We start from the raw sequence: 69,564 nt of genomic DNA on the forward strand, positions 1-69,564 counted from the left end.
CACTGCAGTAATGGGGAAAGAAAAAATATTCCACTTACAGAAGAGAAGCTGGAAAATCAGGTTAGTATTGCTCTTCCAACTTATATCTTTATGGGTCAATTGCAACAAACAATCATCTGCAAATGATCCAGTGGTTAGTCTATACTGAACTGGTATGCTACCAATAGTTTAATATTAACATTACTAATATAAAATTATAAGTTTTTCATCATTATCTCATCCTCCAGTACATCAAATGGATTCTCTCTCTGAAAACCCTTGTGTGAAGCAAAGCCTCACCTTCATTTTCAATGTGTAGAAATGTGGCCATTATAAAAAGGTATAGAGGTATTTGAATTGGACCCTTAATTTTACATAATTAAAATTTTTGCACATTAACTAACTTATGGGAAATACTTGAGTATATATACTTATGTGATCAATCCAAATAGGATTCCTTACCTTCCCCTTACCATTCATTAAATCACTTAAACTTAAGTACCAGTTAATGAAACTAACCAGTAACCAGTTAATGAAACTAATGATGAAAACCATGAGGAAAATATATTTAAGTTGTTTTATGCAACCGGCCACTGGACCTCATAGTCCACATAAACACAGAAAATAATTATTCAAATGTACACACTCGCATTCAGTTCTGTGTTATAATAATACTGGTTTGACTTTTTATGCCCAATTCACAATAAAATATACATCTGTAAATGGCACCTTCAACAGCCAAATCAAAGGTAAAATATTAAACCTGCACAAAGAATCAGTCATGTATTCAGCAACAGACCCCAACAGCCTATAACCTCATTAAACATCAAAGCAGGACGCGCAGCACAGGAATGTTCATTTTCAAATTCATTTTATTCTACAGGATTACAGGAAGGGCAGAGAGAAAGCAGAGGGGAGACTAAAGCACAGCAGACAAGAGGTTTTCAGAAAGGTCCATCAGAGAGCTTCACTCCTCATCCAGCCCTTTCTGTGAGGGAGAGAGCAAGAGAAGGACAGATGGGAAAAGACAAGAGACAGACAAAGGAAGAGAAAGGGAGATCTGGTGAGTGTGATTGGTTTAATGCACGTTTCCTATACCAGAATAAGCAGTTAATGGGCTCCACAATGTGTTAGAGCTGCGTCTGGGCTCAGTTAGTGCTTGAAGACGAGGTGGCACACAGCCTGTGGGTAAAGGCGCTTCATTAACTAAGAACACAATAAGAGCTGAGTGTCCCAGAGCAGGCAGATGTTCAATTGAGGGTGTGGGCTGCTGTACTTAAGGCACGCTGCAGTCTATCAGACTGAGATGTGTCAGGATTCACAGCCCTGCAGAAGACACTCAAGAGCAGTCACTGACCTTTGAGCCTATGTCCCGGCTCTTGGCGCGCAGCTTGTTGACCTGTGACTCGGCGATGTCGGCCCTCTCCTCGGCCTCGTCCAGCTCGTGCTGCAGCTTGCGGAACTTGCCCAGGTTAGTGTTGGCCTGCTCCTCCTGCCACACACAGACAGCACAGAGTCACAGCCTGGCACAGAGCACTGCAGCGACTGACAGTCACTGGAAAACACTGGAGCTTGTGCAGCAGGGCCAGCATTGAGTCCAGATACTTACAGCCTCCTCAGCAGACCTCTTGTAGGCCTTCACCTTCAGCTGCAACTTGTCCACCAGGTCCTGCAGACGGATTATATTCTTACGGTCCTCCTCCGTCTGCACAAACACAGGACACACACAGTCAGACACAGTTCAGCCTCACACGCAGGGCAGCGGCACTGGGAGCCTCACAGGCAGGCCGCCACTCAAGAGGAGGTCAGGGGTACCTGGTAGGTGAGCTCCTTGACGCGTCTCTCGTATTTGCGGACTCCCTTCACAGACTCCGTGCTCTTCCTCTGTTCTGCCTCCAGCTCGTTCTCCAGCTCCCTCACCTGCACAGGTATTGAAGGACAGACAGACTGGGCTCACACTGCTCTCACCTCAATGCTGCTCTTCCCACTGTCACACACACACACACACACACACACACACACACACACACTCACGCGAGTTTCCAGCTTCTGTATCTGCTTCTTGCCACCCTTCATGGCGATCTGCTCGGCCTCATCCAGGCGGTGCTGCAGGTCCTTGATGGTCTGCTCCATGTTCTTCTTCATGCGCTCCAGGTGAGCGCTGGTGTCCTGCTCCTTCTTCAGCTCCTCCGCCATCATGGCGGCATCGGTGATGGCCTTCTTGGCTTTCTCCTCAGCATTCCTGCACTCCTGCACAGCCTCCTCCACCTCCGTCTGCAGCTGGGCCGTGTCGCTCTCCAGCTTCTTCTTCTGGTTGATCAGGCTGGTGTTCTGCACACGGGGACACAGAAAGAGGCAATGGACAGGGATCTCCACATGAAAGTCACACTGTGTGTAAGAGGCTCCAGTCTGACCGTGGGCCTTCCTGCCGTACCTGCGAGTGGAGCAGCTGCACCCTCTCACTGACATCCAGCAGCTCCTGCTCAGCCAGCTTGCGGGCTCTTTCCGTCTGCTCCACCACGGATCGCAGCTCCTCCAGCTCCGCCTGCAGCAGGTTGTTGCGTCTTTCCAAAATGGCGATGTTCTCCTTCAGGTCATCATTGGCACGCAGGGAGTCATCCAGCTGAATCTGAGCATCCTGGAGCAGAAAGGGGAGAGTCAGTCACTTTCACACTATCCTCTAAATGTCCTAGTAAACATATAAAAAAAGGCTGAGTTTCCAAACAGCAGTGCATTAGTGTTCTTACCTTCAGCTGTGAATGGACACACTTCAGCTGCTTTTGGGCTTCTGCTGCCTGCCTGTTGGCCTGGCTGAGCTGGATCTCCATCTCATTCAGGTCCCCTTCCATCTTCTTCTTTATCCTGAGGGCCTCATTCCTGCTGCGGGTCTCTGACTCCAGGGAGGTCTGCAAGGAGTCCACCACTCTCTGGTAGTTCCTCTTGGCCTGCTCCATCTCCTCGTCCTTCTCAGCCAGCTTGCGCTCCATGTCAGCCTTCACCTGGTTGAACTCCAACTGGGCTCTCAGGATCTTGCCTTCCTCGTGCTCCAGAGAGGCCTGTTGGGAGTAACAGCACTCTAGTCATCTGCTCTTCAGTAAGTAAGAATATATAAAATATAGTAAGAATATTTGACAGGCCCTCACCTCTGCCTCCTCCAGAGCAGACTGGATCTCACTCTTCTCCTGTTCCAGCTGCTTCCTGGCTTTCTCCAGCTCATGGATGGTCTTCCCTCCTTCACCGAGTTGCTCAGAAAGGTCAGCGATTTCCTCTAGGTGACAAGAAGGCCAGAGCAGTGTGAATATCACTGTCAGTTCTAACTCACAGATAAACATGTGAATGGTGCCAGGAGGTGTCACTGCTGACCTTGCAGGTTCTTGTTCTCCCTCTTCAGGGTCTCCATGTGGTCCAGAGACTCCTCATAAGCGTTCTTCAGCTTGAAGAGCTCAGTGCTCAGGGACCTGGCCTCCTTCTGGGAGCTCTCCAGCTCACACTGCGACTCCTCAAACTTCTGCTTCCACTCGCTCAGGACCTGGTGGGATCAGAGCAGGACATTGGAAACTCATGGCACAGCAGGACTTCAGAGAGCACAGGGCCTCCCTCAGCAGAAGCAGCTCTGAGCCCCTGTGTCCAACATTACCTTGTCAAAGTTCCTCTGCTTCTTGTCCAGAGCGGCAGCGGCTGCGTTGGACCTCTCCAGGTCAATCATGAGATCTTCAATCTCGGTCTGCAGCCTGTGTTTGGTCTTCTCCAGGGAGGAGCATTTAGCATTCACAGCCTCCACAGCCTCCTCTGCGTCCTGCAGCCTCTGAGCCAGCTTCTTCCTGGGAGGAAGGGGGGGGAGAGACAGGTCTCAGCACTGCTGGTGGGCAGGGAGCTACTGCAGGAGCAGCCTAATACCACAAAGACTTGTCAACTTACCAGGCTCAGAGCCGCACAGTCTGCAAACAGACAAACTTTTTGTTCGTCTTATATTTAGATTCAAACATAACGCAAACAAAAAGCTTATCTGTCAGAAGAAGACATATCCCTTTACATCAGAGCTACACCATGCTCACAGTTCCTGCCATTTCCCATCACACCTCCAAACAGAAAGGAGCAGTGAGGCTCACAGGAAGAACAACACACAGACTGGCAGTCCTTACTTTGCCTCTTCCAGCTCCTCTGTCCTCTGGATGGCGTCGGTCTCGTATTTGGTTCTCCACTGAGCCACCTCAGAGTTGGCCTTGGAGAGGCTGCGCTGCAGCTCAGCCTTGGCCTCCTGCTCCTCCTCATACTGCTCCCTCAGCAGGTCGGCGTCGTGGCGAGCTGACTGCACTGCGTGGGCCAGCGCGTTCTTCGCCTGGGAGACACAGGGAGCACAGCGGAGCTCAGAGTCTGGACACACAGGGCTGTGCAGCGGAAAGTAATTCTGTCTGTGTATCTGTTAGTTATGTTTTTCATAAATGAGGTCCAAATTAGCTCCTCTTAATGAGATATGTGGCTCTCTTTGTATATAAGGACACAAAATATGTATAGAGGGTCTGAGGGTCAAATGATCATATTCCTTGATTCCTGGTCTCCTGTCAGTCCATTATGAGACTGATTTACATGACAGATCACCTAGGGCAGGGGTTCCCAAACTTTTTTAACCCAGGGACCCCTTTTGCCGCCCAGATTTTAGCCGAGGACCCCCACCTACCAAAGTATTGCATGGGGGGAAGTGATTGCTGACGGTAAAAACGTGCGAGAGCTGGGGGGGAGGGGGCGACGGAAACAAAATGCGAGAGCGGGGGGTTAACAACTGTCTAACCATCAGGCCACAGACATTTATACTCTACTGAAACCACAGTCCTTCACAGATTACCTTCACTTCCTCCTCCAGTTGCCTTTTGAGGTCCTCCACCTGCTGGGTGTAAGACAGCTTGCCTCTGGTCAGCTGGGAGATAAGAGACTCCTTCTCCTCCAGCTGCCTGGAAAGCTCACCTGAAAGATCACAGTGTGGTTAGTGATCTGAGGCTCTAGTCAGTAATGACTGGCATTGTGCCACAGAGGAGCTCAGCTCAATTTTGTCAATAGTGTTGGAAAGTCTACCGTTCTCAGTCTGCAGTTTAGCTTTCTGTGTGCTGAAGTCATTGATGGTACGCTGGCCCTCATCAGACTTGGTCCTGTATTCATTCATCTGATCCTCCAGAGTCCTGCACATCTTTTCCAGGTTGGTCTTTAACAGTGATGTAATTGACAAAATATATATTTCAACTCATGTAAAACCCATCAAATTAATACTTTTTAAAAGCACACAGCTCTGGACTATGAACATGGTATGCAATCTGCCTCTATTCCATACCTTGGCCTTAACGATCTGCTCCATGTTGGAGACCACATCGTCCAGCTCCAGCTTGAACTCACTCTTCTCCTTCTCCAGCTTCTGCTTCACCCTCTGCAGATTGTCGATCTGCTCCCCCAGTTCAGCTACGCTGTCAGCCTGTTTCTTCCTGAGAGTGGAGGCTGTGGCCTCATGCTGCAGTGTGGCCTCCTCCAGGTCTCTGCGCAGCTTCTGCAACTCCGCCTCCCTCTTCTTGTTCATCTCGATCTGGGCAGAGGTGGCCCCGCCCGCCTCCTCCAGCCTCTCGCTGATCTCCTCCAGCTCCCGGGCCAAGTCTGCCCGCTGCTTCTCCACCTTGGCACGGGCAGCTCTCTCAGCTTCCAGCTCCTCCTCCAGCTCCTCAATGCGAGCCTATCAAAGAGAAACACTTCAGCACATTGACACAAAAACAGCCATGGCTTTACACTATGTACTGGACTTCAAACTGAGAGAAAATGGCACCTGAAGTTCCTTCAGCTTCTTCTGGAGCTGTGCAGAAAGAGCCTGTTCATCCTCTATCTTACTGTTCAGGTGGCTCATCTCAAAGTCCTTCCTGTGGAAGAAAAGAAGCTTGATTCAGATCCCATCAACCCTGTGCAACACTGTCCTGTTTCGCAGAAGATGTCTGTCTTCACTCACTTCTTCAGCCTCTCCTCCAGTTGCTGCTTGTCGTTCTCCAGGTCCATTAGGCTCTCCTGGGTCAACTTCAAGTCTCCCTCCAGCTTCCTCTTGGCTCTCTCAAGATCCATCCGCACCTTCTTTTCCTGTTCCAGGGATCCTTCAAGCTGCACAAAGACATAACAACAAAGTTTTCAGTTTCCCAGTTTACCCTTAGAAGCAGCCCTGCTCCACTGGGTTCTGCCCTGCTGGAGTTACTCCAGTGAACCTGGGAGGGACTCACATCATCAACCTGCTGCTCCAGTTTGGCCTTGGCCTTGGTCAGCGTGTTCACTTTGTCCTCCTCACTCTGCAGGTCATCCAGGGTTTGCTGGTGCGCCTCCTGCAGAGCCTTCTTCTCCTTGGTCAGCTTGGCAATTATCTCATCCAGAGCTGCCATTTCCTCAGTGAGGTTCTTCACCTGTTAACACAGAGCAGAGACTCAGTCGCCTGGGAGGCAGAAGCTTGGCATGCAGGCAGGTATGCAGACAGGAGGACACTGACCTTGTTCTCAGTGGCATGCTTTTCCTTCTCCACTTTGGCCAGGGTGAGCTCCAGATCATCAATGTCCTTCTTCAGCTCGGAGCACTCGTCCTCCAGCTTCCTCTTCTTGGCAGTCAGCTCTGCGTTCATCTCTTCCTCGTCCTCCAGCCTCTCTGTCAGCTCTTTGGCTTTGGCCTCCATCTGGATCTTGTTCTTGATCAGCTGGTCACAACGTTCCTCTGCATCACTGAGGTTATCTTGCTCCTGTCAGGAATATTTCAAATGCACATGAGTGTGATGACTCCAGCAATTAAACATTATAGATAGAATAATAAGGGTCTGCTGTAAAAATGAAACATCTGTACTGCAAGCTTACAGATTGCACTTGCAGCTGCAGGTCGTTCTTCTCTTGGAGAAGAGAGACCATCTTCTCTTCCAGCTCCTTCCTGCGGGCCTCAGATTTGGCATATGCCTCTTTGAGCTTCAGGAACTCCTCCTTCATGTTGGCCATCTCTTTCTCAGTCTCTGCTGACTTCAGCAGGGGCTTGATCTTGAAGTACAGCTTCATCCAGGGCCAGTTCTTCACACTCATGAAGGCACGCACGTTCCACTGGATCACAAGCAGGGAGTCTCTGTGGGCAAGAAAATGAAAATGATCAGTTTTTGAGCCTTCTTGATCTATAAGAACTTAAGAATTTCAACTAATGTCATCCTGACCTGCGCTCAACAATCTTCTGGTACTCAATTCTGGAGAGTACACCACGAGACCTGGCCTGGATTGCAGTGATGATGAGGGACAAGCGATCATCCCTCATCTCTTCCAGGGTCCCCAGGAGTCCAGCCTTGAAGAACACCTAAGGGTACAGAGAGTTACACTCCAGATGGGTTCTCACTCACTGTCAACCAGTGGATATTCATCTTCACCAGGTATCAGACATTACCTTGGTGTGTCCAAATCTATACTGCTGGTGGTCAATGTCCAGGGACCCCAGCAGCTTCTCTGCTCCCTTCTTGCTGTCTATGAACTGTCCCTCTGGGATGGCAGCTGGGTTCAGGATGCGGTATCTGTGAAAGGACACAGTGTCATGTGGGGTTTCTGAGGATAATCTGACAAGAGGATATCGGAGACCCTATGAGCTGTACCTCTGTTTGAAGTCTCCGTACAAGATCCTATTGGGGAAGCCCTTTCTGCAGATCCTGATGCCTTCCAGCACACCGTTACAGCGCAGCTGGTGCATCACCAGTGGATTCTCCATGGCTCCGGGGGTCTTGGTCTCATTCGGGATGATGCAGCGCACAAAGTGAGGGTGGGTGGACCTCAGGTTGGTCATCAGCTTGTTCAGGTTCTCCTGCGGACAAGAACAAACTTGATGATGAAACGCAAACACTTTTCATTATTGTGTTATTAGTTGATGTCTCTGCTAACACTACTAAAGTGTGGAGAATATCTGACTAAAAAAGTATTGTCCTGTTTTCTACAGTTAGGAGTCCCCATTGTCAGAAACCTGACACATATAGTATATCCTGTTTATCTGCACATGGTGCCTGAAGGCTGTTATCCAGTGCCCACACTCACCCTGTGGAGAGCAGACACAGTCTGGAACGAGGAACCCTTTTTCTTGCTTCCACCCTTTTTCGCTCCAGTATCAGCTGCAGGTCAGAAAAATGAGAACCAGTGACCGCCAAACCAGTCATTAAAATGATCCTCATTCAGTAATATGCTGACATAGTGAGACACAGGGATCAATGTGTGCCAAAGCAAAATGACAGTAAAGTTACCTTCGGCTCCAGCATAGTTAGCAAACAGTATGCTGAGCAGCTTGAGAGCAGACTTCTGGTATAGCCCCACCACCGTCTCATTTAAGGGGTCCTTGTTCTTCACCAGCCACCCATTGATGTTGTAGTCCACAGTGCCAGCGTAGTGCATCAGGGCAAAATGGGCCTCTGGCTTCCCCTTCACAATCCTGGGCTTCTGGAAGTTTCCAGATTTACCCAGATGGTTGTCATACAGCTTAGCTTTGAAGGTGGAATCACTGGCCTTGGGGAACATGCACTCCTCTTCAAGGATGGACATGATACCCATGGGCTGCAGGGGAAGGAAACACAGGTGAAGCACTGAACATTTTTGAAAGGAATAGTGGGCAATTAATCTGTGATTATTCTCAGACAATTCTGCCTGATTTTGTCAGACCTCCTCTCCCATTCCATTCTCAGAAGTTTGTCTCATGATAAACTTTCCTCTACATCTCTCACCCACCTTCTCAATGAGGTCAATGCAGGCCTGCAGGTCCATGCCGAAGTCAATGAACTCCCACTCAATGCCCTCCTTCTTGTACTCCTCCTGCTCCAGCACGAACATGTGGTGGTTGAAGAACTGCTGCAGCTTCTCATTGGTGAAGTTGATGCACAGCTGCTCGAAGGTGTTGAACTGTAATTGAAAGAGGAAATGATCTGTGTTCATTAAAACCTTGGTAGAAACTCTATACTCTCTAAGTTTTTTTAAAGAAAATTGTGTAGACAAATAATAACCTACATAACCTTGACACTCATCAAAGCATATGTCTGGGTTATCTCTAAACTGAGGAGACTACCAGACTCACGTCGAAGATCTCAAAGCCAGCAATGTCCAGCACACCGATGAAGTACTGGCGAGGCTGCTTGGTGTCCAGAGACTGGTTGATTCTCACCACCATCCAGAGGAACATCTTCTCATACACTGACTTGGACAGAGCACCGACAGAGTAGTACACCTGTGTGGAAAGAGGAACCAGTGAAGTATCGATTCTCCCAAGAAACACATGGAAAGGGCCTGTGAGTCAAACATATTTTTGCACAGAAGATACGATAAAAGTAGTAAGGAGTGTCAAGATCATCCAATGTGAGGTCTGCTGCTGTTACCTGCTGGACATTCTGCCCCTTGGTGACCCACTCATTCCCCACTTTGACCCTGGGGTGAAGCAGACCTTTGATGAGGTCAGCAGAGTTGAGGCCCATGAGGTAGGCAGCCTTGTCAGCATCTGTGACAGACAGAACAGAGAATGTCAGTGACTTGTTTCTTCATGAGATTTCACAAGAAATCAGCAACAGGTAAGACCTTGGATTATTTCAAAGCACTTTCTATTGGTCTGTTTCCACCTTAAAGAGGACACTCACCCTCAGTGCCGTCAGCCTCCGCCTGCTCCTCTCGCTGCTTCTGCTTGAACTTCATGTTGCCAAAGTGCATGATGGCACCGGTCAGCTTGTAAATGCCGTTCTTCTCCTCCTGAGTGAAGCCCAGCACATCAAAGGCACTCTGTGGGGATGGGGGGAAGAGAGAGAGAGAGAGAGAGAGAGAGAGAGAGGCAGGAGGTATGAAACAGTGTAGCTTTCTAGTCTTGTAAGAGCTGTTCAGCACACTTATCAAAGGGGGCGAGAGAGTTGTAGCTCCTCTGCTGTTTCTAAGGCTAGAGGAGCTAAGATGCAGAAAGTCTTTCCACTCACATCTGTGGCCATCAGCTCATCAGCATCATCGATAGAAGCTACAGTGGTCTCTCCTTGGGAGATGAAGGCGTAGTCATACGGGTTGTTGGTGATGAGCAGCATGTCTGAAGAAGAGCAAACAGAGAGCTGTCACACTGGGAGCCTCATTCTCTGCCTGCTGCCATGACTCTGCAGCTCAAGCTGCACTGAACGCACTGCAGTACTGACCCAGCAGCTCTGGCTTCTTGTTGGACAGGATCTGGTAGAAGATGTGATAGTCTCTCTCAGCCTTCAGCTGGAAGGTCACACGGGACTTCTCCAGAAGGTCTGAGACACAGCAGAGCACAGCAGACAGTGTCAGATAAACAGTCACACAAACACAATACAGAATTTGGCAAAGACAACAGCTTATTTATGGACTCTTCCTTACAGGTCTCAATGTCAGCAGAAGCCAGCTTTCCACTGGCCGCAAAGTGAATTCGGATGAACTTGCCCTGAAGAGAGAGAGAAGTAAAATCATCATCATCAGCAGCAGCAGCAGTGGCAGACTGCACTGCCAGCCAGACACTGCTTCCACAATCTAAGGTGCAGGTGCAGTAGGATGACACTATAGTCTGAATCCAACACCTAATTCTCATGACAAGACAAGAACACATGGTGTGCACTGAGCCAGTGGAGGGCACTCACGAATCGCGAGGAGTTGTCATTCCTCACAGTCTTGGCGTTACCAAAAGCTTCCAGGGCCGGATTGGCCTGGATGATTTGATCCTCCAGGGTGCCCTGGGAATGAACACAGACACAGTGTCAGAGGCTATTTGCGCTGACTCCCCAAACCCCTCTCTCACTGTCACAGATCACTGACCCACCTTGTTGGAGGCAGCTTGGTCCTTCTTCCCACTGACTGCAGCGATGCTGGCAAAGTACTGGATGACTCTCTTGGTGTTCACAGTCTTCCCAGCACCAGATTCTCCGCTGGTGTCAGAGACACAAGCAGACACTGGGTTGATTTTATGGGCAGTTATATTCATGGTGGAGTTAGTTAAACACAATCATTAATCTTCTCTGCTCATCCCCACAAGAAAAACATCAACTTATGCCTTTGAAATAAAAAATGTAAAAACAGTAACTGCCAAAACAAGAACCCTTCACATAACATCTGGGACAGTTTTAGGCCTTAACATGCTCCAGCTGGGGAACAAGCAGCAAACAGTGTGTGTGTGCGTGTGTGTGTGTGTGTGTGTGTGTGTGAGAGAGCGAGACAGAGAGAGAGTGAGTGTGTGAGTGAGTGAATGAGTGACTGAATGAATGAGTGAGTGTGTGTGTGTGAGTTAGTGAGTGAGTGAGTGAGTGTGTGTGTGTGTGTGTGTGTGAATGAGAGAAAGAGAGAGAGAGTGTGAGTGAGTGAGTGTGTGTGTGTGTTTGTGTCTGTGAATGCGTGAGCGAGTGAATGTGTGCCTGTGTTACTTTCCATCAGAGGTGTAAGGAAGGAACAGAGATCTACAGATACCCAGACTCATTCTATACAACTTACGTGATCAAGATGGACTGATTTTCTCTGTCTGCAAGAGTTCAAACAAAAATATTTTCAGAATTGACAACAGTGAGATTATACATTTTCAACCAATGGAATTCATGTAGTGATTACTGAAGAATAGAGAGTATCTACCTGACAGCATGTACTGATAGGCATTGTCAGAGATGGAGAAGATGTGAGGAGGAGCTTCACTCCTCTTCTTGCCCCTGTAGGCATTGACCACCACACTGTCGTACACCGGCAGCCACTTGTAGGGGTTGACAGTGACGCAGAACAGCCCTGAGTAGGTCTGGAACAGAGAGACAGGGGTCAGGACCTCTCCTCACACCGGCCCCAGTCTGCAGGAGTGTGTGAGGGTGTATCAGACTCACGTAGATCATCCAGGCTGCGTAACGCTCTTTGAGGTTAAACAGCACAGCGGGCTCGTGCAGGAAGGTGAACATGGCCATGTCCTCGATCTTGTCGAACTTGGGCGGGTTCTGAGGGTGGACATCACACTCCTTCACAGTGACGTTCTGGAATACAACACACACAGGTTACAGGCGACCATATCGGATTGATTTTTCACTGCAGCGGGAGTATGAAAGTCTGGCGGGAGGCGGCTTAGCTTCAGCGTTTCTTCCCGCTCTCGTTGCTCTAGCTGCTCCATCTGCACCAGCATCACCAGTTAGTTTGTTCTGAACAGTCATGCCTGTCCATTTTCTCTGAGCCATAACCCACTCTCTCTTACAGTGCCCTTCTGAGCCTGCTCTGTTACCTTTCCGCCCTGCGTCTGGACGGTTACTTTGTCCCCGTCACGGCTGGTGATAGAGGCCTTCACAAACTCCTCCACAGTGTCGGGCACAAAGCACTCCTTCTTCATGTCAAAGGGGCGCGTCTGAGCCTCCAGGCGCTCCTTGTCGGACTTGCGCAGGTAAGAGGCAGCGGGCCCGAACTCCGCCATTTGAGCGTCTCCCATTGTTTAATCTGCCGTACAGTGTCAGACAGACGGTGATGATGACAATGCAATGGAAATGGTTAGCTGTGCTCTGCTACTTTGATGAAAATAAAAAGGTTTGTATCATGTTGACAAAGTGCATGAGTACGGCAACTGAAATGTCCAGTTTAACACTTTCATGTCTTTTTAAATTTTATCTCACAGGATCGTCGCTTAAGTTGATCTGAACAGTAGATTGCTGCTGCAGTTCCTTCACTTTAAGTTTTATGCAAATGCTTTACCATTTTAACTGAATAACCGCTTTGTTTAAAAAAAGTATGTTTAGTAGCTCTGTGTACTGTGGCTTCTCCATAAAAAACACTCAGTGAAAAATGTTGTACTAAATGTATTTCTTCTAGGAAAATAAAATGGTAAAAAAACATATTTGAAGTTCATTATTTCAAGCTCTTCAGCCTCACAATTGCATTAAAGTTATTATGATTGAACTGAAGCCAACAGATTCATTATTTTCAGTTGCATTGCTCAAACTGACCTATTGCACACTCCTAAAGCAATACATTGTAAAAGCACATTCACCTCAATTTAACAGGCGGTAAAGCAGCCGCTAGGTATTTGACATCAGAAACAACTCTTACCTGGTGTTGCGTTTTCCTGTTGAGGAAATCAGCACAGAGTGTCTCAGCCCTGTAGAGACACACAGACAGACAGACAGACAGACAGAAGGTGAGTCTCAGAGCTCCTTGCCTTCTCCCAGTTTCTGGGTTTGGCTCAGTGGCTCTGTCCTTCCCGAGCCTCACCAGTAGATGGCAGCACAGGAGGGACTGACCCCCTGAGCAGCAGCTCCCCTCACTGATGGCTGGATATCACAGCACAGAGACAGACTGGGAGCTCAGTGGCCAGGAGCTCCAGCTCTGCTCTCTGACACAACCGACTCATTTCACAGCTGCAGCCGATGTCCAACGACACTAAGTCATTATTTTTAAGTTCATCCTCTTGACTAGTCTGACTGCTATAGCAGTGAAAGACAATGGCTAATGGTGGGGCTGTGTCTTCCCAGTGTGAGTCTCACTGAGTCTCCCTCCCTCCCCTCAGACAGCGGACAGCCCAGCACTTACCTTCAGATGTTACAGTAACCTCCCTTGGTCCAGACCCTGCCTCTCTTTATAAAGGGAGCCACTCTCCCAAATTTGGCGGTGGCATCTCAGGAGGCAGGAATGTCATTGTGTGTGCACTTGGCGGGGGTGGGGGCGGTGTGTGTTGTTACGCTGTATGGGAGAGAGGTGGGAAGAGGCAGGACAATAGAGAAACCAGAAAGGAGGGAGTGTTATCTGTGCCAGAGTTCTCTGTAGCCCTTATTAGGCGTTACCCACAGTGAGGGGCTTCAGACAGACGTAGCAAAAATGTCACTATCTTACTAGCCCTTAAAACATGCATACACACACAGAGTGCACACACAGTACACACACAAGCACTGGGGTCTCCAGGGACTATTAAACACTCCAAGGGGCTCTCAATCACAGCCACAGTCCTCATCAGTGGAGGTCACTGCCAATAGGGACACTAAAGAAGGCTATGAATGTAGCTCCACAGAATCTGCTGTAAATGGACTGTGACAGGACCTGGGAGCCCTTTAAAAATAGTGCTGTGAGAGGATCACAAAACATGGCTGCTTCCATTCTCCTGTGTTCTCCTTTTCCTTTGCAACGCATCCTACCACAATATCCTCATCTCTCAGATGGCAGGAGCTACTGCTGCTGCTGCCTCAATGTTAAGTGGGCTTCTTCTTAATTAGGTACCATGATCAAATCATTAATCAGCACTCTGTTTGCCATTTTCAAAAGCTTCATTTAATTTGAGTGAAATTCTAACACAAAGAAATAGCATTTCATTAGCATTGATGTCGTACTTGAGCAACGTTGCCTTTCCTGTGGCCAGCAACAACAAAACCACAGGTGTGACTGATCTGTAAAATGACTGATCTGAATCTGATCTGGTGATCTGGTCACGTGACAATAAGACTGGACAACAGGATGAGCATCAGGTGCACCACTGTTTAAAAACAGAGAAACAAATCAGGTTTATCTTGTGGGCCCAGTGATTGCCAGTAAGGTACTTGCTTAAACAGTTACAAAAGTCCCTCACAGGACCCACCCCATGCGAAGCAGTGGGCAGATTTATAAATCTACTGAGAAGCAGCATCAGAACTGGCAAAAAAATTCTCACAACCCTGTCTCTTTCTGATCTCTTCATTAGGAACACCCATTACTGTCCATCATTACTGGCAGAACAATTTGTTTTAAATTGTTCTTGTCATCCAATGGGCTTAGCTTTCTCACTTCAGGGAAGGTAGGGCCCACTGAGCCATGGCCAGGGGTTCTGCACAGGTTCTGAACTGGTGCCTTTTCAAGTAGTCTGGCATTGTGACTAATAAAGAGCAACTACTGTGAAATGTCTCCATGAAACCCAGTGGGAGACGTGGTACTATTTTAAGGGCTGAATGTTGTACTGAGATGTCTCACTGAAGGACATGTCAAAACAATCACAGGGATGAAACAGAGCTGGATTGCGGTTGATAATCTTTAGTAAGGTAACAGTTTTCTGACAAATTGGAAAGGGGATCCCATAAGTCAGTGCGAACTTAATTTGGAGGTGTTGGGGTTAATGGGCTTTCTATGGCCTGTTTACACAAAGTCAAAGTACAGACAGTGTGAGCGTCTATTAAAAGGGCTGTTAGACACGAGGATTAGTGTGGCAATGGGTGCCAAACAATACAGACTGAAGACTGTCACAGGTGACAGACCTTAGACCCGCTGCAAGACAGAGCCCTGATGCAATGGAAGGCTGCAGCTGTCTCTCACTGTGGACCAAGGCGAGGCCAAGGTCAGCGCTGGCCTGCTCTCTATTATCAGCTAGTGAAAGCGTTAGCCCCCAGTCCCTCTCATTGACATGGCATTGTTTCCTTCCCTTTATCCTTGAGGACAAAGATAACCCTGTGAAATTCCTCTCACTGATTGAGGAGGACAGCTTGTGAGGCACACTGAGGTCTAGACTTCAGTCACCGCGTTTGTACAGGATCGGCTGCAGCAGGTGACATGAATCCAAAGGTCTCTCTGAACATAAAAACAGAGTGAGAGACACAAGCAGACTTTACCTCACACAAATAAATTATTTTAAGGCACATGGGAGACTACTTATATTACAAGGCAAGTCAAATACCAATTGAGTAAAACAAGTCAGGACAGTCGACAGCCGCTAGTTTGAACAGTTTGTTCCCTCAAATAAATAAAGAAAATGTGTTTCCTACCACAGATAATAAAGAAAACAAGAAGCAGTGGGAGTAGTCATGACAGAACAGTAGCACACAATAAAGGTCATATCTACACAGGCAGCTACGATAAAAGCCTTATCTGGGGAGAGAGGACCGGCCATCGGCCTGATGGTAACTGAGGAGCAGGTACACACTCTGGTGGCTGCAGGCTCTGAGTGTTACAACCCACTGTAGAGACTTTCACTGTGCTGTGTCCGAACCATCTTGTTTATTAGGGATTATATTAGACTGACCAGCCTGCCTACCGTAACAGTAAAACTGATATTTTAAGGTAGAATTCCAGAAAGAGATGAGGTAAACATGGATTTGTAGATGGATATTATTTGTAGATCGAAAAAGTACTAGTGGATCAAAAAGCTCTGGAAGCTGTCTGTGCTGTATAGGTAGAGGGAGAAGGAGAGCTAGAGTTAGTGGACAAAATAAATGGAAATGAGTGAATGAGGAACACCTAGTATATTAAAAGCAAGTACTTCCACACAGACGTGGTTCATGCGTTAATTAAGCAAATAACATCCCAGTATGCTTAGCGTCATGTATACAAATGCTGGACAGGCCTGGGTGCCTATAATTATGGCTAGCATGGCTGCAAGAGGAGACCTCACTGACTTTGAAAGAGGGGTGATTGTTGGGGCGCATTTGGCAGCTTCATTGACCAAGACAGTTCAACTTGATGGTGTTTCACAGGTGATATTGCCATGGAAATCTGGGGGGAAGACATCAGCAGCAAAGGGCAACAGTGGGTGTCCAGATAAATCATCCTTCACCATCTTCTCGCAAACAGACAAGTGCATGTCTGGCACCAACCGAAACACTTTTACAGACCTGAGTGCTCGGTTCCAACAGTAAAGGGTTCTGTTGTATCCATAATGTTAATTTTCCTGGTATTGTTTGGGTGCACTCATTCCCTCAGAAGGCAAGGTCCATGATAATCGCTACTAAAGGGCCCTGAGTGATCATCTTCACCCCATGTTGCAGCATTTCCTTCCTGCTGGGGGGGAGGCATGTCTTTCAGGATGACAATGCCCCCATCCACAGAGCATGTGTGGTCACCCAGTGGTTTGATGAGCATAACACTGATGATGTCCTTATGTCATGGCCTTCTCAGTCACCAGATTTGAACCTAAATCGAGCATTTATGGGATATTGTAAAACAAAGCGTTTTTCACCTCCATCAACCAGGCAAAAGCTGATTGGCTCATGGAAGAATTTTGCAGCATTCCTCCTGCAGAAATCCAGGGGCTGGTAGACTCCACGCCATGGCATATACAGGCCGTGGGGGCACAACAAGGGAGGATTCTTTATGTCCCTGTATCACTCTTACTTTAGCACTGCACACAGAGCACAACACAGTCCTAATTATCACATCATAAAGTATCACCCGTTGAAATGACCTTGTAACACAAGACAAAAACCAACCAAGCAGTCAACGCTTTATGTGCCTAAGTAAGTGACAAATTAGAGGAAGCTAAATTAAGGAAGACCTATGAGACGCAGCACAAGCTCAGGCCGGCAGATCACACAGGCAGCAAGTGTCTGTGTCAGAAGTCAAGATGGATGTCATTTTCACAGCTCCAAACGTGTGAAATGGTTGACAGGGTCAGAATGTGATTAGGAGAGAAAGAGAAACACTTCCTTCAAGACAGTTGTGTCATTAACCCTTGGTCCCAGACGGCCCTGCCTGACCCCACTCTCCCTGAGCCCCTTAATTAGCCCAGCGCTGCCGGGCGCACTTCAACATTGCATTCCAGCTCCTCACTGTGTGTCTAAAGAGCCCCACTCACAGCTGTCCCAGCTCCTCTTGCATTCGGCACCTCCCCGGACACCGTGTCCGCCTGACAGGGCCTCACAGGGTACCTGACAGGCAGGGCTTAGCCTAGTACGACTGTCGTAATCTGTAACCCGAACCTCTGCTGTCTCTTAACACTGGCCTATTATTAGACTGTGTTTGCGTCTTTCTTGAATGAAAGGGCACATTTCACCTTGCCTCCACTCTCCATCTCTGATGTGGACGCTATCCACTCATCCACCCAGCTCTGCTCTGACTCTAGCAGCTCAGTCCCACACCAAGGGCAGCTCTGCTCAGAGACAGGGGAGAAGGAGTCGGGGGGCAGGAACACACACAATATAATGAAAAAACTGTCAAGTTTCTCTCTAGTCTTTGAAAAACAATTCAGCATAGTGTGGAGTTCCCATAGTCACTGTATAAAACTGTGTGCTCCTGTATGGGGGATCTGCTATTGTACAGTTCCTTTACTAGTACTGTCCTGCCAGTGTGACCGTTTGTTTTCATTATCTCTGTTAATCTGTATTCAGCTCCTGTCTGTATTGACACAGGAAACACAGCTGAGTCTATCCGGTGGGCAGTGCCGGCTGCCCCATGGTAATGGACACCTGTGCTGCATGGCAGCATGACACTTGAGAGTGCAGGACGAGGACCTGTGTAATCTGCAAAACACTCAGCTGTATGAAGATTAACAACAAGGAGGAATGTGTCCCTAATTAGCATCTAGCATCTCCCTCTCCCCTCGCTGTGATTTCTGCTGGCACACAGCCGCAGCCTCCCGCAGCGAGAGGCCCTGAAGGTGACCTGATCTGAGGGGCAGCTCTCAGCTCTGTGCCATTGCTGCGGCGGCAGAGACGGGAGGTAAGGGCTGATTTAGCACCCTCTCTGGACTTACTAACACCCTCATCGAGTACAATAAGATTCAATCATGCATGTTTTCATTAATTGGTTCTTATTGATTGTTTATAACTATTTTATCCATAATAACACAATTAATATGCACAGATAAATAGTGTGGCACATCGAGGTATCTCAGGATCGTGAGTCCGGTGGCACAGAGCAGAGTCTGTGTCTGAGGGACTACAGCAGGCTGCTCTGATAGGCTGAGAGGGGCGCTGAGGTCTGGCTCAGTGCTCACAGCCTGTGGAGTCACTGTCACTTCTGTGGGGAGCTCTCAGTGCCAGAGAGGTAAGGGGCTTCCTTCACTCACTGCTGAACACACTCACTGAGGGACAGTCCAGCACCCGTACGCTGCTTAACACTCACTGAGCACTAGTCAGTCCCCGACACGGATTAACACTCGCTGAGTGATAGTCTAGTACTGTTTAACATACAGCGACCTGAAAGATAACCCAGTACTTACCACTGCACTGCAACTTCTTAGTTACTTTCTCAGTGCTGCTCTGGCTGAATGTGTACCCTGAAAGAAAAAATGTATGTATTTGTTTTTGTTTATTAATTCATTAATTTATCTACTTACCCATTTATTTATTTGTTTGTTTATTTATATATTCATTCATTAATTTATGCATGCATTCATTAACCTACCTACCCTTTCATTTATTTATTTATTCATTCATTCATTTACCTACCTGCCCTTTTGTTTCTTTTATTTATGTATATGTATAAAATAATTGTGAAGAGTGAAGAGCACGTGGTTGTCTATGTTTGATATGGTATTTGTGTTTCAAATAATGTAATCTTCATGCTCTCTCTGTTGTAATTTTCTTTGCATTAGTAGCTACAGTAATAGCAGTATCATTAATAGAACAGTCTAGAGTACAGATAAGCATTATTATTAACTTGCTAAAACAACTGGCGTACTGAGGGGCTAGAATGGGCTCTTCTGGTCTAATGTGTGAAGGTTGATGGAGCTTCTTGGTAATAAACTGGGAGTTAAATTAGGCTGCATGAGAATATCTGGCATTCACATTAATAATTTATCTGGAACTAAGCTGAAATTAATGTTAAATACAATGGTACTGATGTAACAATTCCTTTATTATGAAAGAAAAGAATGTGATTTGCACATGTTCGGCTGTGTAAAGACGGTGTGAAACTTGCAATGATTTGACTGAACGACATCAACCACAGGTCACCTGCCACCCTAAGGCTCCCGCGTCAGCCCCAGGAAGCAGTGTGTCTGTGTCTGCCCCCCTCCAGTGGCCAGAAGAGGTAAGGACAGGCTCGAAGCCACACAGAGAGGTTCCTCTGCAGCACACGCCCAAGTCAGGGGGTTATTTGTGTAGCAAAGCAGACTACAGAAAACAGGGCAACCTGAGGAACCTGCCAGCCTGGACTTCAGTTTTTAAAACGACCTGCCTTTACTGAGTACTGACAATTAAGTGACTTCATGCTATCAAAGGCAGCGTTGACATACAATTAACACTCTATCTTATCCCTTTCCCATTGCATATATTTTCCACATACATACACTACCATTCAAATGTTTGGGGTCACTTAGGAATGTCCTTGTTTTCCATGAAAACATACATGAAATGAGTTTGAATAGGAAATATACCAAAATTAATAGGAAATACAGCTCTGGAAAAAATTTACATTAATTTCTGAACTTGGAGTGGCCGTATAGTCATTGACAATAATAATGATTTTAAATTGAATTGAAATAAAATTGTGTCCTTCAAACTTTACTTTCATCAAAGAATCCTCCGTTTGCAGCAATTACAGCCAGGCATTCTAGTTGTCAATTTGTTGAGGTAATCTGAAGAGATTACATTACATTATTTGTCATTTTGCAGACACTCTTATCCAGGGCGACTCACATTTGTACCCATTTATACAGCTGGGCATTTTACTGGAGTAATCTAAGTGAAGTACCTTGCTCAAGGGTACAACAGCATTGCCTTTTGGGATTTGAACCCACAACCATCCAGTTATGAGTCCAGAGCCCTAACCACTACTCCACAGTGCTGCCGACGATGTCTCCCCATGCTTCCTGAAACACCTCCCACAAGTTGGATTGGCTTGATGGGCACTTAGATACCATACGGTCAAGCTGCTCCCACAACAGCTCAATAGGGTTGAGATCCGGTGACTGTGCTGGCCACTCCATTATAGACAGAATACCAGCTGACTGCTTCTTTCCTAAATAGTCTGGATCTGTGCTTTGGGTCATTGTCCTGTTGTAGGAGGAAATTGGCTCCAATCAAGCGCCGTCCACAGGGTATGGCATGGTGTTGCAAAATGGAGTGAAAGTCTTCCTTCTTCAAGATCCATTTTACCCTGTACAAATCTCCCACTTTACCACCACCAAAGCACCCTCAGACCATCACATTGCCTCCACCATGCTTGACAGATGGCGTCAAGCACTCCTCCAGCATGTTTTCATTTGGTCTGCGTCTCATGAATGTTCTTCTTTGTGATCTGAACACCTCAGACTTAGATTCGTCTGTCCATAACACTTTTTTCCAATCTTCCTCTGTCCAGTGTCTGTGTTCTTTTGCCCATCTTAATCTTTTGTTTTTATTGGCCAGTCTGAGTTATGGCTTTTTCTTTGCAACTCTGCCTAGAAGGCCAGCATCCCGGAGTCGCCTCTTCACTGTTGACGTTGAGACTGGTGTTTTTCGGGTACTATTTAATGAAGCTGCCAGTTGAGGACCTGTGAGGCTTCTGTTTCTCTAACTAAACACTCTAATGTATTTGTCCTCTTGCTCAGTTGTGCACCGGGGCCTCCCACTCCTCTTTCTATTCTGGTTAGAGACAGTTTGCGCTGTTCTGTGAAGGGAGTAGTGCACAGCGTTGTACGAGATCTTCAGTTTCTTGACAATTTCTCACATGCAATAGCCTTCATTTCTCAGAACTAGACTGACGAGTTTCAGAAGAAAGTTCTTTGTTTCTGGCCATTTTGAGCCTGTAAACAAACCCACAATTGCTGTTGCTCCAGATACTCAACTAGTCTAAAGAAGGCCAGTTTTATTGCTTCTATAATAAACACAACAGTTTTCAGCTGTGCTAACATAATTGCAAAAGGGTTTTCTAATTATCAATTAGCCTTTTAAAATTATAAACTTGATTAGCAAACACAACGTGCCATTTGAACACAGGACAGATGGTTGCTGATAATGGGCCCCTGTACGCCTATGTAGATATTCCATTACAAATCCGTTTCCAGCTACAATAGTCATTTACAACATTAACAATGTCTAAACTTTATTTCTGATCAATTTTATGTTATTTTAATGAACAAAAATTGCTATTATTCCGAAAACAAGGAAAATGACCCCAAACTTTTGAACGATAGTGTATATATCATGTAGAATGTAAGTGCAGGCAAAATCTAAGCCACAACTCCAGGTTCTTGAGTATATAGACCTATACTGTGAAGGGCTACAGCTTTTTAACCAGCAGCTCAAACACATCTCTCTATGATACCGTCACACCAAACTCGACGGTTCAAAGGTTACATTGGAACTTAAAACGATGCCGTCTAATATACCAGATTATAGCATGTCATTATCCAGCCACGCTTGTTTTTGTGGCAGCTGGGGTGTATCAAGAAGCATTTGCAACACCTTTGAAGACAAGAACAGCATGACAGACCCCTGTGCTGTGGGGATTTACTGTCGAGAACGGCTATGTTTAGAAACCAGTCTTCGCCATATCTGTCGCTGCGGTGGTGCTATTAATATGATCTTGTCAGAGAGTTCAGTTATATTTTAGTCTGACAGAGGGTGCTGCTAAGGGAGGCATTAGTTACAATGCTGTATTTTTAAATTGCCTTTGTCTGCCCCGACATTGTCAAGCTGCTTGTCTGTCACTGGAGAAGCGTATGGGAGAAGCCGCAGCCTTGGGCTTAAACCCAAGGCACATACAGACCCAACAAGCTCAAATTACAGAAACCAAGTTCAAGGGACAGACAGACCAGTAATGCACTCATTCTGGGGTTTATAATTATAACTCTTTAAAAGAAAACAACAAAGAAAAACAGCTGAAAATCAGATCAGTGTCTCCAAAACACAGCAGAACCGTTGAGGTAATTGGGCTCTGCAAGAGAGGGGAACAGAGCTGCCGGATTTAACTCGGACCAGAGCCTGGTGCCATGTCTGGACACCCACTTAGGATACTGCAGTGGACTGGTCAGGTTGAAATGACACTGAGGCACCAGATGGGTTTGAAGCTACCTGTGTCCTATAGCTCACCATAACATTGAAAGCAAATAAATTCAGCACCTTGAAGTGTCAGACAGGCCGTATACAAACAAGTGTCACAGATGCCTGACAATAGTGGTATATATATTATCACCGATCTTCTCTCTGCTCTGCATCATCCATGACAAGCTTGGATTTGAACGCACTAAAAGCATGCTGCCCGGTTTGAAAGAGATGAGCTACCGTGTGACCCTCACTATGTTCTCGCACTGCTCCACTGTACAGTCACCCTTAGAGACAGATTAGCACAGCTCCAATTTTATTCCTAGCACACAAACCTGCAGGATTCCTGGTTTAATTTCCTTTCAGACATTGTGTAATACTTTATCAGCTTTACAATTTCTGTTTACTAGCACTACAGTGAAGTTAATTTAAATTTCCCATCTAATTGTGATCTGCAGCGGAACTTCAAGATTTATCATATTTTTTGTTCCTGTAGCCTGTGTTCAGGGGCCGGTTGCATAAACATGGATGTTATACTAACAATAGACACTCAGTTAAAATCTTTACATAAAACAGTATTCAATCCGCAACTCATTCTGGGAATTTGAAGACATTTGAAGCGAAAACAATTAAAACATGGCGGACAACGACATTCCCAGTTCATAGTAACTGAAAATAAATCTGTGCTAGTTATTGGAATATACTACAGAAAAATATATACTTTGGGGGACATTTTCTGAGACTCGCGTGGGATAAATTAACATGAAAGTTAACAGCGTCAACCTGCTTTGTCTGTAAAAGACATGGAGGAATTTACCAATAGCAATATTTAAGAGCAAAGATCCATGTACTGGAGGAGGAGCTACCTCAAAACTATAAATGCACCACAGGGTTGGTAATTCAAATTTTGGGGGAGGAGTCTCGATTATTTGGGGGTATTGCCAGGGAGCGGCGTGTGTGTGAGCCAATGAGAGGCATGGCCAGTCAGCATCGGTGACTGTGTAGGCGTAGTCTCAGGCAAGCAGTTTCAATGGAAAGATAGACTTCAATACTAAGTTAGCCTGAGGGTGAAGAGGCTAACTATTAAGTCTTAGTCATTATTAATTTTCACTCACTAGTCACTTGTATTAGACTAGTTTAACTATGAAATTAAGACTAGTCTAATAGTTTAGACTTGCCTTATATAGTTATATGCAACCAGCCCCAGAACTGACAGGTATATTGACTGCTCATTCCTCAGGGAAGAATTCCTAATCTCTGAGGAATCGGTAGTAATGAGAAGTGAGCCTGCCACAAAAACCTCACTCTAGCTCAAAGCAGGACGCGCAGCACAGGAGCGTTCATTTTCAAATTCATTTTATTCTACAGGATTACAGGAAGGGCAGAGAGAAAGCAGAGGGGAGACTAAAGCACAGCAGACAAGAGGTTTTCAGAAAGGTCCGTCTGAGAGCTTCACTCTTCATTTAGCCCTTTCTGTGAGGGAGAGACAGGTGGGAAAAGAAAAGAAGAGACAGACAAATGAAGATAAAGGGAGATCTGGTGAGTGTGAATGGTTTAATGCACATATTCTTTGTACCAGAATAAGCAGAGTTAATGGCATTCACAATATGTTAAAGCTGCGTCTGGGCTCAGTTAGTGCTTGAGGAGGAGGTGGCACACAGCCTGTGGGTGAAGGCGCTTCATTAACTGAGAACACAATAAAAGCTGTGTGTCCCACAGGAATGTAGGCAGATGCTGTACTTAAGGCACGCTGCAGTCTATCAGACTGAGATGTGTCAGGATTCACAGCCCTGCAGAAGACACTCAAGAGCAGTCACTGACCTTTGAGCCTATGTCACGGCTCTTGGCGCGCAGCTTGTTGACCTGCGACTCGGCGATGTCGGCCCTCTCCTCGGCCTCGTCCAGCTCGTGCTGCAGCTTGCGGAACTTGCCCAGGTTAGTGTTGGCCTGCTCCTCCTGCCACACACAGACAGCACAGAGTCACAGCCTGGCACAGAGCACTGCAGCGACTGACAGTCACTGGAAAACACTGGAGCTTGTGCAGCAGGGCCAGCAATGAATCCAGATACTTACAGCTTCCTCAGCAGACCTCTTGTAGGCCTTCACCTTCAGCTGCAGCTTGTCCACCAGGTCCTGCAGACGGATTATATTCTTACGGTCCTCCTCCGTCTGCACAAACACAGGACACACACAGTCAGACACAGCTCAGCCTCACACGCAGGGCAGCGGCACTGGGAGCCTCACAGGCAGGCCGCCACTCAAGAGGAGGTCATGGGTACCTGGTAGGTGAGCTCCTTGACACGTCTCTCGTATTTGCGGACTCCCTTCACACATTCTGTGCTCTTCTTTTGTTCTGCCTCCAGCTCGTTCTCCAGCTCCCTCACCTGCACAGGTATTGAAGGACAGACAGACTGAGCTCACACTGCTCTCACCTCAATGCTGCTATTTCCATTGTCACACACTTACACACACACACTCACGCGGACTTCCAGCTTCTGTATCTGCTTCTTGCCACCCTTCATGGCGATCTGCTCGGCCTCGTCCAGGCGGTGCTGCAGGTCCTTGATGGTCTGCTCCATGTTCTTCTTCATGCGCTCCAGGTGAGCGCTGGTGTCCTGCTCCTTCTTCAGCTCCTCCGCCATCATGGCAGCGTCAGTGATGGCCTTCTTGGCTTTCTCCTCAGCATTCCTGCACTCCTGCACAGCCTCCTCCACTTCTGTTTGCAGCTGGGCCGTGTCGCTCTCCAGCTTCTTCTTCTGGTTGATCAGGCTGGTGTTCTGTACACAGGGACACAGAGAGAGGCAATGGACAGAGATCTCCACATGAAAGTCACAATGTGTGTAAGAGGCTCCAGTCTGACCGTGGGCCTTCCTGCCGTACCTGCGAGTGGAGCAGCTGCACCCTCTCACTGACATCCAGCAGCTCCTGCTCAGCCAGCTTGCGGGCTCTGTCCGTCTGCTCCACCATGGAGCGCAGCTCCTCCAGCTCTGCCAGCAGCAGGTTGTTGCGTCTTTCCAAAATGGTGATGTTCTCCTTCAGGTCATCATTGGTGCGCAGGGTGTCATCCAGCTGAATCTGAGCATCCTGGAGCAGAAAGGGGAGAGTCAGTCACTTTCACACTATCTTCTAAATGACTTAGTAAACATATAAAAAAAGGCTAAGTTTCCAAACAGCAGTGCATTAGTGTTCTTACCTTCAGACTCGCATGCACGCTCTTCAGCTGTTTCTGGGCCTCTGCCGCCTGCCTGTTGGCCTGGCTGAGCTGGATCTCCATCTCATTCAGATCTCCCTCCATCTTCTTCTTCAGCCTGAGGGCCTCATTCCTGCTGCGGGTCTCTGCCTCCAGAGAGGTCTGCAGGGAGTCCACCACTCTCTGGTAGTTCCTCTTGGCCTGCTCCATCTCCTCGTCCTTCTCAGCCAGCTTGCGCTCCATGTCAGCCTTCACCTGGTTGAACTCCAACTGGGCTCTCAGGATCTTGCCTTCCTCGTGCTCCAGAGAGGCCTGTTGGGAGTAACAGAACCCTTCACTCATTCACTGTGATGCTCTAGTCATCTGCTCCTCAGTAAGAAAAATATATAATATATAATATAGTAAGAATATTGACAGGCCCTCACCTCTGCCTCCTCCAGAGCAGACTGGATCTCACTCTTCTCCTGTTCCATCTGCTTCCTGGCTTTCTCCAGCTCATGGATGGTCTTCCCTCCTTCACCGAGTTGCTCAGACAGGTCAGAGATTTCCTCTGGGTGACAAGAAGGCCAGAGCAGTGTGAATATCACTGTCAGTTCTAACTCACAGAGACACACATGAATGGAGCCATAAGGTGTCACTGCTGACCTTGTAGGTTCTTGTTCTCCCTCTTCAGGGTCTCCAGGTGGTCCAGAGACTCCTCATAAGCGTTCTTCAGCTTGAAGAGTTCAGTGCTCAGGGACCTGGCCTCCTTCTGGGAGCTCTCCAGCTCACACTGCGACTCCTCAAACTTCTGCTTCCACTCGCTCAGGACCTGGTGGGATTAGAGCAGGACATTGGAAACTCATGGCACAGCAGGACCTCAGAGAGCAGAGGGCCTCCCTCAGCAGAAGCAGCTCTGAGCCCCTGTGTCCAACGTTACCTTGTCAAAGTTCCTCTGCTTCTTGTCCAGAGCGGCAGCGGCTGCGTTGGACCTCTCCAGGTCAATCATGAGATCTTCGATCTCGGTCTGCAGCCTGTGTTTGGTCTTCTCCAGGGAGGAGCATTTAGCATTCACAGCCTCCACAGCCTCCTCTGCATCCTGCAGCCTCTGAGCCAGCTTCTTCCTGGGAGGAAGAGGGGGAGAGACAGGCTTCAGCACTGCTGGTGGGCAGGGTGCTACTGCAGGAGTAGCCTAATACCACAAACACGTCTCAACTTACCAGGCTCACAGCCGCACAGTCTGCAAACAGACAAACTTTTTGTTCGTCTTATATTTAGATTCAAACATAACGCAAACAAAAAGCTTATCTGTCAGAAGAAGAAAAGCCCTATAAAGCAGAGCTACACCATGCTCACAGTTCCTGCCATTGCCCATCACACCACCCAACAGAAAGGAGCAGTGAGGCTCACAGAAAGAACAACACACAGACTGGCAGTCCTTACTTTGCCTCCTCCAGCTCCTCTGTCCTCTGGATGGCGTCGGTCTCATATTTGGTTCTCCACTGAGCCACCTCAGAGTTGGCCTTGGAGAGGCTGCGCTGCAGCTCAGCCTTGGCCTCCTGCTCCTCCTCATACTGCTCCCTCAGCAGGTCGGCGTCGTGGCGAGCTGACTGCACTGCGTGGGCCAGCGCGTTCTTCGCCTGGGAGACACAGGGAGCACAGCGGAGCTCAGAGTCTGGACACACAGGGCTGTGCAGCGGAAAGTAATTCTGTCTGTGTATCTCTTAATTATGTTTTTCATAGATGAGGTCCAAATTAGCTCATTGTAATGAGACATGTGGCTCTCTTTGAGGGTCAAAATTATCGTATTCTTTGATTCCTGTTCTCATGTCAGTCCATTATAAGACTGATTTACATGACAGATCACCGTATTCAGTTTCAGATCTTATAAATCGCCATCCCAAACTTCAACAACTGTCTAACCATCAGGCCACAGACATTTATACTCTACTGAAACCACAGTCCTTCACAGATTACCTTCACTTCCTCCTCCAGTTGCCTTTTGAGGTCCTCCACCTGCTGGGTGTAAGACAGCTTGCCTCTGGTCAGCTGGGAGATAAGAGACTCCTTCTCCTCCAGCTGCCTGGAAAGCTCACCTGAAAGATCACAGTGTGGTTAGTGATCTGAGGCTCTAGTCAGTAATGACTGGCATTGTGCCACAGAGGAGCTCAGCTCAATTTTGGCAAATCGTATTGGAAAGCCTACCGTTCTCAGTCTGCAGTTTAGCTTTCTGTGTGCTGAAGTCATTGATGGTACGCTGGCCCTCATCAGACTTGGTCCTGTATTCATTCATCTGATCCTCCAGAGTCCTGCACATCTTTTCCAGGTTGGTCTTTAACAGTGATGTAATTGACAAAATATATATAATCAACTCATGATCAACCCATCAAATTAATACTTTTTAAAAGCACACAGCTCTGGACTATGAACATGGTATGCAATCTGCCTCTATTCCATACCTTGGCCTTAACGATCTGCTCCATGTTGGAGACCACATCGTCCAGCTCCAGCTTGAACTCACTCTTCTCCTTCTCCAGCTTCTGCTTCACCCTCTGCAGATTGTCGATCTGCTCCCCCAGTTCAGCTACGCTGTCAGCCTGTTTCTTCCTGAGAGTGGAGGCTGTGGCCTCATGCTGCAGTGTGGCCTCCTCCAGGTCTCTGCGCAGCTTCTGCAACTCCGCCTCCCTCTTCTTGTTCATCTCGATCTGGGCAGAGGTGGCCCCGCCCGCCTCCTCCAGCCTCTCGCTGATCTCCTCCAGCTCCCGGGCCAAGTCTGCCCGCTGCTTCTCCACCTTGGCACGGGCAGCTCTCTCAGCCTCCAGCTCCTCCTCCAGCTCCTCAATGCGGGCCTATCAAAGAGAAACACTTCAGCACATTGACACAAAAACAGCCACAGCTTTACACTCTGTACTGGACTTCAAACTGAGAGAAAATGGCACCTGAAGTTCCTTCAGCTTCTTCTGGAGCTGTGCAGAAAGAGCCTGTTCATCCTCTATCTTACTGTTCAGGTGGCTCATCTCAAAGTCCTTCCTGTGGAAGAAAAGAAGCTTGATTCAGATCCCATCAACCCTGTGCAACACTGTCCTGTTTCGCAGAAGCTGTCTGTCTTCACTCACTTCTTCAGCCTCTCCTCCAGTTGCTGCTTGTCATTCTCCAGGTCCATTAGGCTCTCCAGGGTCAACTTCAAGTCTCCCTCCAGCTTCCTCTTAATTCTCTCAAGATCCATCCGCACCTTCTTCTCCTGTTCCAGGGATCCTTCAAGCTGCACAAGAAAATAACAAAGTTTTCAGGTGACTTTGCACTTGCCGGTTTACATTTAGAAGCAGCCCTGCTCCACTGGGTTCTGCCCTGCTGGAGTTACTCCAGTGAACCTGGGAGGGACTCACATCATCAACCTGCTGCTCCAGTTTGGCCTTGGCCTTGGTCAGCGTGTTCACTTTGTCCTCCTCACTCTGCAGGTCATCCAGGGTTTGCTGGTGCGCCTCCTGCAGAGCCTTCTTCTCCTTGGTCAGCTTGGCAATTATCTCATCCAGAGCTGCCATTTCCTCAGTGAGGTTCTTCACCTGTTAACACAAAGCAGAGACTCAGTCGCCTGGGAGGCAGAAGCTTGGCATGCACGCAGGCATGCAGACAGGAGGACACTGACCTTGTTCTCAGTGGCATGCTTTTCCTTCTCCACTTTGGCCAGGGTGAGCTCCAGATCATCAATGTCCTTCTTCAGCTCGGAGCACTCATCCTCCAGCTTCCTCTTCTTGGCAGTTAGCTCTGCATTCATCTCCTCCTCATCCTCCAGCCTCTCTGTCAGCTCTTTGGCTTTGGCCTCCATCTGGATTTTGTTCTTGATAAGCTGTTCACAACGTTCCTCTGCATCACTGAGGTTATCTTGCTCCTGTCAGGAATATTTCAAATGTACATGAGTGTGATGACTCTAGCAATTAAACATTATAGATAGAATAATACAGTGCTTTTGATAAAATGCAACAGATCTGTACTGCGAGCTTACAGATTGCACTTGCAGCTGCAGGTCATTCTTCTCTTGGAGAAGAGAGACCATCTTCTCTTCCAGCTCCTTCCTGCGGGCCTCAGATTTGGCATATGCCTCCTTGAGCTTCAGGAACTCCTCCTTCATGTTGGCCATCTCTTTCTCAGTCTCTGCTGACTTCAGCAGAGGCTTGATCTTGAAGTACAGCTTCATCCAGGGCCAGTTCTTCACACACATAAAGGCACGCACATTCCACTGGATCACAAGCAGGGAGTCTCTGTGGGCAAGAAAACAAAAGTGATCAGTATTTGAGCCTTCTTGATCTATTAAGAATTTAAGAATTTCAACTAAAGTCATCCTGACCTGCGCTCAACAATCTTCTGGTACTCAATTCTGGAGAGAAGACCGCGAGACCTGGCCTGGATTGCAGTGATGATGAGGGACAAGCGATCATCCCTCATCTCTTCCAGGGTCCCCAGGAGACCAGCCTTGAAGAACACCTAAGGGTACAGAGAGTTACACTCCAGGTGGGTTCTCACTCACTGTCAACCAGTGGATATTCAACTTCACCAGGTATCAGACATTACCTTGGTGTGTCCAAATCTATACTGCTGGTGGTCAATGTCCAGGGACCCCAGCAGCTTCTCTGCTCCCTTCTTGCTGTCTATGAACTGTCCCTCTGGGATGGCAGCTGGGTTCAGGATGCGGTATCTGTGAAAGGACACAGTGTCATGTGGGGTCTCTGGGGATAATCTGACAAGAGGAAATCGGAGACCCTATGAGCTGTACCTCTGTTTGAAGTCTCCATACAAGATCCTATTGGGGAAGCCCTTTCTGCAGATCCTGATGCCTTCCAGCACACCGTTACAGCGCAGTTGGTGCATCACCAGTGGATTCTCCATGGCTCCGGGGGTCTTGGTCTCATTCGGGATGATGCAGCGCACAAAGTGAGGGTGGGTGGACCTCAGGTTGGTCATCAGCTTGTTCAGGTTCTCCTGCGGACAAGAACAAACTTGATGATGAAACGCAAACACTTTTCATGATTGTGTTATTATTTTATGTATCTGCTAACACTACTAAAGTGTGGAGAATATCTGACTAAAAAAGTATTGTCCAGTTTTCTACAGTTAGGAGTCCCTATTGTCAGAACCCGACACATATAGTATATCCTGTTTATCTGCACATGGTGCCTGAAGGCTGTTATCCAGTGCCCACACTCACTCTGTGGAGAGCAGACACAGTCTGGAACGAGGAACCCTTTTTCTTGCTTCCACCCTTTTTCGCTCCAGTATCAGCTGCAGGTCAGAAAAATGAGAACCAGTGACCGCCAAACCAGTCATTAAAATGATACTCATTCAGTAATATGCTGACATAGTGAGACACAGGGATCAATGTGTGCCAAAGCAAAATGACAGTAAAGTTACCTTCGGCTCCAGCATAGTTAGCAAACAGTATGCTGAGCAGCTTGAGAGCAGACTTCTGGTACAGCCCCACCACCGTCTCATTTAAGGGGTCCTTGTTCTTCACCAGCCACCCATTGATGTTGTAGTCCACAGTGCCAGCATAGTGTACCAGGGCAAAATGGGCCTCTGGCTTCCCCTTCACAATCCTGGGCTTCTGGAAGTTTGCAGATTTGCCTAGATGGTTGTCGTACAGCTTTTCTTTGAAGGTGGTGTCGCTGGCTTTGGGGAACATGCACTCCTCTTCAAGGATGGACATGATACCCATGGGCTGCAGGGGAAGGAAGGATGGCAGTTGACAATGATGTGATGGTAACACTGCTCATGTTGACATGTGGATATGACACCAACACAAACTAACATATGCCACCTGCCTGAGAAGGATCAGCTCGACAGAGGTCTTGCAATGCAAACTATATTTTTGGTTCAAGGTATTCATCTCTACCAGTTTCTGCAACACTCTGCTGGTTACAAAACCACACTTATAATTTCTCATCTTAGAAAGTAAATTGCATTTAAGCCCCACTCCCCTGTCTCTCACCCACCTTCTCAATGAGGTCAATGCAGGCCTGCAGGTCCATGCCGAAGTCAATGAACTCCCACTCAATGCCCTCCTTCTTGTACTCCTCCTGCTCCAGCACGAACATGTGGTGGTTGAAGAACTGCTGCAGCTTCTCATTGGTGAAGTTGATGCACAGCTGCTCGAAGGTGTTGAACTGTAATTTTAAGACAGGTTTGTCTAAATCAGTGTGAGGCTGAAATCATTGAGAAATCTTAACATTAAAATCAACTTCCGTAGTGTAGAGGTTACTTGAAAAAAACTGTGGGAACTGATTCACTGTCTGAAGAATTACACAGATGTCTAAAAGAAACCTTGACCCTCAGCAAGATATGGACTTTGTGTTATCTGTAAGCTTTAAGAACTTCCAGTTTTCCCTAGACTCACATCAAAGATCTCAAAGCCAGCAATGTCCAGCACACCGATGAAGTACTGGCGAGGCTGCTTGGTCTCCAGAGACTGGTTGATTCTCACCACCATCCAGAGGAACATCTTCTCATACACTGACTTGGACAGAGCACCAACAGAGTAGTACACCTGCGGGGAAAAAGAGGAACCAGTGAAGTATCGATTCTCCCAAGAAACACATGGAAAAGGACTTATGTGACAGAAGATACCATGAAGGCAATGAGAAGATCATTGAATCTGAAGAGAATCCAGGTCTGCCACTGTTACCTGCTGGACATTCTGCCCCTTGGTGACCCACTCGTTCCCCACTTTGACCCTGGGGTGAAGCAGACCTTTGATGAGGTCAGCAGAGTTGAGGCCCATGAGGTAGGCAGCCTTGTCAGCATCTGTGACAGACAGAACAGACAATGTCAGTGTCTTGTTTCTTCATGAGATTTCACATGAGCTAGCAGGACAGCAGCAGGTAAGACCTTGGATTATTTCAAAGCACTTTCTATTGGTCTGTTTCCAACTTAAAGAGGACACTCACTCTCAGTGCCGTCAGCCTCCGCCTGCTCCTCTCGCTGCTTCTGCTTGAACTTCATGTTGCCAAAGTGCATGATGGCACCGGTCAGCTTGTAAATACTGTTCTTCTCCTCCTGAGTGAAGCCCAGCACATCAAAGGCGCTCTGTGGGGATGGGGGGAAGAGAGAGAGAGAGAGAAAGGCAGGAGGTATGAAACAGTGTAGCTTTCTAGTCTTGTAAGAGCTGTACAGCACACTTATCAAAGGGGGCGAGAGAGTTGTAGCTCCTCTGCTGTTTCTAAGGCTAGAGGAGCTAAGATGCAGAAAGTCTTTCCACTCACATCTGTGGCCATCAGCTCATCAGGATCATCGATAGAGGCTACAGTGGTCTCTCCTTGGGAGATGAAGGCATAGTCATACGGGTTGTTGGTGATGAGCAGCATGTCTGAAGAAGAGCAAACAGAGAGCTGTCACACTGGGAGCCTCATTCTCTGCCTGCTGCCATGACTCTGCAGCTCAAGCTGCACTGAACGCACTGCAGTACTGACCCAGCAGCTCTGGCTTCTTGTTGGACAGGATCTGGTAGAAGATGTGATAGTCTCTCTCAGCCTTCAGCTGGAAGGTCACACGGGACTTCTCCAGAAGGTCTGAGACACAGCAGAGCACAGCAGACAGTGTCAGATAAACAGTCACACAAACACAATACAGAATTTGGCAAAGACAACAGCTTATTTACGGACTATTCCTTACAGGTCTCAATGTCAGCAGAAGCCAGCTTTCCACTGGCCGCAAAGTGAATTCGGATGAACTTGCCCTGAAGAGAGAAAGAAGTAAAATCATCAGCAGCAGCAGCAGCAGTGGCAGACTGCACTGCCAGCCAGACACTGCTTCCACAATCTAAGGTGCAGGTGCAGTAGGATGACACTATAGACTGAATCCAACACCTAATTCTCATGACAAGACATGGTGTGCACTGAGCCGTGGAGGGTACTCACGAATCGCGAGGAGTTGTCATTCCTCATAGTCTTGGCGTTACCAAAGGCCTCCAGGGCCGGGTTGGCCTGGATGATTTGATCCTCCAGGGTGCCCTGAGATTGAACACAGACACAGTGTCAGCGGATCTTTGCACTGACTCCCCAAACCCTCTCTCACTGTCACAGGTCACTGACCCACCTTGTTGGAGGCAGCTTGGTCCTTCTTCCCACCGACTGCAGCGATGCTGGCAAAGTACTGGATGACTCTCTTGGTGTTCACAGTCTTCCCAGCACCAGATTCTCCGCTGGGGACAGAGACACAAACACGTTGATGGCTGCTTTCAGTCGCTAAGCATTTCAGTAAGTATTTTTTAAATACTGTAGTAAAATTTCTTCTAACCGAGAATCTGCCACACAGCAGTCTAATCATCAAAGGGTGTTAGGGTACCACTGTAACACCACAATTATGTGTTTGCAGCCTTCAGAAAGAGCTCTGCTATAGACTACATGCACCACAGATGTAGGAATATGTTTAGAACTGCTGTAAAACCTGAAGGATAGGGCAGAGAACTATGCTAACATGTGCAATACAGAATATATGAATAGGCAGTCTGTGTTGTGTGACTTTTAAGCTAAATACAGATAGTAACATGATATTTAATAATCTGGGGATTTCAGAAAAAAAAACACATTTTATCCACTGGTGTCAAAGGGGTGTAACTAAAATAAACTGTTTACTTTGCAATTTGACACTCCCGTTTCTTATGCTTTTTGCAATTAATATTCTGTCCTTGGCCTGGAAACGTAGAGATACAGACCTGTCAAACTGCATGTACTAAATAAAAACGAATATGTCATTAAATAGGAGAGACTCACGTGATGAGGATGGACTGGTTCTCCCTGTCTAAAGAGGGAAAGCAGAATTATTGAAGGCACCATTACCAGTGAATTTAAAATCCAAATGAATCATTTGAATTGGCTGTCTGTCCCAGATGTTTACCTGTCAGCATGTTCTGATAGGCGTTGTCAGAGATGGAGAAGATGTGAGGAGGAGCTTCACTCCTCTTCTTGCCCCTGTAGGCATTGACCACCTCTGCGTTGTACACCGGCAGCCACTTGTAGGGGTTGATAGTGACGCAGAACAGTCCTGAGTAGGTCTGGAAGAGCAGCAGCACACACTGGGTTAAACAGTTGTGTGATGCTGGGCAACCAGACTCAGACTTCACGAAAACACAATTGTGACACCTGGAGCTAATCAGAATATTAAACTAGGGCTGCAACAATGAATCGATCAAATCGATAACATTATTAAATATCATTGGCAATGAATTTAATTGTCGATTAGTTGGATCTATCTGGGGGACAGCTACAAAAAATAAAAATAAAAGTAGTAATCGACAGATTAATCAATTATCAAAATAGTAAATTGTTGCAGCCCTAGATAGAACATAAAAGTTTAAAGGAACTGGAGCTCAACAGCATGTGTTTGTTCTTAACATTTTATAACTGGTGTCACAGAGAACAAGTATACCAAGGCTTTGTGCTAAATACACAAATCACCACAATGGAGACACTTCTGGAGGGTGTGTCAGACTCACGTAGATCATCCAGGCTGCGTAACGCTCTTTGAGGTTAAACAGCACAGCGGGCTCGTGCAGGAAGGTGAACATCGCCATGTCCTCGATCTTGTCGAACTTGGGCGGGTTCTGAGGGTGGACATCGCAATCCTTCACAGTGACAGTCTGGAATACAACACACACAGAGTCATGGGTCACAGCTCAGAAATGTATTTAAACTGTGTACCACACAGCACACAGGCTATACTAAGTCAACGCATCCCATCTGCAGAGTTTTCAGGGATTGCATAATGAGTATGGAATAGTTAACCATTGTCGCCATGATTACAGTCCTTGCTCATCTACTCCTGGACAGAGAGTCCCCATGGCTCATGCCTCATGCCAAGTCACAGGTGCCAGTCTCACCTTCCCTCTCTCGTTGTTGACGGTGACTTTGTCCCCATCGCGACTGGTGATGGTTGCCTTCACAAACTCCTCCACAGTGTCGGGCACGAAGCACTCCTTCTTCATGTCGAAGATGCGCGTCTGAGCCTCCAGGCGCTCCTTGTCAGACTTGCGCAGGAAGGAAGCTGCGGCCCCAAACTCCGCCATGTGAGCATCTCCCATTATTTAATCTGTCAGACAAGAGACAGTGAATGCCTTCTCATCTCAACCGATTCAGTTTAAAATTCCTTAAAATAACTTAAAATACTAAAAAGCTTAAGATAGCTTGCAGGCAGCTGGCAAGGTTGCATGACACTATATTAGACTGGTCTTAATTTGACAGTTAGATTAGTCTAAGCAAGTTAGTCAGTTGCATAAAAATAAGACTGACTAAGACTAAGTCAACCGAGCCTCCCACTAGCTCACACACTCCACTATCCCGCCCATAGGCAAATCACCCAAAACATTGGGACTCCTCCACGAAGATTTCAATAACAATCCTGTGGTCCGTTTAAGTTTTGAGGATGGTCCTCCTCCGGTATGCGGATATTTATTCTGGAATACTTGTTTTAGCAGATTCTTCCATCGTCTTTTACAGATTGCACACAAAGTAGGTTGATACTGCTGACTTTTTTCAAGTTTTTTGTTCTGCATTATATTCCAATAACTATCACTGATTTTCAGTTACTGTGAACTGAGATCTTTGCTGTTTTTGTTTCCCCTTCAAGAATAAGTTGCATGTCTGTGGAAAGACTGTTTTATGCAACAGTTTTAACTGAGTGTCTACCGTATGACTTCTAATTATGCTAAGACAAAGACTTTTTCTGCAACTAGCCCCAGAAAATAACTTAAGCACGAATTTGCCTTAGAACCTGACTTTTACAACAAAGCTGATTAGAAAAGCAATCAAACTAAATAAAACATGGTAATATCAGTGTACAGACCTCATTCATCACATTTTAACACTCGCAAATTTTACCAGTGGCATTTTGTTGTCTATCCAACAGAACCAATACAAATCACATTTCAAGCTCTTCAGGTTTCTGCAGGCTTTTTCAAAGAGTATATTTTGTATATTATTTAGTGTCATTGTGTTATTCTCAAAACGGAAAGAAACAGTTAAATGCAATTTGCCAAAGAAACAAGGCAACTCCATAGTAAGTGGGTAACTGTAGGAACTAACACCATGTGTACATTCATATAGAAATGTGTGGTTAGTCACAGGGTTCACATTGGGGATAGGATAAGGGTAAGAATACTCCTATAATGAGCCCTGGAGCATTGGTATCAAGTTATATAAAATAGAAGTTAAAGGAAAATAGCTGCATTATAAAGCCAGCACAGTTAAAATACAATAACCACTCTTACCTGGTGTTGTGTAGTACTATAGAGAAATCAGCACAGAGTGTCTTGGCCCTGTAGAGACACACAGACAGACAGACAGACAGAAGGTGAGTCTCAGAGCTCCTTGCCTTCTCCCCGTTTCAGGCTCTTGCTCAGTGACTCTGTCCTTCCCGAGCCTCACCAGCAGATGGCAGCACAGGAGGGACTGACTCCCTGAGCCGCAGCTCCCCTCACTAACGGCTGGATATCACAGCACAGAAGTGTGAGACAGACCAGGAGCTCCAGCTCTGTCCTCTCACACAACGACTCATTTCACAGCTGCAGCCGATGTCCAACGACACTATGTCAATATTCGTAATGTCTCATCCTCATGACTAGTCTGACTGCCACAGCAGTGAGAGACACTGGCTAATGGTGGGGCTGTGTCTTCCCAGTGTGAGTCCCAATGAGTCTCCCTCCCTCCCCTCAGACAGCAGACAGCCCAGCACTTACCTTCAGATGTTACAGTAACCTCCCTTGGTCTGGACCCTGCCTCTCTTTATAAAGGGAACCACTGTCCCATATTTGGAGGTGGCATCTCAGGAGGCAGGAATGTCATTGTGTGTGTACTTGGCGGGGGTGGGGGGGCAGTGTGTGTGTGTCTGTGTGTTGTTGTTCTCTATGGGAGAGAGGTGGGCAGAGGCAGGACAATAGAGAAACCCGAAAGGAGGGAGTGTTATCGGTGCCAGAGTTCTCTGTAGCCCTTATTAGGTGTTACTCGCAGTCAGGGGCTTCAGATAGATATTAGCTCAGGGACGCTACTTGGCATTAAAAAGATACACAGAAACTGACTACACTGAGAGAGGTACCCTCCATGATGTGACAACCCCAATACCTTCACATCCAATCACACACTCACTCACATACTCTCACAAACACACTCACACTCACACTAACACTCTGACAGTCTCACTCAAACGTTCACACTCACAAACACACACTCACACTCACGCAAACACACACTCACACTCCCACTCTCACTCACACTCAAGCACACACTCGCACACTCATATACACCATTTCACATACAGGAATATCTGTCTGGTAATCTATAACCTATGAATACTGACAAGAATGAGAAATACAGCATGTTCTACCATATCAATAATGTGGCATGTGTGCTCATGTGTTCCCGATTAGTGTATCTGACAGCATGTAAGTTCTCAGCCATGAATTACGTTTTTATTACTCAGGATCAATTATATTTTATTAATTATTCAGCGACTCGCTTAATACAACGCAGCTCACTCAGGCTATTAGACCCCAGGATTAGCGAGGCATCGAGTGCCAAACAACCCAGGCTGAGGACTATCACAGGTTACAGACCTTAGACCCACTGCAAGACAAAGCCCTGACAGAGGGCTGCAGCTGTCTCTTTCTGTGGACCCAGGCGAGGCCAAGGTCAGTGCTGGCCTGCTCTCTATTATCAGCTAGTGACAACTTTACCTCCCGTTCCCTCTCTTTGACATGGAATTGTTTTCTTCCCATTATCCTTGTGGACAAAGATAACTGTGTGAAATTCCTCTCCCTGATTGAGGAGGACAGATTGTGAGGCACACTGAGGTCTAGACTTCAGCCACCGTGCTTGATTAGGACCAGCTACCGCAGGTGACCTGAATCCAAAGGTCTCTCTGCACATAAATACAGACTGACAGACAAGATAGATGCAATCAGATATACTTTCTTTTAAGTGGGGAACAAAGCACTCATGTTATAAGGTCAGCGATTAGTAACTGATGGTGACACAATGATATCCTTTACATACTGCTGCCGTCGCACCATAAGAGCCATCTAACACGCTTATTAACCCTTGCTCTGAGATAATGGATTCATTTGCACCTCAGCCTGATAAAAATGTAAATACCTTAATAACTATTGAGGTCTCACGGTTTAGGTTACATGTATTGTGATACGATGCAAGGACTGGTCTAAAGAGGAAATCAGATGCTGTCACTCCACTTCATTTTATAGGTCACCTTTAATCACTAATAAATACTGGGAACACATGCATGTTATTAATCAATTGAGCAACTCACCAAGGGATTTCTTGACTGATTTCTTGAGACTGAAGGTATTCCGATAATTGGATTCTAAATGACTGAAGTGACCACACCACCGGTTTCAATGTTTCGAATTAAATACTTTCAGGTGTTTATAAATTGGTAATGGAAGGGTGAACTCCAAAACTTGCTAGATAGGGGCTCTCCAGGGCCAGGGTTGGAGACCACTGCTCTGAAAGTAGAGGTTAATTGCACACCCCTCTCCACCATTGCTTTACAGACAATTACATTTCTAGTCAGCTGATGAATGTATTTTTTTTAATTCTAGCTATCAATATAAAACCATTTAAGACATTGTAAAGTTTTTAATGAAGAGTCAGGTGTTAAAGTACATTGAGGACATGGAGAAAAAAAAAGCCCCTCTGGTTATCTCGTGATCACCACATAAATTACCCCCCAACTCATGATCACAGGTTAACGTTATCTCTCGCTATCAGAGAAAACGGAAGTGTTGTCATTTTCATGAGACAATGCTGAGCCTGGGGCAGTGCTGTGTCGACACATTTGTTGACCTGTCTTGACCACTATTTTGAAGTGTAGTCCTTCAGTTATTGAAAGGAATAACACAATTTCTGTCTGCATTAGCCTTGTTGAAAATAAAACCCAATGTGTTACACAGCGCTGCCCCAGTCTCAGCACTGCCTCATGAAAATGACAACACTTCCGTTTTCTCTGATAGCGAGAGATAACGTTATCTCATGATCACGACATAACGGCTCGTTAAAAGGTTAATTTATGTTTATGTGATCACGAGGTAACCAGAGGGGCTTTTGTTTCTTTTCTTCATGTCCTCAATGAGCCACCGTACTAAAGAATGATGTATTCTAAGCTGCCATTTAAGCTCCTACATCTAAGCCAGTACTGTCCTTACAGACTGATGTCTTTATTTTAAACAACAAGAAAAGGTTGGGTAATTTTTCTGCATCAGTGCAGGAGTTCAGTTCTTATCTTCAGTATAGCGATTAGTCAAGACACATCTTTTTAGACTTTACCTGTAATTTAGTATGGCTCAGCTCTCCTGTACAAATTACACTTTATATAATGTTTTATAATGTTTTAATACTATTTGCTTTTACACTGCTAGTATTCGTGCTGAAAAAAATATTTTTCCCATAAGCTCCCTTCCCCTTAGCTCTTAAATATGACTTCATACCTTGTCTGCACTTATTAGCTATTACTATCTAGGATTTAGGACTTTTATTTTGTATTAACTGTATATTTTTCCTATACACTTAATTTTGAACTTGTAATATAATTTGTGTATGTATTATTGCACTTTAATAATGCTAAATTATTATTTTTAAATACATTATTAAATAAATAAATAAATAATAACAATAATAATAATAATAATAATAGCAAGTAACATCTGAATAACAATAAAATCCAGTGGTTGACTGACACACAGACGCAAACCTGCTTCAGCCGCAGGAAAGTGCAATAGGCAGGAGCGCTGCATGGAGAGGCACTGCAAAAGTCACCTGATAAAACCCTCTCTGCATGTCCGTGCTGAGTGTCCAAATTGCTGTCACTTTCACAGCATCCCCCACACTTCGTCACAAGCTGCAGAGGCATAGTGGCAGATATTCTAGAAGGCTCCAAAATATTTACCCCACCCTAAAGAGCATGTTAAGGACAGTGTGAAGTACCCAAGGTAGTGTGTCACTTAATCGACACATAAGTGGAATGTTGTCTCTGACAAAAAATAGTTCTTGTTCTGCAATATTCATAGATGTCTGATGTCATTTTTGCTATTCAACCTGTAATAATGTACTGGAGCAAACATACTCCATGTATAATCATCCTGCTGCAGACACCAATTTAATGAGTTTATCTTAATTGCAGTTTTACAGTTCTGCCATGTGACTGTGAGCAATCAATATCCCACAATATATTAGAATTTCCTTGTTTTTTTTACAGTGTCTCTAAGAACAAAACTGTAAACCCGAGGAGCAATTACTTATTGAAACAACAGTGCGCTGGAGAATTCACAGCATCAAAGAGGCTTTTAACCCTTTGTCCCACACGGCCCAGCCTGGCCCCCTGTCAGCGAGCTCCTTAATTAGCCCAGCGCTGCCGGTGGCACTTCAACAATACATTCCAGCTCCTCGCCGAGTGACTAAAGAGCCCCACTCCCAGCTGTCCCGGCTCCTCTCGCAGTCAGCACTGCACCGGACACCGTGTCCGCATGACAGCGCCTCGCAGGGAACCTGACAGGCAGGGCTTGGCCCAGTTCGACTGTCCTCATCCGTAACCCAACTCACTGCTGTCTGTTAACACCGGCCTATTATTAGAGTGTTTGTATCCTTCCTGAGGGAAGGAACACATGGGGGCTACCTCACCTCACCTCAGCTCCTAGCTGCTCTGACAGGAGATGAGAGCTAGCGAGGCTGGAGCTGACCAGTGAGACCTCGATGGTGTTGGTTTGAGCACATCTTTAGAAATGCTAGAAACTGCATTGATTTTGTATTGCCTTAGCATCTAAGATAGGACTATCATGCTGAAATATGAATATTATCCAGATAACTTAAACAACAAGTATTGCTGTCTGTTATTTCCCATTTCTGACTGAAGTATGGGAGCCGGGCCCTTAATAACACCTAAAGTACAGACTGTGCATAAAGTCTTTGCAATTCCAATGTAACTGTTATGTTGCTAAATACTGCCTTTGTTGCTGGAGTGTGTGTGACTGCATGGCCCAGCTAAGCCTGTGCATCCTGTATTGCGCAGTGGGGGCTCAGTGCCGGCTGCCCTGTGGTAATGGACACCTGTGCTGTGTGGCAACCTGACACATTTGATAGTGTACGAGGACGAGATCCTGTGTAATCTGCAAAACACTCGGCTTCAAAGCATCCAGCATCTCTCTCTCTCCCTCCCTCTCTCTATCTCTCTCTCCCCTCGCTGTGATTTCTGCTGGCACACAGCCGCAGCTTCCCGCAACGAGAGGCCCTGAAGGTGACCTGATCTGAGGGGCAGCTCTCAGCTCTGTGCCATTGCTGCGGCGGCAGAGATGGGAGGTAAGGGCTGACTGAGCACCCTCTCTGGACTTACTAACACCCTACTGAAGTACTGCGAGAACACCATGTTTTATAATAATTCATGATTGTCTGCTCTGTTTCCAGAGCAAGATGTAAGGGCTCTGGGTAATGATGATACTTCATTAATACTATTGTGCTTGGGTTGTCTCACAGTGATTGCTTCTGTGTGTTCTGTTAATGTCTACAGTGCTTTCTCACGGACTGACCACCTGTATCAGGTGAGGACCGTGTGCTGGCTCTGCTCTGAACAGTTACAATGGTTATCCTTCACTGCAGTCAGGGAGGTGGCTGTGTCCTGCTTCTGCTCTTACAAACACAGTTCTCATGACTGATAATGATGACAGTTATGAGAAGCAGATGTGCCTTTCCAATAACCACAAGCAGTCCTGTGATATACAGCAATTTACAAATCTTACTAAACTACCCTCTCTTACCAAAGAGCAAGCCTGTGACCATGCTGTTTCTCCCTTTTTCAGCCACAGTTCACGACTGACAAGCGAAGCCAGGAAGTGCTTTAAAGAGGTCGCCCCTAACTGCCAGTTCTATGGAAACAGGTGAGTCTAGTGCGCGCGGCTTGTTATTGACCGGTGATGCTTTCACAGAAACACTGCAGTGGCCAACATCCCAGGGCCATCACTGACAATTAACAGGGGATCCATTACACACACTCCCTTCTTCCTAAATTGCAGTTCACAGTATTAAAGACAGACAGGACAAGTCCTCGTTACAGACTTCCTGTCGGACAATAAAACCATCGTCCTGTAAAATTAGGACATTAGGAGAACAGCCAATAGCGTAAGACACAGACCGCAGATTCATTAAAGTGAAGATTCCCTGTATTTCCTGTCTGTTGCCTTTACTTTGAAATACTGCACCATTTGTAATGCACTTTAGATCGTAATATGAGCAATTTAACAATACGGTTGCTGTTTTTGTAACTTGTGATATACTGTTGTTACAAACAGAAATTGCTAGATGCAAGTCTCTTCATTATGATTTAATGTGTTAAAAGTATCTATTAACTGTGTTATTTTTATGAAGATATCTCATGTTTAGATATAGCCAATGGATTTGAGACACAATGTTGTAAAACGTTGTGACACAATGTAAAAGAACTGTGGGTATCGTAAGGTATCATTTTACTGGCCAGAAGATAAATGGTAAATTTGCAGTGCTGTTTTTATGAAGATTTAAGAGTCAAAAGCTTTAAAATGTGAGTTTGAGTAAGTTCTATGGTGTAAAACTGGTCACACTTTATAATAAGGTGCTGTAATTCCTCATAAATTAATATATGAATACCATAGGATCAACACATGAATATGTCATGGACTTAATCTGAGTTCTTATGAATAACAGGGTTAGGATTACGTTTTAGGGTTATTGTAGGGGTTAGGGTTCATGTGCTCAACATCAGAACTCAGATGATGATCATGAGGTATTAATGTTTAAATCCTATGGTATTCATATATTAATTCCTGAGGAATTACAGCACCTTATCATAAATTGTTACCATTAAACTTAAAGAGACTAACTATATTGACTGTTTTGGCAGTTTCATTGTTGTTTAAGTAAACTGCAGCACAAAGCTTTCAACAGCTTTCAATTGTGATTGAATAAGTTTTATACCTGTGGTTAATTAATGGCCCAAGATAGTAAACCAGCACAGTCTGTAAGAATTACAGACATTCACATTGCCATTCATACTAGTGGAGAAAAGTAATCTAATTAAATATTGACAAAATAACAGCAAAACTACGGATATTATTTATTTTTAGACCTAACTTTGGTATATTTAATGTTTTATTTAAAAATTAAAAAAGTGGACTTCAGAGGAAAAACATTCCTGTGAGCTTAGTCTGCTGGAAAACATGAGTGCTCCCAAACTGTGCCTTTGTGAACATATTTTGAACATATTAACATCTGTTCCTGACAGAACTTCAATCCTGTTCAATACCATCAGTACTCACTCTGTAGTGGCCTCTGACTGCTGCCAGTGAGCCGGTGACATATAAGCCATGCTGAAACAGAAAACGGCACAAATTACTCCTCTTGTAAGAAGATGTTTTGTTTTATTAGATACCTGATCTGAGTATCAGATTCTTATTTTTCATCTGGAAATTATCAGTAGACTGTTATAATAGTAAGCCAAACTGAAGGCAATGGGGATTGTTAACATCAGAGAATTAGGTGTCTGACAAGAGCATATTGATTAATACACATTAGTTGGACTCAGATGTCATAATAGAAATATGCAGATAGTGTCCATAATTAAATAGACTTCTATTTATGGTGAAACTATACACAGTACCAGCAGAAGATGTGTGGAAAATGTACTGCTCCGCCCCCTTTCGATATGCAATACAACAGGTGCCTCATGGGGAATTAAAGAGAGGCAGGCCTGGGCTATGAGATTGTAGCCTTTTCCTGGCAGAGAGTCCATACTCTGGGTGTCCCAGGAGGCAGGCGTACCAGGTCACTATCGCTGGAGTTGTTTGAGGACAGCTCACCCGGGCTCAGGGCAGCTGTGCAGTGATTGGACAGGCTGTGGCATAGCACGGACTCTGGCTCTCTGATCTCAGGGAGGCTGGGGGATACTGGGTTGGCACAGCGGGCTATTTGCAAGGGAAGATAACTACCTTTTCAGCTCATCGAGATTCTCCACACGCGACTCCTGCCAGATTATCCAATGCTTATGCCCATAGAGGGCTGTGTGTCTAGTGCTTGCATGCCAGAGGGTATCTCAGGGCACGACCACAGCTAGCCCGTCACAGGACATGAAGCAGTCTCAGTCCTCAGTCTCACCATGGTGTGGGTCCTGTGTATTTGCCTGTTTCAGGGCTCTGAAGTGTGCTGTATATCCTGAGCTCTTTGACCCCCTTACTGAGATCACGGCACTACAGGATTCTGTCACTCTGGAAGCCAGATCTTTATAAGCAGGTTCCTGTTTCCATCAGCTCGTTCCTAAAGGTAGTGGTTTAATCATCAGTCGTGTGTGGTGCGATGGTTAGGGATTGGACTGGAAGCTCCAGGCCACTGGATCCTGTATTAGGGTTATCACTTCAGTGTAGGTTACAGTATTATCATTCATATTCCTGTCAGTGCTCTGTGACATACAGAAGTTGCTAAAGTAAAATACACTACCTGCACAGGCTGTAATAAGAGCCCCCAGGGCATCAGGGAGCTGTCTGTGTGCAGGTCCCAGGGTGCAGCAGTAGGTCCCAGGATGCAGCAGTAGGTCCCAGGGTGCAGCAGTAGGTCCCAGGATGCAGCAGTAGGTCCCAGGATGCAGCAGTAGGTCCCAGGATGCAGCAGTAGGTCCCAGGGTGCAGCAGTAGGTCCCAGGATGCAGCAGTAGGTCCCAGGATGCAGCAGTAGATCCCAGGATGCAGCAGTAGGTCCCAGGATGCAGCAGTAGGTCCCAGGATGCAGCAGTAGATCCCAGGATGCAGCAGTAGGTCCCAGGGTGTAGCATCCTGCCCCACTGTCCTCACAGAAACACTTCACATCTGAAAACAGAGAGGGCACACTCGGACAGTTCGTCTGGAATGCTATATATTAAATTATAATGAATTATATTAAACATCCTAATCTTCACCATCATATACAATGTATTACAGAGTAATGCATACATTAAAAATAGAACGACTTTCATTGTACATATCAATTGAAATTATAATGTAAATAACATTGTACAAAGTTGAAAACATCAATACTGTGTAGACAATAATAATTATTATTATTATAATGATAATAATAATGTCCAACTTATTATATATATTATAAATAAAAACTTACCTGTGTGGAGCTTGCTAAATTTGCTATTTTTATTCGTTATGTATTACACTAAAATACACTAAACACGCTGTGATTAAAAGTGAAAATAAACTTTTGCATAGCTTTACATGATTAATAAAGACGGACGTAACAAAGTTTCTAACAAATGAGGGTCTCGGTATTGCTTCGAAATATGATTCACTACATTTGAATATAATAACGGTAATGAAAAGGTATTTCTGCATTTAATATCTGATATTAAAACACTACACTACCTCTATAATACATCATCATTATTATAAATTAAATACACCAGAGAGAGAAAAGCATAGTTTCTTAGTTATATATAAATACGAAATAAATTCGTTTCTTAATTATACCGTTTATTTCAATAAAGTCAAACCTCGGCGTTTCCACCAGGCGTCGCTCCGGAGCCTCAAATGTTTCAAATGTTTCCGTCATCTGCAGGTTGGCGCATTTCATGAATATTCATATATCCTTCTAAATATTAATAACGCCTTCCTCTGTCCCCCTATGTCCCAAACGCTGCTCATTAATATTAAGTGAACACGTATAGCTTACAGCAGCCGCAGTGTTTTGAGGTGCTGAGAGTCCGCTAGTTTGACTGTTATGGTAAGTTGATAATGTGTGATTTATTCTGTAAGTATCAGACAAGCTGTTCTTTTAAATCGCGAAAATTGACTAATCTAAGTCGAGACTGATGCTATTACCTTCCCGCCTACATAATTATAATAATATTATTGTGATGGCATTGACAGTGGAAATGAAATACCTGTACTAATGAGGAACTGTGTTATATAGTGAATACGTTTTAGTTTCGTTTATTTGAAAAGTACATCGCAGCTTTTTGACGAAGTAGAATGATCATTTCTTTAAAAAGAGCAAACATATTTAAAATGACGTATACATCACTATTTAGTGCAGCAGTGTTTAAAGCTTTAATGAAGCACTGATATCAAACACTATAAAATACTAACGACATCATTAACTCAAGTAGATCAGGCAATCACATACAATTCATATATAACATTAATAAGTATGATTATTATTTAATTGTCACACAAAAGTTGTATTGTCTAATAAAATATATATATAAATGTATGTCAAAATAATTGTAATATTACGTGCATACGAGTTGTTTTTGCATTGGCTCAGTACAGTAAGTTACACAGTAAATACTGCACCCCCTAAACACAGTATATGACATGTTTCAGTAACTGTATTATGTGACAGGGTTGTGCTGCAGGTGTGGCAGGAGGGACCAGCAGCACTGCGGTATCTGTGGAGAATCGCACCGGGCTGGACACTGCCCCCTGCTGCACACGGCAAGGGAGAGAGGCTCGTACAGAGCCAGCCGGCCTCAGTGACCGAATCCTGCAGTGTCTTCCAGCACCAGGGAACGGAAATGAATTGGACAGTTTACTCAGACAGGGTGTCAGACAGTAGAAAGGGTACCAGTGAACCCCAAGAACTGCCCTCTCTCCGCCTCACCCCACACACACTTTATATGAATTACAGCCAGAGACCCCAATACATAACACTTCAAAGCCCCGTTAAAATGAAAACGAAATATGGAAAACACACCAATTTGTACTTAAAAAACAAAATTAACTTAACTTTTGTTAAGTCTAACGAGCCATTCGGGGTCCTTGTTTTACTGTGGGTAAAGGCCCACCTCATACTAACTGAATTAGACTCACAATTAGCCCCCAGGGGGAATCAGGCCCTAAAAGTTGTGTGTGACACCTGCCCACTCCCTTGTGGTTTCCTCCACACTCGGAAACAAAAACAAGGCTTATCTGCCCACAAAAATGGCTTGGAGATATGAGCATTTGTTACCGGGGGTTGGGGGGGGGGCATTTAAAAATCAGCATGTAAAAATAGGCTGTTGATCCCTACCCTGGGTGTGAGTCACTGTCTGTCCAGTAGATATAGCAGGCCCTGCTGCCTTCACTTCAGATATGACAAGGACAAATGTCAGGAATGTTGTTGTCTTGTTTTATAGTGTCCACTGCCCTGACTGTTAGTGTTAGTAGTATTAAAAGGAGGGTAAACAATACACGCTAATACTTTCAACAAGTACTACTGATATTTGCATTTACTTTCTATACATATTGTTGTTGTGTACATTTACTTTTTGGCACGCCTCCCCTCGGGGACCCTAGCCTCCAACAGCTCTCTTTAATAACAGCCCACTTGGGAGCAGCTCTCTTCACGGCCGGTGGTCCGTTTGTGCAGCAGAGGATTGTGGGGTGTGTGCTAAGCTGAGTTGTCTGTTCCCGTGGGCGCCGTATCTCTTGTTTTGGAAGCCGGGTGGGAATGTAATCTTGCTGGCATGGACAGCTCAGACCTGTCAGTCAGTGTGCCGTGTGTGAGTGAGTGACTGTGCGCCCTGGCTGTCAGTGGCTGGGCAGTGTTTGCGCGTTGTGGAGTGGGTTATTATCTGCATACGTGACCTTGAGTGCGCTCTCTCCCCCTCGCCGGCTCCTCTATTTCGGGAGCCTACCTCTCAGCACGGCGGCTGGGTCACACGCTGTGCCGCTAATTCCCCCGGCCCTCTGCACTCTCACTGAGCACTCAGAGGTTAATTGGGGAGGTGGGGAGGTGGGGAGGGGGATGAATTGTGTTTATTTTAACACTGAGGGTGGTTCTCCGGCAGACACTGTCTAAACGGGACTCTGGTTAACATTGTCAGCATGGTCTACCCGTGACGGAAGGAGGGAGAGAGGGGCTTGTGTTGTTTATCAGTATTCAAAGCATATTCGGTCACCATTTCGAAAACAAGGCTCCTGCTTATTAATATAGCTGCCCAGTCCTGACAGGGAGCAAGACTTAAAAACATGAGCCATAGCCAACTTTTGTTTTAATCTCAATCAGTTTTAGAGATAGGGGGTGTTTACAAGAAGAGATCTGGCAGGAGCAGGAGCCTTGATGCGGCTGGTTTTGAAAGAGCAGGTCAGCAGAGTCTATCCCTAGCTAGCATCCATCTCCGCATGTCCTCTCTACACTACAGGCTAAGGGCCTGTCCACTCAAGAGGTTTTATTCGTACTGCGTTTGTTTGGAGAAGAGTGTGAACAACAAGTTTCGATTGGCAAACGAACCGAACCAAACTAAGACCACCGCAAGAGGTAATAGCATGTAGTAATTCCGGCTGTACAGTTCCAGTGAGATAAGATAGCATGCACATGTGTATGTATTTGTTAATTTACTTATTGTTAACGGTAACATCAGCAATCTTATCAATGTGATATTGGGAAATATTCACAAAGGGTGTTACGCCAAGGCATTTGTTCTAAATGGAATAAAATACAAATTAAAGTTAACATGGATACCTCACAAACTATACAAATTGATTTTAAAATGCTGTGTGTGAACAAGTCATTTTTCACCCATTTTGCGGATTATTTGTACTTTTGTTTGAGAAAATAAGTGTCAGAAATAACGAATTGCTGTAAAAACCCTTGTAGACTGTTAAATGTGTTTGGTGGACTACTTTACTTTGTTACAGTCATATATACAGCTCTGAAAAAAATTAAGAGACCACTGCTTTTCTTAAATCTCTACATGTATGGCAGCCATTCCATTCCAGTGTCTGTTGAATTCCAACACAGGCACACCTCATTCTATTGAATGAGATACTGATTAGGTGATCACCTGAACCAAATCTTATTTAATGAGGAAAAGTATAAAAACCACTGCTGTGGTCATCACTATCCTCTTGCAATGGGACCAGCTGGATGGCAAAAATAGTGCTAGTAGTACCTCAAAAGTCATTGGAATCAAAAAATAACTATCGACCATGCCAAAAGAGTTGAAAAGGAAAGTTTTGAGTGAGGAAAAGAAGGGTTCAATTCTGGCTTTACTGGCAGAGGGATACAGTGAGCGTCAGGTTGTTTCCATCCTTAAAATTTCATAGACGGTGGTTCATAAGAACAAGGTCAAGGAGCAGACATTGGGGACAACAAAGCTACAGACCAGCAGAGGGCAAAAACGACTCTCCACTGACCGGGATGACCATCAACTCATTTGAATATCACTCAACAACCGTAGGATGACATCAAGTGACCTACAAAAAGAATGGCAAACGTCAGCTGGGGTGAAATGCACGGCGAGGGCGGTTCGAAACAGGCTCCTAGGGGCAGGGCTGAAGTTGTGCAAAGCTAGAAAAAATACCTTCATCAATGAGAAGCAAAGAAGAGCCAGGCTGAGGTTTGCAGAAGACCATAAGGATTGGACCATAGAGGACTGGAGCAAGGTCATCTCTGAGTCCAATTTTCATCTTTGCCCAACACCTGTTCGTCTAATGGTTAGACGGAGACCTGGAGAGTCCTACAAGCCACAGTGTGTCGCACCCACTGTGAAATCTGGTGGAGGATCAGTGATGATCTGGGGATGCTTCAGCAAGGCTGGAATCGGGCAGATTTGTCTTTCTGAAGGACACATGAATCAAGCCACATACAAGGTTGTCCTGGAAGAAAACTTGCTTCCTTCTGCTCTGACAATGTTCCCCAACTCTGAGGATTGTTTTTTCCAACAGGACAATGTCCTTGCCACACAGCCAGGTCAATCAAGGTGTTGATAGAGGACCACCAGATCTAGACCCTGTCATGGCCAGCCCGATCTCCAGACCTGAACCCCATTGAAAACCTCTGGAATGTGATCAAGAGGAAGACGGATGGTCACAAGCCATCAAACAAAGCCGAGCTGCTTGAATCTTTGCGCCAGGAGTGGCATGAAGTCACCCAACATCAATGTGAAAGACTGGTGGAGAGCATGCCAAGACACATGAAAGCTGTGACTGAAAATCAGGCTTATTCCACCAAATATTGATTTCTGAACTCCTCGTAAGTTAAAACATTAGTATTGTGTTGTTTGAAAATTAATATGAACTTATTTTCTTTGCATTATTCGAGGTCTGACAACACTGCATCTTTTTTGTTATTTTGACCAGTTGTCTTCAAATAAATGCTCTAAATGACAATATTTGTATTTGGAATTTGGGAGAAATGTTGTCAACACAAATGTTAATTTTACCCAAACACATACCTATAAATTATAAAACCAGAGAAACTGATAATTTTGCAGTGGTCTCTTAATTTTTTCCAGAGCTGTATTTGTTATTGAACGCGTAATGCTGCCATTTCTTAAAGGCACTAATCATGTTAAATGGAAATATACGGTGATTTATTAAAACAAAATGAACAAGCTCACTTGGTTTTTGCTTTGTGAACACAAGTAATGTGAGTCCTGATAAAACATGGAAGTAAACCACGAATTGAACCCGAGTGCAACCAGTGTGAATAGTGGGTATAACCGCAAGACGGACAATAGTCTTTTTTCAATTTTTCGTTTATGCTATCAGTTGCCAGTCCTCATGAGGTGTATTATTAGTGTGCCTATCTATATCCGTACAGTTATTTTCTCTTAAGGTGAGAAGCACTCTGTGGTGCTTTGTTGCTAAGGACGCGGTGCTGAATAAAACCAAAATTAATTGAACTGAATGGATGCAGATTGAACCCACTAGTCTCCTTTAACATCCAGGCACCCTGGAGCACCAACAAGCCCAGATCTGACAAAATGACAAAACACCTTTCTGAGCTTCTAGAGCCAAAACATCCGCAACGCTGCCCTGGCCTGTGGGGTTAAATGGTTCCCTTGGGGTCAGATATGCAGCAGGTTAGAGGGAGCTGAGCGTCCGGTGGGGATGAGCCCTGCTGGCGGGGGCAGTCTGCACACAAACACCCCACAAACACAGGAACATTGCTTGTAAAATTGCTTTTATTCTACAGCATTACAGGGGCAGAGAGAAAGCAGAGGGGAGACTAAAGCACAGCAGACAAGAAGTTTTCAGAAAGGTCCGTCTGAGAGCTTCACTCCTCATCAAGCCCTTTCTGTGAGGGAGAGAGGGAGGGAGGGAGGGAGGAAGAGAGAGAAAGACACCTAGTGAGTTGCGGCCAAAAGCAAAAGGCTTTAAGATTAGTTGTGTTTAGTTATTTATAGGGCAGAGAGTTGATGTGGCTGTTAACTCTGCACTGCATCAGCCCCGCAAGGCTGGCACTCAATGTCAGTGAGGTTTCCCTTCATGCTTGGAGAAATCTGTTTCAACCAATGACAACAAGGCTCTCTTGAACCTCAGATTACTTTTCTTTTTGCTGTTCCATGCAGAGAATCAGCAAAGAGCAAAGCGTGTGATATAATCTGTTTGTTTGTTTGAATATCACAATAATATTGTAGCGATCTCAAGCTTTGCTAAGAGGCCTGGGCCTTTTAGTGATTCGATAAGGTTGCTACACTGTGGTGCGGGAGATCAGGGTTCGAATCCCCGCTGTGGCTGGAACCCCCAGTTCATTACATTGGTGGTAGGAGTGGGATAAATGGGCCTGCATCAGGCCATCTCGAGTGATAAGATAGAAGAGCAGTGTGAGGGTTTGCTGTATCTACTGGGGAAGATAGTGTACTGATCCTAAGGCCTTGCTAATGGGCCTTTTAGTGATGCGGTAAGGTCGCTGCACTGTGGCGAGGGAGGCTAGGGTTCAAATCTCACCATGGCCAGAACCTGTTATAATAGTTACTGTATGATGATGACAATATGAAAGTTCTGATATCAGCCCCAGTCGAATTGTGTTAAGATATTTGTTTAGCTTGTGTCATTTCTGCCTCTATAGGCCCTGTTAGTTGGAAGACAAACAGTTCAGATTCCCAGTCAGCTGTAGCACGCACATGTCCATAATGGACACTGATATAGCAGTTTTTATGTAATTCAGCAAAATAGCACATAGCTTTTGTTTCTCTGGAAATGTCCCTGAATGAATAAGTGGGAAATCAAGCAGATTCCACAAGCATGGCAGAGGTGATCTCAATGAGCCCTGCAGTGCTATGCCTGTGTTCAGGCAACAGGGGTCATCCTTTACAATGACCTGTTATTGCATCAGAAATGGGAAACACACTTGGGGGCTGTAAATGGAAAATGATGACATGCAGATATAGGCAATAGGCAGGCAGCCTGGGTCAGTGCAGGACCAGAGACTTGCAGTAGAGCAGGGCGTCATGGCATTGGGGTCACTCACCTTTGCGCCTATGTCTCGGCTCTTGGCGCGCAGCTTGTTGACCTGCGACTCGGCGATGTCGGCCCTCTCCTCGGCCTCGTCCAGCTCGTGCTGCAGCTTGCGGAACTTGCCCAGGTTAGTGTTGGCCTGCTCCTCCTGCCACACAGAGACAGCACAGAGTCACAGCCTGGCACAGAGCACTGCAGCGACTGACAGTCACTGGAAAACACTGGAGCTTGTGCAGCAGGGCCAGCATTGAGTCCAGATACTTACAGCCTCCTCAGCAGACCTCTTGTAGGCCTTCACCTTCAGCTGCAGCTTGTCCACCAGATCCTGCAGGCGGGTCATATTCTTACGGTCCTCCTCCGTCTGCACAAACACAGGACACACACAGTCAGACACAGTGCAGCCTCACACGCAGGGCAGCAGCACTGGGAGCCTCACAGGCAGGCCGCCACTCAAGAGGAGGTCAGGGGTACCTGGTAGGTGAGCTCCTTGACGCGTCTCTCGTATTTGCGGACTGCCTTCACACATTCTGTGTTCTTCTTCTGTTCTGCCTCCAGCTCGTTCTCCAGCTCCCTCACCTGCACAGGTATTGAAGGACAGACAGACTGAGCTCACACTGCTCTCACCTCAATGCTGCTCTTCCCACTGTCACACACACACACACACACACACACACACACAGTCACTCACCCGGGCTTCCAGCTTCTGTATCTGCTTCTTGCCACCCTTCATGGCGATCTGCTCAGCCTCGTCCAGGCGGTGCTGCAGGTCCTTGATGGTCTGCTCCATGTTTTTCTTCATGCGCTCCAGGTGAGCGCTTGTGTCCTGCTCCTTCTTCAGCTCCTCCGCCATCATGGCAGCGTCAGTGATGGCCTTCTTGGCTTTCTCCTCAGCATTCCTGCACTCCTGCACAGCCTCCTCCACCTCCGTCTGCAGCTGGGCCGTGTCGCTCTCAAGCTTCTTCTTCTGGTTGATTAGGCTGGTGTTCTGTACACGGGGACACAGAGAGAGGCAATGGACAGTGTTCTCCACATGAAAGTCACACTGTGTGTAAGAGGATACAGTCTGACCATGGGCCTTCTTGCCGTACCTGCGAGTGGAGCAGCTGCACCCTCTCACTGACATCCAGCAGCTCCTGCTCAGCCAGCTTGCGGGCTCTTTCTGTCTGCTCCACAATGGAGCGCAGCTCCTCCAGCTCTGCCAGCAGCAGGTTGTTGCGTCTCTCCACAATGGCGATGTTCTCCTTCAGGTCATCATTGGCACGCAGGGAGTCATCCAGCTGAATCTGAGCATCCTGGGGGAACAGAGAGACAGGTAGCATGACTTAATGTCTGGACTAAAGGACTAAAGGACTGAATGACTGTTTTAAACATCACCTTACTTCCAACGAGACCTTACTTCCTCTTAAGATGGTAGGAAACAAACTCAGATTTGACTGACAAATCATTAAGTTCAATTAATTGTAAACAATTTAGTATAGCTTTGGTAACCAGAAGTCAAATTTAATTTTTGGCTGGTGACAGTGTCACAATCCCAAGGTTTTAGGAGCAGGACACTGACCCCACTGCAATGCAGGAAACTCACCTTCAGACTTGCATGGACACTCTTCAGTTGTTTCTGGGCTTCTGCCGCCTGCCTGTTGGCCTGGCTGAGCTGGATCTCCATCTCATTCAGGTCCCCCTCCATCTTCTTCTTCAGCCTGAGGGCCTCATTCCTGCTGCGGGTCTCTGCCTCCAGGGAGGTCTGCAAGGAGTCCACCACTCTCTGGTAGTTCCTCTTGGCCTGCTCCATCTCCTCATCCTTCTCAGCCAACTTGCGCTCCATGTCAGCCTTCACCTGGTTGAACTCCAGCTGGGCTCTCAGGATCTTGCCTTCCTCGTGCTCCAGAGAGGCCTGTTGAGCATAACAGCATCCATCACTAATTCACTGTGATGGTCTAGTAATCTGCTCTTCAGTAAGTAAGAATATATAAAATATAATATAGTAAGAATACTGACAGCCGCTCACCTCTGCCTCCTCCAAAGCAGACTGGATCTCACTCTTCTCCTGTTCCAGCTGCTTCCTGACTTTCTCCAGCTCATGGATGGTTTTCCCTCCTTCACCGAGTTGCTCAGACAGGTCAGAGATTTCCTCTGGATGACAAGAAGACCAAAGCAGTGTGAATATCACTGCCAGCCCTAACTCACAGAGACACACATGAATGGAGCTAAAAGGGGGCACTGTTGACCTTGCAGGTTCTTGTTCTCCCTCTTCAGGGTCTCCAGGTGGTCCAGAGACTCTTCATAAGCATTCTTCAGCTTGAAGAGCTCAGTGCTCAGGGACCTGGCCTCCTTCTGGGAGCTCTCCAGCTCACACTGCGACTCCTCAAACTTCTGCTTCCACTCGCTCAGGACCTGGTGGGATCAGAGCAGGAAATTGGAAACTCATGGCACAGCAGGACTTCAGAGAGCACAGGGCCTCCTTCAGCAGAAGCAGCTGAGTCCCCGTGTCCAATGCTACCTTGTCAAAGTTCCTCTGCTTCTTGTCCAGAGCAGCAGCAGCTGCGTTGGACCTCTCCAGGTCAATCATGAGATCTTCAATCTCAGTCTGCAGCCTGTGTTTGGTCTTCTCCAGGGAGGAGCATTTAGCATTCACAGCCTCCACAGCCTCCTCTGCGTCCTGCAGCCTCTGGGCCAGCTTCTTCCTGGGAGGAAGGGGGGGAGAGACAGGTCTCAGCACTGCTTGGGGGCAGGGTGCTACTGCACGAGCAGCCCGAAACCACAAAGACTTGTCAACTTACCAGGCTCACAGCTGCACAGTCTGCAAACAGACAAACTTTTTGTTCGTCTTATATTTAGATTCAAACATAACGCAAACAAAAAGCTTATCTGTCAGAAGAAGAAAAGCCCTATAAAGCAGAGCTACACCGTGCTCACAGTTCCTGCCATTGCCCATCACACCACCCAACAGAAAGGAGCAGTGAGGCTCACAGGAACAACAACACACAGGCTGGCAGTCCTTACTTTGCCTCCTCCAGCTCCTCTGTCCTCTGGATGGCGTCGGTCTCATATTTGGTTCTCCACTGAGCCACCTCAGAGTTGGCCTTGGAGAGGCTGCGCTGCAGCTCAGCCTTGGCCTCCTGCTCCTCCTCATACTGCTCCCTCAGCAGGTCGGCGTCGTGGCGAGCTGACTGCACTGCGTGGGCCAGCGCGTTCTTCGCCTGGGAGACACAGGGAGCACAGCGGAGCTCAGAGTCTGGACACACAGGGCTGTGCAGCGGAAAGTAATTCTGTCTGTGTATCTCTTAATTATGTTTTTCATAGATGAGGTCCAAATTAGCTCATTGTAATGAGACATGTGGCTCTCTTTGAGGGTCAAAATTATCATATTCTTTGATTCCTGTTCTCCTGTCAGTCCATTATAAGACTGATTTACATGACAGATCACCGTATTCAGTTTCAGATCTTATAAATCACCATCCCAAACTTCAACAACTGTCTAACCATCAGGCCACAGACATTTATACTCTACTGAAACCACAGTCCTTCACAGATTACCTTCACTTCCTCCTCCAGTTGCCTTTTGAGGTCCTCCACCTGCTGGGTGTAAGACAGCTTGCCTCTGGTCAGCTGGGAGATAAGAGACTCCTTCTCCTCCAGCTGCCTGGAAAGCTCACCTGAAATAATACATAATGAGAAAAGATTGAACAATTAACTTTTTGTTATACATTCCCCCCTTCATGTGAAATTCTTTGCTTGGCCATCCTTACCATTCTCAGTCTGAAGCTTAGCTTTCTGAGTTGAGAATTCATTTAGAGATCGCTGGCACTCCTCACACTTGGTTCTGTACTCATTGCTCTGGTCCTCCAGTGTCCTGCACATCTTTTCCAGATTAGTCTGCAGCAAAGGTTCATGTTTGGGTTAATGGACAACATCTAAGAGTTCCATGTTAATTTAACATAACACTCTGTTCCCTACCTTGGCCTTGACAACCTGCTCCATGTTGGAGACCACATCGTCCAGCTCCAGCTTGAACTCACTCTTCTCCTTCTCCAGCTTCTGCTTCACCCTCTGCAGATTGTCGATCTGCTCCCCCAGTTCAGCTACGCTGTCAGCCTGTTTCTTCCTGAGAGTGGAGGCTGTGGCCTCATGCTGCAGTGTGGCCTCCTCCAGGTCTCTGCGCAGCTTCTGCAACTCCGCCTCCCTCTTCTTGTTCATCTCGATCTGGGCAGAGGTGGCCCCGCCCGCCTCCTCCAGCCTCTCGCTGATCTCCTCCAGCTCCCGGGCTAAGTCTGCCCGCTGCTTCTCCACCTTGGCACGGGCAGCTCTCTCAGCCTCCAGCTCCTCCTCCAGCTCCTCAATGCGGGCCTATCAAAGAGAAACACTTCAGCACATTGACACAAAAACAGCCACGGCTTTACACTCTGTACTGGACTTCAAACTGAGAGAAAATGGCACCTGAAGTTCCTTCAGCTTCTTCTGGAGCTGTGCAGAAAGAGCCTGTTCATCCTCTATCTTACTGTTCAGGTGGCTAATCTCAAAGTCCTTCCTGTGGAAGAAAAGCAGCTTGATTCAGATCCCATCAATCCTGTGCAACACTGTCCTGTTTCGCAGAAGCTGTCTGTCTTCACTCACTTCTTCAGCCTCTCCTCCAGTTGCTGCTTGTCGTTCTCCAGGTCCATTAGGCTCTCCTGGGTCAACTTCAAGTCTCCCTCCAGCTTCCTCTTGGCTCTCTCAAGATCCATCCGCACCTTCTTCTCCTGTTCCAGGGATCCTTCAAGCTGCACAAGAAAATAACAAAGTTTTCAGGTGACTTTGCGCTTCCCAGTTTACCCTTAGAAGCAGCCCTGCTCCACTGGGTTCTGCCCTGCTGGAGTTACTCCAGTGAACCTGGGAGGGACTCACATCATCAACCTGCTGCTCCAGCTTGGCCTTGGCCTTGGTCAGCATGTTCACTTTGTCCTCCTCACTCTGCAGGTCATCCAGGGTTTGCTGGTGCGCCTCCTGCAGAGCCTTCTTCTCCTTGGTCAGCTTGGCAATTATCTCATCCAGAGCTGCCATTTCCTCAGTGAGGTTCTTCACCTGTTAACACAGAGCAGAGACTCAGTCGCCTGGGAGGCAGAAGCTTGGCATGCAGGCAGGTATGCAGACAGGAGGACACTGACCTTGTTCTCAGTGGCATGCTTTTCCTTCTCCACTTTGGCCAGGGTGAGCTCCAGATCATCAATGTCCTTCTTCAGCTCGGAGCACTCGTCCTCCAGCTTCCTCTTCTTGGCAGTCAGCTCTGCGTTCATCTCCTCCTCGTCCTCCAGCCTCTCTGTCAGCTCTTTGGCTTTGGCCTCCATCTGGATCTTGTTCTTGATCAGCTGGTCACAACGTTCCTCAGCATCACAAAGATTATCTTGCTCCTATAGAGAATATAAAATGATCACAATGTATGAGAAATATGAATGCTAAGCAAAACTAAAGTTGTTTTCAAATGAGAGCTTGTATAGCGCCCTTCACAGGGTAGCCACATAGCGCTTTACAGACTGGTAAACATACAACAAACGTACAGCAAAATAAAATACATAAATACAATAAAATAAAATACAGACCTGTAAAACATTTGACATGATCTAGAATAAAGTGGGTGAACATTTAATAACCATTTAGGCACAGAGGAGAGAAAAACAAAAAAACTCCTATGGATGGCATGTAGGAGAAATGATGTAGGTACATTAAATCATTTGTATTACAGGGAAGTCTTGGTGTATATTTCTTTGAACTCACAGCCTGGACTTGCAGCTGCAGGTCATTCTTCTCTTGGAGGAGAGAGACCATCTTCTCTTCCAGCTCCTTCCTGCGGGCCTCAGATTTGGCATACGCCTCTTTAAGCTTCAGGAACTCCTCCTTCATGTTGGCCATCTCTTTCTCGGCCTCTGCAGACCTCAGCAGGGGTTTGATCTTGAAGAACAGCTTCATCCAGGGCCAGTTCTTCACACTCATAAAGGCACGCACATTCCACTGGATCACAAGTAGGGCGTCCCTGTAGGGGAAAGGCAGAATTTCAAGAATTAAATTGGCTTGGATTTTCTGGAATTAGAAATGTATCTAATTATTAAACGTATTATGAAAATGTCTATGATCAAGCACTGCTTGACTGAGTGGCCTTTGTTCTTCTTATATGTTTAGTTTTGTGACAATGCATTGTGCAGTAGGAGGAGAAATCCTGACCTGCGGTCCACCATCTTCTGGTACTCAATTCTGGAGAGAAGACCGCGGGACCTGGCCTGGATTGCAGTGATGATGAGGGACAAGCGCTCATCCCTCATCTCTTCCAGTGTCCCCAGGAGACCAGCCTTGAAGAACACCTAAGGGCAGAGAGAGTTACACTCCAGATGGGTTCTCGTTCACTGTCAACCAGTGGATATTCATCTTCACCAGGTATCAGACGTTACCTTGGTGTGTCCAAATCTATACTGCTGGTGGTCAATGTCCAGGGACCCCAGCAGTTTTTCTGCAGCTTTCTTGCTGTCTATGAACTGTCCCTCTGGGATGGCAGCTGGGTTCAGAATGCGGTATCTGTGAAAGGACACAGTGTCATATGGGGTCTCTGGGGATAATCTGACAAGAGGAAATCAGAGACCCTATGAGCTGTACCTCTGTTTGAAGTCTCCGTACAGGATCCTGTTGGGGAAGCCCTTTCTGCAGATCCTGATGCCTTCCAGCACACCATTACAGCGCAGCTGGTGCATCACCAAGGGGTTGTCCATGGCTCCGGGGGTCTTGGTCTCATTGGGGATGATGCAGCGTACAAAGTGAGGGTGGGTGGACCTCAGGTTGGTCATCAGCTTGTTCAGGTTTTCCTGTGGATGTATTTAAAATCAAAGCTTATAGAACCTCTATATTTTCTATTCTTAATCAGCACAGAATGACTTCAGGGCTAAACAGATCTTACACGTCTATATCTCAGATTTTACATTATCTGATCTGAAGAATAGAGACAAGATGGTGACACTCACCCTGTGCAAAGCAGACACAGTCTGGAAGGAAGAGCCCTTCTTCTTTTTCTCTTTAATTTTGCCAGTTGATGAGTCTCCCATTGCTGAACACATAATAAGAATGACCATGAGACTTCACACATGACATTTCCTGCTCTGTAATCTGTAAATCTGCCCTGTCTTTACCTGTATCAGCACTGGCATAATTAGCAAACAGCAAGCTCAGCAGTTTGAGAGCAGACTTCTGGTACAACGCCACCACGGTCTCGTTCAGGGGATCCTTGTTCTTCACCAGCCACCCATTGATGTTGTAGTCTACAGTGCCAGCGTAGTGCATCAGGGCAAAATGGGCCTCTGGCTTCCCCTTCACAATCCTGGGCTTCTGGAAGTTTGCAGATTTGCCCAGATGGTTGTCATACAACTTGGCTTTGAATGTGGTGTCACTGGCCTTGGGGAACATGCACTCCTCTTCAAGAATGGACATGATACCCATGGGCTGCAAGGGAAGGAAACACAGGTGAAGCACTGAACATTTTTGAAAGGAATATTGGGCAATTAATCTGTGATTATTCTCAGACAATTCTGCCTGATTTTGTCAGACCTCCTCTCCCATTCCATTCTCAGAAGTTTGTCTCATGACAAACTTTCCTCTACATCTCTCACCCACCTTCTCAATGAGGTCAATGCAGGCCTGCAGGTCCATGCCGAAGTCAATGAACTCCCACTCAATGCCCTCCTTCTTGTACTCCTCCTGCTCCAGCACGAACATGTGGTGGTTGAAGAACTGCTGCAGCTTCTCATTGGTGAAGTTGATGCACAGCTGCTCAAAGGTGTTGAACTGAAAGCAACAGTGATTTAAAAGCATTCAGAAAAACATGAATATCCCAATAGCAGTCAGATTATTTGGGGTGGGAGCAGGCTGCACTGGGCAGTAGCCACAGACAAACCTTGCATCCGTTGAAAGAAAGTATTTCAGGAAACCTTGGTTGAGTTTAAACAGTTCACATGAAGTATGCGAGCAGCGGATCCTATTCCTCTCAAGATCTCTCTCCAAACAGCTGCATTCTAAATCACACTCACATCAAAGATCTCGAAGCCAGCGATGTCCAGCACACCAATGAAGTACTGGCGAGGCTGCTTGGTCTCCAGGGTCTGATTGATTCTCACCACCATCCAGAGGAACATCTTCTCATACACAGCCTTGGCCAGAGCACCGACAGCATAGTTCACCTGGCAGGAGAGGCGACACTGGTTGTTCAGCACACAGGCATGAGAGAGAGTGATACTGAGGGCACAGATGAACCCTCCTTCTTGAACAGTAAGGATTCACAGATACATTTCTGACCCTGAGGCTGGTCTGTGTTCAAACACAAGAGCAGAACAGAGAGAGGAAAGAGCAGGACAGCACAGCCCACTTCCACGGTCAGGGGCTCACCTGCTGGACATTCTGCCCCTTGGTGACCCACTCGTTCCCCACTTTGACCCTGGGGTGAAGCAGACCCTTGATGAGGTCAGCAGAGTTGAGGCCCATGAGGTAGGCAGCCTTGTCAGCATCTGTGACAGACAGAACAGACAATGTCAGTGTCTTGTTTCTTCATGAGATTTCTCAAGAGCTAGTAGGACAGCAGCAGGTAAGACCTTGGATTATTTCAAATCCCTTTCTATTGGTCTGTTTCCACCTTAAAGATGACACTCACCCTCAGTGCCGTCAGCCTCCGCCTGCTCCTCTCGCTGCTTCTGCTTGAACTTCATGTTGCCATAGTGCATGATGGCACCGGTCAGCTTGTAAATACTGTTCTTCTCCTCCTGAGTGAAGCCCAGCACATCAAAGGCATTCTGTGTGGTTGGGGGGGGGAGAAGAGAGAGAGAGAGAGTGGCAGAAGATATAAAACTAGCTTTCTAGCCTTGTAAGAGCTGTTCAGCACACTTATCAAAGGGGATGAGAGAGTTGTAGCTCCTCTGCTGTTTCTAAGGCTAGAGGAGCGACAGAAAGTCTTTCCACTCACATCTGTGGCCATCAGCTCATCAGCATCATCGATGGAGGGCACAGTGGTCTCCCCCTGCGAGATAAAGGCGTAGTCGTACGGATTGTTCGTCACCAGAAGCATCTCTGGAACATAGAGAGACAGTCAGGGCACAGTGGGCAGCAATGCAAGATCTCGCTTACACACACACTCACCGGGGGAACTAGGTTTCTGTCACTCCAGCCTTGGAAGAGTTCCTGCGGTAAACTAATTGTGACCCGTGTCTGTAGATATTGTGGAGCCAAGCTCTCACACACTGGAGGACTGCAGTGTTTTCTGGCCTTTGTTCAAACCAGACTACCAGTTACTGATAGTGCAGGTTGAAACTAGAAAACGCCAACCTGTCTGCTTAAATAATCACATAATTAAATGTTCAATTACTTGAAATAATAATATACTGACCCAGCAGCTCTGGCTTCTTGTTGGACAGGATCTGGTAGAAGATGTGATAGTCTCTCTCAGCCTTCAGCTGGAAGATCACACGGGACTTCTCTAGAAGGTCTGAGAGCGAGAGTGAGACGGTGAAGCGTGAGACGAGGGAGAAGCAGGATATAACAAAATATCTGTTGACATGAGACATGTGGCAGCGGTGTCGGGGGGCAGGCGATGTCAAGGCGAGGTCAGTGCTTACAAGTCTCGATGTCGGCGGACGCCAGCTTGCCTCGCTGTCCGAAGTGGATGCGGATGAATTTGCCCTGAAAGCCGGAGCACAGAGAATAGCAGCAGTCAGCCCCTTAGTCCAACCTGTCCATCTCAGTCTCAGAGCCACAGCCACCACTCTCACACCTCTGCCAAGTTCATACCTCAGTGCTTCCTAGCAGGCCAACAACACAAGAGCTTACACTGTCGCACACTAGCCTGATGGACGATATCAGGGAAGGCTGGGCCACAGAGCGGTCAGAGCTCCTGGACTCAGAGTGTCTGTGTCATCGCTGCAATACGGCCAAAAGTGACAGGCCCAATCCACACCCCACCCGGCTGAGCCAGTGGAGGGTACTCACGAATCGTGAGGAGTTGTCATTCCTCATAGTCTTGGCGTTACCAAAGGCCTCCAGGGCTGGGTTGGCCTGGATGATTTGATCCTCCAGGGTGCCCTAGGATAAAACAGAGACACAGTGCCTGTCAGGGTCAGACCTCAGTGTCCCCGAATGCAGGACTGAATGCTACTGTTCCCCCAGTGTCTGCCCCCTCACACCCTCACCTTGTTGGAGGCAGCTTGGTCCTTCTTGCTCCCCCCTGCCGCGATGCTGGCGAAGTACTGGATGACTCTCTTGGTGTTCACAGTCTTCCCAGCACCAGATTCTCCACTGGGGACAGAGACACAAGCAGAGCCTCAGAAACAAGGGACTCAGATCAACATTTTACCCGCAATGATTCGCTGACCATATGATTCACTGTGGAAGCAATGAGACCAATGTATCCCAGCCAGGGTGCCCTGGCCCCTCGCTGTGTCTTCTGTCAGGAACAGCTGTGCCACAGAATTACTGTTCAGTCACGAGAAAAAACAAGAAATAAACAAGATTCCACTTCTTGTGATTAATTAAACATGTTCCTGACAATTAATTGAAACGATAGGCATGAGGCACAATATTTCAAGTAATGCCTTATTGTACAGGTTACCCACCTCCCTCAAAGATCCAAATCTTAACTTCTTACAGAGATTGAAAATCAATTGACGTGATTAATCGTGAACTGAACCCTCAGCCTCTCACAATCACTCTTTCAATCACACACACACACTCTCACAATCACAATCACATTCACACACACACACACACACACTCCTGTCTGCTCAGTTTCATGTTCCGCAGGGCAGTGAGCGCCTCGGTCAGCCCCAGACGGGTCACAGGAAACGGGTCACATTCACAAAGACATTGAGAAACGGGTCACACTCACGTGATCAGGATAGACTGGTTTTCCCGGTCTGAAAGGAAGAAAACACAGTCGTGTCAGCAGCCGCTGGAGTTGCTGTAGTAGCCACAGTTGCAGTAACAAGAGTAACAGTCACCTGCGTAACACTGTAACACTGCGGTCCCATTGTAAGCAACTGTTCTGCAGCAGTTCAGTCACTAATACTTCAGCTCCGTCCCTAGTCTGTGTAAGTCAGTCAGAGCTGCTCCTGAGGGCCTGCTTGTTATCACCACCGCACTTCAGCACTCTGCAGGGTCCCTTTACCTGTCAGCATGTACTGATAGGCGTTGTCAGAGATGGAGAAGATGTGGGGAGGAGCTTCAGTCCTCTTCTTGCCTCTGTAGGCAGCGACAACGTCAGCGTTGTACACCGGCAGCCACTTGTAGGGGTTGACAGTGACGCAGAACAACCCTGAGTAGGTCTGGAACAGAGAGATAAGGACAGGGACACAGGGACACAGGGACACACAGGGACAGAGTGGATCCAATAGTTAGCAGCGTACAGAGATTACTGTACATGCGTCTCAATTTTAAAATCTCAGTGAAGGGGTACAGTGTCACATTACTACTGGTTTTACAGAGGCTCCTATCAGCTGAAACATTATTGCACTTTTGTAACGGGACATGTGTGACTGCAGCTGTGCGCCCGGGGCGCGTGTGCGCACTCACGTAGATCATCCAGGCCGCATAACGCTCTTTGAGGTTGTATAGCACGGCGGGCTCGTGCAGGAAGGTCAGCATGGCCATGTCCTCAATCTTGTCGAATTTGGGCGGGTTCTGCTGCAGCACCATACTGTCCTTCACCGTCACCGTCTGGATCAAATAAGGAAGAGGAGGACAGTGAGACTGTGATGCTGAGGGACACTGACAGACTGACACTGACAGACTGAGACACTGACAGACTCTGACAGACTGAGACGCTGAGAGAAGCTGACAGACTGAGACACTGACAGGCTGAGACACTGAGAGACTGAGACGCTGAGACACTGAGAGACACTGATAGGCTGAGACGCTGAGAGAAGCTGACAGACTGAGACACTGAGAGACTGAGAGACACTCACAGGCTGAGACACTGACAGACTGAGATGCTGACAGACTGAGAGACACTGAGAGACACTGAGAGACCAAGACACTGACAGACTGAGACACTGAGAGACACTGACAGGCTGAGACACTGAGAGACTGAGAGACACTGACAGTCTGAGACACTGAGACACTGAGAGACACTGACAGACTGAGACACTGAGAGACTGAGAGACTGAGAGACACTGACAGACCGAGACACTGACAGACTGAGATGCTGACAGACTGAGAGACACTGAGAGACACTGAGAGACCAAGACACTGACAGACTCTGACAGACTGAGACGCTGAGAGAAGCTGACAGACTGAGACACTGACAGGCTGAGACACTGAGAGACTGAGACGCTGAGACACTGAGAGACACTGATAGGCTGAGACGCTGAGAGAAGCTGACAGACTGAGACACTGAGAGACTGAGAGACACTCACAGGCTGAGACACTGACAGACTGAGATGCTGACAGACTGAGAGACACTGAGAGACACTGAGAGACCAAGACACTGACAGACTGAGACACTGAGAGACACTGACAGGCTGAGACACTGAGAGACTGAGAGACACTGACAGTCTGAGATACTGAGACACTGAGAGACACTGACAGACTGAGACACTGAGAGACACTGACAGACTGAGACACTGAGAGACTGAGAGACTGAGAGACACTGACAGACCGAGACACTGACAGACTGAGATACTGAGAGACACTGACAGACCGAGACACTGAAAGACTGAGACACTGAGAGACACTGACAGACCGAGACACTGACAGACTGAGACACTGAGAGACACTGACAGACCGAGACACTGAGAGACTGAGAGACACTGACAGTCTGAGATACTGAGACACTGAGAGACCAAGACACTGACAGACTCTGACAGACTGAGACGCTGAGAGAAGCTGACAGACTGAGACACTGACAGGCTGAGACACTGAGAGACTGAGACGCTGAGACACTGAGAGACACTGATAGGCTGAGACGCTGAGAGAAGCTGACAGACTGAGACACTGAGAGACTGAGAGACACTCACAGGCTGAGACACTGACAGACTGAGATGCTGACAGACTGAGAGACACTGAGAGACACTGAGAGACCAAGACACTGACAGACTGAGACACTGAGAGACACTGACAGGCTGAGACACTGAGAGACTGAGAGACACTGACAGTCTGAGATACTGAGACACTGAGAGACACTGACAGACTGAGACACTGAGAGACTGAGAGACACTGACAGACTGAGACACTGAGAGACTGAGAGACTGAGAGACACTGACAGACCGAGACACTGAAAGACTGAGACACTGAGAGACACTGACAGACCGAGACACTGACAGACTGAGACACTGAGAGACACTGACAGACCGAGACACTGACAGACTGAGATGCTGACAGACTGAGAGACACTGAGAGATCAAGACACTGACAGACTCTGACAGACTGAGACGCTGAGAGAAGCTGACAGACCGAGACACTGACAGACTGAGATGCTGACAGACTGAGAGACACTGAGAGACCAAGACACTGACAGACTCTGACAGACTGAGACGCTGAGAGAAGCTGACAGACTGAGACACTGACAGGCTGAGACACTGAGAGACTGAGACTCTGAGACACTGAGAGACACTGATAGGCTGAGACGCTGAGAGAAGCTGACAGACTGAGACACTGAGAGACTGAGAGACACTCACAGGCTGAGACACTGACAGACTGAGATGCTGACAGACTGAGAGACACTGAGAGACACTGAGAGACCAAGACACTGACAGACTGAGACACTGAGAGACACTGACAGGCTGAGACACTGAGAGACTGAGAGACACTGACAGTCTGAGACACTGAGACACTGAGAGACACTGACAGACTGAGACACTGAAAGACTGAGACACTGAGAGACACTGACAGACCGAGACACTGAAAGACTGAGACACTGAGAGACACTGACAGGCTGAGACACTGAGAGACACTGACAGACCGAGACACTGAAAGACTGAGACACTGAGAGACACTGACAGACCGAGACACTGACAGACCGAGACACTGAGAGACACTGACAGACTGAGACACTGAGAGACACTGACAGACTGAGACGCTGACAGACTGAGACACTGAGAGACACTGACAGACTGAGACACTGACAGACTGAGACACTGACAAACGCTGACAGTCTGAGACACTGAGAGACACTGACAGACCGAGACACTGACAGACTGAGACACTGACAAACGCTGACAGTCTGAGACACTGAGAGACACTGACAGACTGACACTGAGAGACACTGACAGACTGAGACCCTGAGAGACACTGACAGACTGAGACGCTGACAGACTGAGAGACGCTGAGACACTGACAGACTGAGACACGCTGACAGACTGAGACACTGAGAGACACTGACAGACCGAGACACTGACAGACTGAGATACTGAGAGACACTGACAGACTGAGACCCTGAGAGACACTGACAGACTGAGACGCTGACAGACTGAGAGACGCTGAGACACTGACAGACCGAGACACTGACAGACTGAGATACTGAGAGACACTGACAGACCGAGACACTGAGAGACTGAGAGACACTGACAGACCGAGACACTGAGAGACTGAGAGACACTGACAGACTGAGACACTGACAGACTGAGACACTGAGACACTGAGACACTGAGAGACTGAGAGACACTGACAGACCGAGACACTGACAGACTGAGACGCTGACAGACTGAGACACTGACAAACGCTGACAGTCTGAGACACTGAGAGACACTGACAGACTGAGACACTGACAGACCGAGACACTGACAGACTGACACAGAGACTGATATTGAGGCTCTTAGAGGATGAACAACCCCTGACCACTGACCTTGCCGTTGTAGGTCTCGGCGGTGACTTTGTCCCCGTCGCGGCTGATGATGGAGGCCTTGACGAACTCCTCCACAGGGTCGGGCACGAAGCACTCCTTCTTCATGTCGAAGGGGCGCGTCTGAGCCTCCAGGCGCTCCTTGTCGGACTTGCGCAGGTAAGAGGCAGCGGCCCCGAACTCCGCCATTTCTGCATCTCCCATTGTTGCACTGTGGGGGGAGGGGAATCGGGGGGTTGGTGGAAGAGGACGCGGGGTCAGTTGTGACACTCATCCCTGTCCTACTGAGTGTGTGAGTATATCTCCACTCTCTGCCAGGATCAGGCAGGGCCAGTGTGCTGAGCAGCTGTGCGCATCACATCGCATCAGTCTCGCTCTCTCTGCCCAGAAAAGCATCGGCAGCTGCCCTTCTCTCTGTCGCTATTCGTGCTCGTTGGACTAGTGAAAAACAACACGTTATCGTTCCTCTCTCATTTCGCCAATGGGTCTTTTAACCCTTTAGAAACCAGTGTGACCCCAACAGGCTGCACGGGGACATCTCCCCACCCTGCCGCACAGGTGTAACAGAAGAAAGGATGGACAGGGAGCTCACCTGCGCACTGAACTTTCGAGGGAGGAATCAGGAAGAAAGGCTGATCACTGAACACCGGTATTCACCTGGGAAAGTGTGAGAGATCAGAGAGAGAGACAGAAACAGGGGCTTTCAGTCACACACTCCTTTTCCCCCTCCTTTACCATCACACTCTCTCGCTCTCTCTCCTCAATGCAGAGGGTTCACTCCCTGTCCTGACACTAGCCCATCTTCTACAAAACACACCTATAACCTTCACACATAGACACACTTATACACTCACACCTATAAGCTTACAGATACTGACACACACACCTGTACTCTCACATACAGTCTTATAAGCATACAGACACACACCTATAAACTTAAACACACAGACACACACACACTTATACACTCAAGCACACCGACACAGACACATGGATCAGTCTGCAGTTTAGTAACAGGCTGACATGCAGACGGGCTGTGCCACAGACAGACAGACAAACATGACACTGATACACAAAGAACAGCAAGGACAGACCTAAAGACTATCACTGACTGGAGGACGACCTGTGAGAGATGGACATACAGTCATGTAGAGACACAGAGAGAGAACCCGTCAGTGACTGACAGAGGCACAGACAGAGGGACAGACGTACAGACAGAGTGACGGACAGAGGGAGAGGGAGGTTCAGTCATACCGCGGCTGGCAGGGCTGGGTGGGATGCTGTATTGGGGCCTCTTCGCACCGGATGGCTTTATAGCCCCTCTGTCCTCCCTATAAGGCCAAGGACGGCGGCCCGCACCCTCCCCCTGACCTGCTGGCACCGGCCTCAAGGACAAGGCCCGTTTCCAGAGAAAACCCTCAGAACTGCGGCTTTTGTCTCCGCGGAATACCTCCTGACTGGGCTGGCAGTCCGGCCGGGACGCAGGCCAGGAATCCAGCATTTCTGCAGCGTGAGTCACGGCGCGGGGCTGTGGTGTCGGAGCCCTGTCCCCTCTCCGCCGGGGAGACAAGGTCACCTAGCGCAGCTCCCCCCCCCCGCTGCTGCCGGGCAGGAATTTTAACAATAACATTTTTATCTGGAGGCTGTCCATCACCTCACACATTCCTGCGTCGCCTGTGAGCACGGAGCGAGCCTGGCTAGCACCCCGCTGCACAGCACAGCACCCTCACAATGCTACC

The 69,564-nt window shown here is 47.0% G+C and overlaps 3 protein-coding genes and 1 long non-coding RNA gene across 5 annotated transcripts in view; 1 reads left to right on the forward strand and 3 right to left on the reverse strand.

Annotated features, from left to right (window-relative positions):
• Positions 1-833: 833 nt before the first annotated feature.
• LOC136768569 (myosin-7) lies at positions 834-12,411 on the reverse strand. Its single transcript, XM_066722834.1, has 37 exons — positions 12,211-12,411; positions 11,825-11,968; positions 11,586-11,742; positions 11,451-11,478; positions 10,786-10,891; positions 10,607-10,699; positions 10,350-10,413; positions 10,148-10,246; positions 9,941-10,044; positions 9,614-9,752; positions 9,359-9,477; positions 9,061-9,210; positions 8,718-8,888; positions 8,240-8,546; positions 8,037-8,110; positions 7,604-7,809; positions 7,402-7,525; positions 7,178-7,314; positions 6,837-7,092; positions 6,482-6,724; positions 6,222-6,398; positions 5,960-6,105; positions 5,783-5,873; positions 5,303-5,692; positions 5,050-5,176; positions 4,823-4,941; positions 4,122-4,318; positions 3,617-3,800; positions 3,343-3,508; positions 3,123-3,247; positions 2,727-3,035; positions 2,414-2,617; positions 2,014-2,310; positions 1,795-1,899; positions 1,589-1,684; positions 1,337-1,471; positions 834-967 (listed from the first exon to the last, which is right to left on the reverse strand). Exons 1-37 carry the CDS (start codon positions 12,409-12,411, stop codon positions 947-949), a joined length of 5,811 nt encoding a protein of 1,936 aa, XP_066578931.1. The 3' UTR covers positions 834-946.
• Positions 12,412-23,951: 11,540 nt separating this feature from the next.
• Positions 23,952-37,519, reverse strand: LOC136768568 (myosin-7). The gene is made up of 39 exons (XM_066722833.1): positions 37,504-37,519; positions 37,036-37,083; positions 35,650-35,858; positions 35,266-35,409; positions 34,668-34,824; positions 34,544-34,571; positions 33,867-33,972; positions 33,689-33,781; positions 33,444-33,507; positions 33,242-33,340; positions 33,035-33,138; positions 32,720-32,858; positions 32,458-32,576; positions 32,170-32,319; positions 31,769-31,939; positions 31,188-31,494; positions 30,985-31,058; positions 30,553-30,758; positions 30,351-30,474; positions 30,127-30,263; positions 29,785-30,040; positions 29,428-29,670; positions 29,168-29,344; positions 28,898-29,043; positions 28,721-28,811; positions 28,241-28,630; positions 27,987-28,113; positions 27,759-27,877; positions 27,225-27,421; positions 26,722-26,905; positions 26,448-26,613; positions 26,228-26,352; positions 25,806-26,114; positions 25,493-25,696; positions 25,093-25,389; positions 24,892-24,996; positions 24,686-24,781; positions 24,434-24,568; positions 23,952-24,085 (listed from the first exon to the last, which is right to left on the reverse strand). The coding sequence occupies exons 3-39, from the start codon at positions 35,848-35,850 to the stop codon at positions 24,065-24,067; spliced, it is 5,811 nt and encodes a 1,936-aa protein (XP_066578930.1). The 5' UTR covers positions 35,851-35,858; positions 37,036-37,083; positions 37,504-37,519; the 3' UTR covers positions 23,952-24,064.
• A 4,443-nt stretch (positions 37,520-41,962) lies between these two features.
• LOC136768571 (uncharacterized) overlaps positions 41,963-69,564 on the forward strand; it is a 28,143-nt gene continuing 541 nt past the window's right edge. Inside the window, exons 1-3 of one of the 2 annotated variants that reach the window (XR_010821996.1) lie at positions 41,963-42,127; positions 42,625-42,702; positions 67,842-67,984. This is a non-coding gene — a long non-coding RNA (uncharacterized LOC136768571). The other variant, XR_010821997.1, reaches the window with a different exon arrangement.
• LOC136768567 (myosin-7) lies at positions 51,705-68,482 on the reverse strand. The gene is made up of 38 exons (XM_066722832.1): positions 68,418-68,482; positions 67,829-68,036; positions 64,561-64,704; positions 64,157-64,313; positions 63,878-63,905; positions 63,183-63,288; positions 62,983-63,075; positions 62,613-62,676; positions 62,384-62,482; positions 61,964-62,067; positions 61,655-61,793; positions 61,393-61,511; positions 61,038-61,187; positions 60,625-60,795; positions 60,144-60,453; positions 59,979-60,061; positions 59,617-59,822; positions 59,415-59,538; positions 59,191-59,327; positions 58,747-59,002; positions 58,140-58,382; positions 57,880-58,056; positions 57,610-57,755; positions 57,433-57,523; positions 56,953-57,342; positions 56,745-56,871; positions 56,533-56,651; positions 55,999-56,195; positions 55,496-55,679; positions 55,224-55,389; positions 55,004-55,128; positions 54,581-54,889; positions 54,087-54,290; positions 53,687-53,983; positions 53,470-53,574; positions 53,264-53,359; positions 53,012-53,146; positions 51,705-51,835 (listed from the first exon to the last, which is right to left on the reverse strand). The coding sequence occupies exons 2-38, from the start codon at positions 68,027-68,029 to the stop codon at positions 51,815-51,817; spliced, it is 5,823 nt and encodes a 1,940-aa protein (XP_066578929.1). The 5' UTR covers positions 68,030-68,036; positions 68,418-68,482; the 3' UTR covers positions 51,705-51,814.

The sequence above is a fragment of the Amia ocellicauda genome, chromosome 14 (genome assembly GCF_036373705.1).
Source record: "Amia ocellicauda isolate fAmiCal2 chromosome 14, fAmiCal2.hap1, whole genome shotgun sequence".
Classification (NCBI taxonomy): Eukaryota; Metazoa; Chordata; class Actinopteri; order Amiiformes; family Amiidae; genus Amia; species Amia ocellicauda.

Bases quoted from the DNA above. Each gene is read 5' to 3' on its own strand.
- LOC136768569 (XM_066722834.1), bottom strand. From the start codon at position 12,411: ATGGGAGACGCTCAAATGGCGGAGTTCGGGCCCGCTGCCTCTTACCTG. The intron at 7,093-7,177 runs GTCAGGATGACA...TCTTGCCCACAG, and splicing joins CAGAAGATTGTTGAGCGCAG to AGACTCCCTGCTTGTGATCC. The intron at 2,618-2,726 runs GTAAGAACACTA...TTTCTGCTCCAG, and splicing joins GTGTCCATTCACAGCTGAAG to GATGCTCAGATTCAGCTGGA.
- LOC136768568 (XM_066722833.1), bottom strand. From the start codon at position 35,850: ATGGGAGATGCTCACATGGCGGAGTTTGGGGCCGCAGCTTCCTTCCTG. The intron at 35,410-35,649 runs GTGAGACTGGCA...GTTGTATTCCAG, and splicing joins TCAACAACGAGAGAGGGAAG to ACTGTCACTGTGAAGGATTG. The intron at 31,495-31,768 runs GTGGGTGAGAGA...CTTCCCCTGCAG, and splicing joins GCATTGACCTCATTGAGAAG to CCCATGGGTATCATGTCCAT.
- LOC136768567 (XM_066722832.1), bottom strand. From the start codon at position 68,029: ATGGGAGATGCAGAAATGGCGGAGTTCGGGGCCGCTGCCTCTTACCTG. The intron at 63,076-63,182 runs GTGAGGGTGTGA...GTTTTATCCTAG, and splicing joins ACCAAGCTGCCTCCAACAAG to GGCACCCTGGAGGATCAAAT. The intron at 56,196-56,532 runs GTAATCTGTGAA...TGTGTCTCCCAG, and splicing joins AACTGGAGGAGGAAGTGAAG to GCGAAGAACGCGCTGGCCCA.